General features: G+C 47.2%; 16 protein-coding genes and 2 non-coding genes across 18 annotated transcripts in view; 8 read left to right on the plus strand and 10 right to left on the minus strand.

The window, feature by feature from the left end:
- Positions 1-42, minus strand: part of F4812DRAFT_t107 — an 87-nt gene extending 45 nt beyond the window's left edge. Inside the window, exon 1 of the tRNA in view lies at positions 1-42. This exon is cut by the window's left edge and continues 45 nt beyond it. This is a non-coding gene — a tRNA (tRNA-Arg).
- Positions 43-1,410: 1,368 nt separating this feature from the next.
- F4812DRAFT_460778 (uncharacterized protein) lies at positions 1,411-2,875 on the plus strand (the record flags this gene model as incomplete). The annotated part of the gene is made up of 2 exons (XM_047937749.1): positions 1,411-1,946; positions 2,029-2,875. The coding sequence occupies 2 exons, from the start codon at positions 1,411-1,413 to the stop codon at positions 2,873-2,875; spliced, it is 1,383 nt and encodes a 460-aa protein (XP_047788822.1).
- Positions 2,876-3,502: 627 nt separating this feature from the next.
- On the minus strand, positions 3,503-3,574 carry F4812DRAFT_t106. The gene has a single exon. It is a non-coding gene; the product is annotated as a tRNA-Met (tRNA).
- A 632-nt stretch (positions 3,575-4,206) lies between these two features.
- F4812DRAFT_81233 (raptor N-terminal caspase like domain-containing protein) lies at positions 4,207-9,499 on the minus strand. The gene is made up of 3 exons (XM_047939464.1): positions 8,546-9,499; positions 4,850-8,475; positions 4,207-4,795 (listed from the first exon to the last, which is right to left on the minus strand). The coding sequence occupies exons 1-3, from the start codon at positions 9,131-9,133 to the stop codon at positions 4,570-4,572; spliced, it is 4,440 nt and encodes a 1,479-aa protein (XP_047788823.1). The 5' UTR covers positions 9,134-9,499; the 3' UTR covers positions 4,207-4,569.
- Positions 9,500-12,021: 2,522 nt separating this feature from the next.
- Positions 12,022-12,504, plus strand: F4812DRAFT_81274 (uncharacterized protein). Its single transcript, XM_047939465.1, has one exon. It carries the CDS (start codon positions 12,135-12,137, stop codon positions 12,465-12,467), a length of 333 nt encoding a protein of 110 aa, XP_047788824.1. The 5' UTR covers positions 12,022-12,134; the 3' UTR covers positions 12,468-12,504.
- Positions 12,505-19,163: 6,659 nt separating this feature from the next.
- Positions 19,164-19,473, plus strand: F4812DRAFT_460781 (uncharacterized protein; the record flags this gene model as incomplete). The annotated part of the gene is made up of 2 exons (XM_047937750.1): positions 19,164-19,315; positions 19,458-19,473. 2 exons carry the CDS (start codon positions 19,164-19,166, stop codon positions 19,471-19,473), a joined length of 168 nt encoding a protein of 55 aa, XP_047788825.1.
- A 751-nt stretch (positions 19,474-20,224) lies between these two features.
- F4812DRAFT_81314 (glycoside hydrolase family 17 protein) lies at positions 20,225-21,646 on the minus strand. The gene is made up of 2 exons (XM_047939466.1): positions 21,104-21,646; positions 20,225-20,929 (listed from the first exon to the last, which is right to left on the minus strand). The coding sequence occupies exons 1-2, from the start codon at positions 21,367-21,369 to the stop codon at positions 20,281-20,283; spliced, it is 915 nt and encodes a 304-aa protein (XP_047788826.1). The 5' UTR covers positions 21,370-21,646; the 3' UTR covers positions 20,225-20,280.
- Positions 21,647-24,562: 2,916 nt separating this feature from the next.
- F4812DRAFT_434370 (uncharacterized protein) lies at positions 24,563-24,998 on the minus strand. The gene has a single exon (XM_047934705.1). The coding sequence runs from the start codon at positions 24,831-24,833 to the stop codon at positions 24,645-24,647; it is 189 nt and encodes a 62-aa protein (XP_047788827.1). The 5' UTR covers positions 24,834-24,998; the 3' UTR covers positions 24,563-24,644.
- A 123-nt stretch (positions 24,999-25,121) lies between these two features.
- F4812DRAFT_81357 (PQ-loop-domain-containing protein) lies at positions 25,122-26,905 on the minus strand. Its single transcript, XM_047939467.1, has 5 exons — positions 26,659-26,905; positions 26,476-26,575; positions 25,837-26,317; positions 25,634-25,781; positions 25,122-25,564 (listed from the first exon to the last, which is right to left on the minus strand). Exons 1-5 carry the CDS (start codon positions 26,764-26,766, stop codon positions 25,511-25,513), a joined length of 891 nt encoding a protein of 296 aa, XP_047788828.1. The 5' UTR covers positions 26,767-26,905; the 3' UTR covers positions 25,122-25,510.
- A 1,011-nt stretch (positions 26,906-27,916) lies between these two features.
- Positions 27,917-29,076, plus strand: F4812DRAFT_81406 (S1/P1 nuclease). The gene is made up of 3 exons (XM_047939469.1): positions 27,917-28,071; positions 28,149-28,808; positions 28,879-29,076. Exons 1-3 carry the CDS (start codon positions 28,005-28,007, stop codon positions 29,052-29,054), a joined length of 903 nt encoding a protein of 300 aa, XP_047788829.1. The 5' UTR covers positions 27,917-28,004; the 3' UTR covers positions 29,055-29,076.
- Positions 29,077-32,799: 3,723 nt separating this feature from the next.
- Positions 32,800-34,351, plus strand: F4812DRAFT_460786 (uncharacterized protein; the record flags this gene model as incomplete). The annotated part of the gene is made up of 6 exons (XM_047937751.1): positions 32,800-33,143; positions 33,211-33,296; positions 33,352-33,804; positions 33,857-34,097; positions 34,154-34,199; positions 34,256-34,351. The coding sequence occupies 6 exons, from the start codon at positions 32,800-32,802 to the stop codon at positions 34,349-34,351; spliced, it is 1,266 nt and encodes a 421-aa protein (XP_047788830.1).
- A 1,828-nt stretch (positions 34,352-36,179) lies between these two features.
- Positions 36,180-37,938, minus strand: F4812DRAFT_81584 (Pkinase-domain-containing protein). Its single transcript, XM_047939470.1, has 3 exons — positions 37,543-37,938; positions 36,785-37,418; positions 36,180-36,726 (listed from the first exon to the last, which is right to left on the minus strand). Exons 1-3 carry the CDS (start codon positions 37,742-37,744, stop codon positions 36,399-36,401), a joined length of 1,164 nt encoding a protein of 387 aa, XP_047788831.1. The 5' UTR covers positions 37,745-37,938; the 3' UTR covers positions 36,180-36,398.
- Positions 37,939-39,170: 1,232 nt separating this feature from the next.
- On the plus strand, positions 39,171-43,150 carry F4812DRAFT_81626 (TBC-domain-containing protein). The gene is made up of 2 exons (XM_047939471.1): positions 39,171-39,691; positions 39,767-43,150. The coding sequence occupies exons 1-2, from the start codon at positions 39,254-39,256 to the stop codon at positions 42,722-42,724; spliced, it is 3,396 nt and encodes a 1,131-aa protein (XP_047788832.1). The 5' UTR covers positions 39,171-39,253; the 3' UTR covers positions 42,725-43,150.
- F4812DRAFT_81627 (uncharacterized protein) lies at positions 43,151-44,972 on the plus strand. Its single transcript, XM_047939472.1, has 2 exons — positions 43,151-44,836; positions 44,906-44,972. Exon 1 carries the CDS (start codon positions 43,576-43,578, stop codon positions 44,785-44,787), a length of 1,212 nt encoding a protein of 403 aa, XP_047788833.1. The 5' UTR covers positions 43,151-43,575; the 3' UTR covers positions 44,788-44,836; positions 44,906-44,972.
- Positions 44,973-46,192: 1,220 nt separating this feature from the next.
- F4812DRAFT_81659 (uncharacterized protein) lies at positions 46,193-51,339 on the minus strand. Its single transcript, XM_047939473.1, has 3 exons — positions 49,705-51,339; positions 49,443-49,647; positions 46,193-49,392 (listed from the first exon to the last, which is right to left on the minus strand). The coding sequence occupies exons 1-3, from the start codon at positions 50,961-50,963 to the stop codon at positions 46,279-46,281; spliced, it is 4,578 nt and encodes a 1,525-aa protein (XP_047788834.1). The 5' UTR covers positions 50,964-51,339; the 3' UTR covers positions 46,193-46,278.
- Positions 51,340-55,362: 4,023 nt separating this feature from the next.
- Positions 55,363-56,506, plus strand: F4812DRAFT_434391 (uncharacterized protein). Its single transcript, XM_047934706.1, has 3 exons — positions 55,363-55,550; positions 55,711-55,926; positions 56,078-56,506. Exons 1-3 carry the CDS (start codon positions 55,514-55,516, stop codon positions 56,179-56,181), a joined length of 357 nt encoding a protein of 118 aa, XP_047788835.1. The 5' UTR covers positions 55,363-55,513; the 3' UTR covers positions 56,182-56,506.
- A 645-nt stretch (positions 56,507-57,151) lies between these two features.
- F4812DRAFT_434397 (RhoGAP-domain-containing protein) lies at positions 57,152-60,740 on the minus strand. Its single transcript, XM_047934707.1, has 6 exons — positions 59,993-60,740; positions 59,883-59,936; positions 59,204-59,813; positions 58,946-59,148; positions 58,162-58,891; positions 57,152-58,094 (listed from the first exon to the last, which is right to left on the minus strand). Exons 1-6 carry the CDS (start codon positions 60,209-60,211, stop codon positions 57,667-57,669), a joined length of 2,244 nt encoding a protein of 747 aa, XP_047788836.1. The 5' UTR covers positions 60,212-60,740; the 3' UTR covers positions 57,152-57,666.
- Positions 60,741-61,768: 1,028 nt separating this feature from the next.
- F4812DRAFT_81775 (uncharacterized protein) overlaps positions 61,769-65,596 on the minus strand; it is a 4,191-nt gene continuing 363 nt past the window's right edge. Inside the window, exons 2-3 of the mRNA XM_047939474.1 lie at positions 64,789-65,306; positions 61,769-64,730 (exon numbers count right to left, since the gene is read on the minus strand). Of these exons, the coding sequence (XP_047788837.1) occupies positions 61,850-64,730; positions 64,789-65,228 (3,321 nt within the window). The 5' untranslated portion in view covers positions 65,229-65,306 and the 3' untranslated portion in view covers positions 61,769-61,849. The remainder of the gene's footprint in view (positions 64,731-64,788; positions 65,307-65,596) is intronic.

Genomic DNA, 65,596 nt, shown 5'->3' on the forward strand with positions numbered 1-65,596 from the left:
AAGAGTCGGAGGCCGATAAGTTAACCACTACTACATGCAGGCTGATGATTATGGAAGGTACGGTACGAAGGTCATGTCGAACCTCTAATACCACTCGACCATTTGTTTGCCAATTCGTTGGTAATTAACAATGTGAAATTACAATCTATATGCTGATTGATCTTCTGACTTACATTTGGTATGAATTGAGACGCGTTGATAAACGAACACATGAGCTAGTTCGTAAAGAGGAAAATAATCCTAAGAAAAGCTCTAGGTACCTATTGTGGTTTTGGGTACTTACAAAGCTAGTTGCTCTTGCCTTATTTTGGATGTCGTGAAAGGGAAAGAACGACTACATGATACCAATAGGAGTAACTAGACCAATCGTAACTGCTTCCTACGCTTTCTAGGTAATGCTCACAAGACTGCACCTAACGTCACAGTACCTATGTACATACCTACCTAGGTACTTAGGTAAATCAATAAATCCGTTGCTACAACTAAGATACCTAAAGATAAATACAAATCCTCAAGTTAGGTACCTCAGGTAACTATTATAAAACGGTCCATTATCTTTTGTGAATGGAGAGTCAGGTAAAAGTCAAGCCTTGCTTAATGAAACATCTGTGATAGAGATAGAAACTACACGGCAACAGATATTAAATCCACAAAGATTCTCTAAGCCGATACAAATATGTTTATTTCCAACTACTAACCACTTGCAAGATAGGCATTTGCCCATAGGTGATAGTGTGATTTGACATTGCCATTTTGGGAAGAAAAGTCATACCCCAACCAATAAGAAGGGTCGCTTCAACGTCACGGTAAACCTTGTTGTCCTTAGGTCTGCTCTTGTCGAAAATACCTACGTACCTTAGGCAAGTATTTACCTAGGTACATACGGTATTTAATATTATACGGGTAGGAGTTATGCACGTACATTAATTATGTAGCTGAGGGAAGTCCACGTAGCTCATCCTGTCATTGCTAGGAAAGGAACATCTAGGATATCTAGGATATCTAGGATGGAAGAACATAGATGGTAAAGAATAGCTGGGGAAGGTAAGAACTCTTCAGGAACCCTACCCACACACCTCCCAGCGTTAGAGCGAGATAGGTACCTTGGATAATTTATAATTCTTATTCTTAACATGTATTTACGGTGATCCTATACCACAGCCATTGGCTCGACGAGTTATACCAATAGACGACGTTCCTATAGCCATTATATATTTACGCTTCTAACTCTACCGACTATATTCTATAACCCTACCAATAATTCCTACTGGAGTCGAGAATAGCTAGAGGGCGAAAAACGTACTGGAGGAGTCTCTTATTACAAAAGCCTGTGTATCTTCGGACAAGTCGTTTCCGGCATCAAACAGTAAATACATTGCTGAAAAGGGAGGGGAGATCTCTACGGACACGATGGATAAACAATCTCAAATAAATCATGGGGACCCCCCAAAGAAACCATGCGTGGTCTGCTTCGAAGATGACGGTGACCTACGATGCTTCCAATGCGGGTGTTTCTGGTGCCGGAACTGCTTGACAACATACCTCAAATCCAGGCTGGCAGCGAGGAACACATGGCCCCCAAGGTGCCACAAGTACATCTTCACAGAGGACGATATCAGATGGATACAGTCGAGTGATCTCCTCGAAAAATACCAAGAAGTAAACCGCGAGTTGCTGGGACCACCTCCCCTCTACTGCTCGGAGCCGCGATGTAGCGCGATCCTCAACACCGAAAATACCACAGGGGAAAGCGACGTCGTTGTATGTGATAAATGCAGTTCTAAAACTTGCAAGAAATGCAAGCGGGGACACGAGCCGACTGAGTCGGGGTGCGAGGAATCGCCCATCGATACCGCGCTCACGGACATCGCCCGGAGCAAACACTGGCAGACATGTCCGCGCTGCAATCGCATGCTCGACCGATCAAGTGGATGCAACCACATGAAGTAAGTTCGAGCGCCATTGTTTCTGTTCTATGAAGTTAAATGTACCCCATGCTTACTTATATCTATCTGCCCGCCTGTAAAGATGCCATTGTGGCCACGAGTTCTGCTACGAGTGCGGCATGACGTGGAGAACTTGCAGTTGCGGGATTGATCAAGAAACGATTTTCTATGAAATACAGCTCGGAGACGGGACCCCTCCGATAGTGGTTAGCCAAACTCAAATGCTTCTATTTGTCACGCAACAAGCCCATCGGCACCAGCAGGCGCAACAGGCGCGGCCAGAAAAGCGACAACACCACTTTGTGGATAAGCAGAGAGATCAGGAACGCAGCCAGAAAAATCAGAAGGAAAACCAACGTCCAGAACAACGGCTAGAGCAGCGGCATGACCATGGGCAACCACCATCATTCACAGGGCTTCACGGTTTGGTTGGTTCAACATATGGGCAAGCTCAATCCTTACGTCAGGGACAAAACCTACAACCTTTGATAGCGAACCCACTACGACAGCTGGTATCTGATCGTGCCCCTTCCCCCTCTATTGAATCTGTCTCGAGTCCGTTATCGCCCCAAGCCGCAGCCGAGCAGAGGCGTAACTACCGGGCATTCAGATTACAGTCACAAGCCCAGATTCCAGGTTTTCATAGACAACTATCGGGGCATAGCTCGGGGGTTCATATAACGCATCTGTCACGGTATCAGCAGGATCCAGCACCGGACTTATCCCAGCCAGGCGGTTCCCCAGCACAACAGCTACCGGAAGAAGTAACTTTAATCAACAGGGCACCGCATCGCACCGCAAACCCTTTAGCAGGCCGAAGCCGAATATCGTCTATCGGCTCCACAAGAAATCCTCTCCAGCCATCCGATCCTTCACCAAGACGAATGGATCGAGCCGGGTCCAAGAGAAGACGGGATTCGGCGCCGTAAAATGAAGCATCCACAGACTTACCAATCCTCCTGCCAACGTTGCCATCTCAACTTTCGCCTTCTAGGTATTCCCAGCGCTTCTCCGACGAGGTTTTCTCGATTGAATTAATGACAGTATCGTAATCACAAGCGTTTCTTTCGTCACTCATTTGGTATGTACGGGCCTGCTTGTCTTTCCGATTCCTAACCGCTGCGTAACGGACGTTAGGGCAAATAGCCAACTGCTTGCTTGCTTGGCATTGGTATATTACGAAAAGAGCTAGCGAGTCTCGTTTAATAGTTGGATTTGTGGAGTGGAAATTATTCACTAGTTAGTAGGTACCTGTTTTTATTATTTTATTATTTTATTTTTTAGTATGGATACCTTCGACTTTGGTTTTACACGGAGGAATATGCTAGGAAAACGCACAAAACAATGTCAAGATAACAGCATAAATTCTCCGATAGGGAGGCATTAATAGAAGCGGTTTGTTTTTAAAATGTCGGAAGGAATTAGGCACCAGGAGTCAAGTTTTAAGAGAGTGATCGTTTGGTGCTAAATATCCACGAATGGGTTTATTATATCAAGGACATAAGGAAAAAGAAAAAAAAAAAGAAGAAATTTCTTTTTTGGAAAAAGAAAAGAGCTAGCTTCACTCCGTTTCGATCGGAGGTCCTCCGGGTTATGAGCCCGGCGCGCTTCCACTGCGCCATGAAGCTTGTTGTGAGAATTTGTATCCACAGAGATCCTCAACAGGCGTGGTTGAATGCAACCCGTGCAATTACGCCTTATATAGCGCGCATTGACTCACTTACGCAATGCCCACCATCCAGTGATTTCGTATTAATATGAACATTCACGCTTTTACCACCGAAGAATGCGTTGGATCATATTGTGTGCATACTCGGTTGGTGTATACCTAATATACGATGCTTCAAGGGTCTTAAGCTATATGAATAAATATGTACATCCAAGCTATCAACATTGAGGGGGGGGAAGACATGAGGTCGTAGGAGCAAGAAACTACGACGACCATATTATGACCCCTTATTATGTGCGGCTTAACACTGAACATCATTAAAAAAGCATTCCGCATACCATTACTTCGTACCCAACTAAGTTCAACCCCCAACTACATACAAATATTAACCTGGGCTAACAGGTAAGTAATAGCAAGCAAAGCCCAGACAGCATGGAATCTCCCCCGACGGAGATTTATTAAAGTATCGTATTCTAGGGTCGACCGACCACCTCTCCTTTTCGAAAACGTAACCCGCCCTTCTTTCCTCCACCCTGGCCGAGAAATGCGAAAAAGGGGGAAATGGGGGAAAGAAGAGGAGAATTAAGGTCGAAAACAAAAACAAAAATCAAACAATACTGTTCGTTCCCTATAAATTTCCTTTCCGACTCCGTCCGACATTAACAACTACCCGCCTCCTTTCCCTAATCCGTATTAAGTTATCCGTTTCGTCTACCCTGCCCCCTTTCCCTTGGTAATTTACGAGCGCACGAAGTGCTCTTAGTCGTTACTCGAGCTAGAGCTCAAAGCATTCAGGAAAAAAAGAGTAGTTAGAAATAATAGTGTTGGTCATTACAATTCCGTTACTAGCATTAAACGTATCCTCTTTTCTATCTACTTGCGAAGAGGATGAATGGTGATTATTGCCTATGGCTAGAGAGCCGAAAAAATAAATAGACGTTGTTATGCATGGGTCTATAGCGAGTTGAGGATAGTCTCTGGCCTCTCGCTGGCGCAGGTGAAGAGGTTGATGTGGTAGTCACCGCGAGCCGCGCAACCTAGTATCATGCGGTGCGGATGGAAGGCGGTAGCAGAGATGGGTGAGCCGCGGTTTTGCTGTAGGAAACTTGAGTAGGGCTCCATGCGGGAGAGTTCGGTGCCGTCAAAGTTGAAAACCTTGACTGTGTGGGCTGATGTTCCGCTAAAGAATTGTTAGCACATATATAACTAAAATAGGTGGCGTTTAGTAACTTACACAGAGAACACTGGTAAATGCTCGTGCGTGCTTGCTGTGCGGAGGGTATCGCGAGTTGCTTGGATAACGCGGAGTGGCGAGTCCATCCGAATATCCCAAAGCTTCACTTTCCCGTTTCGGCTTGCGGAAAGCAACTCGCGCTGACCCCCGCGCTGCATATGTACATCCCTAACCCATTGTCTGTCGGAATCATCTTTCCATTTCTTGACCATTGATTCGTGCGGTCGCAGTCGAGTATCAAACACTCTAATCGCACCGTCTCCAAATCCAGCCACAAAGATGTTGCCAGTCATCTGGTCCGATGTTAATGAGGTGACGCAAGATCCTGAGCGTGCGGGTATGTCCATAATGCATGTTTCATACGCGGCAGCCCAGACCCGGATGACACGAACATCGCCTGCAACAAGCACATTGCCTGTTACCTGCTGCCAGTCAAACACCATACCGGAATTAACATTACTAGGGACCATATGGGTGAGTGCCCGCCAGGCTGATGCTAACTCGGTCTTCTTGGGGGTATCGTAGTTACGATAGATCCGGAGAACACCATCGGATGAGCCTGTCATTAAAAACGCCGTGTCGTCCTCGTTGATGAAGGTCATATCGCTGATCTTTGACCCATCTGGGTTCCCATTTGAGAATCGGTTCAGCCTGCTCTGCTTCTTCCAATCCCAAATATAGACCGTATTCCCATCGTCGGCCACTGCGAGATGGTCTTCGTATTGGTGGAATGTCATCTTCGCCGGCTGAGCGCCGTTGTTCATAATGCAGAGCTGGTTGTTCCACCTGTGACTACCAGCATATTGCTTCTGCGGCTGAGTCTGCCGAAGTATACTCTCGTTTCGCGATCTTCGCCACAAACGCTCGTTGTACTCGGTGCTCCCCGGTTCCTCAGCCTCGCTAGGATGCATCTGCGGTTCGCGGAAGTATTCGATCGACCACTCGAGGAACGTGCTCGAAAGGGGTAGACAAGGCGCCTCGTCCAGGCGACGTTCTTTAAATTTTCCCGACACAGGTTCATCAGCCACATGATAACTCGCTGATGCACTAGCCTGATCAATCTGTTCGGGGAGAGCCGCCCAATCATTGGTGGGTCGCTGCCTTTGGGAGGAAGTTCTTGTAAGACCGGAAGAAGGTTGCGGTGTAGGATTAACCGACTTATCTTCCCCAGCCCACATGCTAGGCAATTGGAATAGCAAGCTTGCCGTCCGTTTCAAAAGGCCAGGTGAGGGTTCTGCGGGGATGATATCAGAAGCAGATGTACCAATGCCGTTTCGTGCCATAGAAGGCTGCTTCCTGTGACCGTGTGATCGTCGCGTTCGCTTTTGAATCTCATCCATTAGGCATCGGGCATGGCCGCCTGCTTTTGACGATAGAAGGGCGTTGTGAACGTAATCAACGATGATCGTTGCGTCTCGCTGAACTTCGGGATGGGGATCTACATTTAATATCAAGACGTGTTTCCAACAAGCGGCAAATACAGTGTTGGATGACAGTCCCTGCGCTGTAGCCTTGATGGTTCCATCCGAATTGCGATTTTCCGGGCGAGCATAATGCATACCCATTTTATGCTCCAACCCGTCATCTGTTGGAGGGCAATGCAAATACTCCTTCTCCTCGACGAGCTGTTCATAAGCAGAAACAATAAACTTGTTTTCATAGCGAAGGACGAAATGCGAAATGAAGACCAGCAGCTCTTTGCGAACAAGCGGGCTGCCATCACCAGCCATATCTAGAAGTGTCCAGGCTATTGACTCTTCGACCCTAGCCACCTCGTCCGTGAGGTCCGGAATGCCTAGGAATGTTGTCATGGCGTGGATGACTGCAGCTCGCACTTCGCAAGCCTGATCTTTCGTCAAAGCGGACAGCTTAAGGGGTGCGTTCTCCCTGATGCCTCTCCATTTTGCCTCGGGCAGATCCTGCCAGAGCTGACTGATGCAAAGGCACGCCCACTGCCGTAGTAATACGTTTTCTTCATTCCGAAGATGAGCCAGACAGTACGTCATGATATTTGACGAATTGCATACGGACTGCCCAGGTCTGTAGCCCTTGCACAGCATCGCAAGCACAAATGCACACATTGCTTTATGCTCATCGCTATTGGCAACGGCAAGCGCTTCGGAAGGGTTTAGGATGGAGGCGAAATAATTGTAACCGCTATCCTTGATTAAATCAGGCTGGCAGGAGACGTCCACGGCGAGAACCCGGGTCCAAATAAATACCATGACAGGCTTCAGCTCAGCAGCGGCAGATTGCAGGAGCTTCAACACATAGGGGAAAATACCGATGCTGAGAGCTAAATGGACTGCCCAAGGACCTAGATCCAAGAACTTGCCTAGTAGGATAAGAGCACGTACACGATGTTGTTGACTTAACAGAACCTGAAGTACAACGGGGAGCTGTTCGGGTGGCTTCTTCTGCATGGCATCTCCGCGCGAGAGATAGACTTCGAAGGCAGTCAGCTGCTCTGCGAAGAAAGTCGAGCTCTGGTACTCGTATTCGATCCCTTCGCTCTCTTTTCGCTCCATCATAGGAAGTTGTGCTAATGCCAAGTCGACGGCTAGATCCCAACTCTCCCAAAGAGGATGTTGGTGAGTATCGGGTAATTGTGGATATGACTGAGGATGGCACCCATAGACCATCATAACCCTTTGAGCCAGGATGAAATTACGGAAGAGAGCGGCGACCATGAGGTCTTGCCTAAAGAATTTGCGAAATAACTGCCGAGGTAAGGAGGTCCATGCGATAGTGTCAGTGATTGCTGTGAATATCCAGTTGAGTTCTCCAAGTGGCGTTCTTCGTTCTTGTAACCTACCGGGCAATTTCTTGGCCCGTTCTGGCGTAATACTCGTCTTAAGAGGATTTTGCAAGACAAAAAACCATAGCGCCATCTCTATGGGTGTTGTTAAACAAGCAGTGAAGAGATCAGCCGGGAGGCGAGGATTGGTGGGGAGATTCTCCTTAACATCACAGGCTGCAAGATGAAGGTATGAGCGGTATTTCGTTTTTTCATAGTTAGGGTCGGCAGCTGCGGCGGCCTCTTCTTCCTCTTCGTGTTTCTCTACGAAACGGTGATAATTATTTAGAATATTACCAGCCTCGGAACAATCCCAGACAAAGATAGTCGGTGCTTGAAGCCAATGCTGGAGGTCATATAGCGAAATAGGGATATACTGAGTAAAGGTCCTGTTGAAAACCCAAATCTCTCCTGAGGCTGTTGGTTTGGGAACTCCATGGCCGTTATAGTGAAGTAGAACCCGTTCGTCCTTGGCGTTCCTCCGTAGTGACTGGCAGAACCTTTTTGCCTCTTCGACAGATGGATCCAAGTATTGTTTATATCTTGTTCTTAACGAAATGTTTTCATATTGCGCTTGTAGGGATTTTCCGATCGCCTCCAAGGCTTTCGCAGCTGGAGGTACAAAGGGATCTTGCCATGCCTCAAGCTTAGCTCCTGGATTTGTCTTCAGCTGGTCAGGAGGCTCAACGCCAATGTTAAGGCATACAGCCAGAGCAGCCGAAACAGTTTTTAATCGGTCTCGCATACGCCAGTCCTCTATCGCATAATTAGGCGAGTCTGGTTGACCGGTGGTCTCGTGTCGCTTATCCGTAAAGTACATATACCAGTTCTGTGATTTAGAAGTTAGGCTCAGACTGATACTACAAGAAAAATACTATATGAGGCAAAGTCAGACTCACGTTTGCTAACTGAGAAATAATGTCTTCGGACTGGTAATGGTCTTCGAAGCCATGCCTGGCACCCCATTCGTAGATCTCCTCATCTGCCTGATCTACATCTTCACGTCTTACTATGTGTTCACTCTTAGACCGTAGTAGTGGTGGCTTAGAGACTGCTCTTCTTGGTTGGTTGTTTTCCAAGTCATTATGGGAGTTGGAGGGCGGAGGATCCGCATTATTCCCCGGAGCGGTTAACGGACGTCTACCAAAATCTACTGGTTCGCGTTCGTCCGTGGCTGTTCGTGGACGTCCTTTTGGTAATTCGGGAGGCTGTACAGCATAAGTTGGGCCATTCGAGCCCAGTCGTGAAGGCATGGTGGCTGAAGTACCATTAACTGCGGGTACGTCAGTCATTAGACTCAGCTGTTGATGGTTGCGCGATTGCGTAGGGTTGGAATCGACGGTCATGGTATCAGGGCGAGAATGCGCCTGTGAAACAGGCTTGGATGTAGGCGATTCGGAAGATGCGGAAGATGTGGTTGCCATGTGATGACTCGGATGCTGCCCAGACGTGTATGCGCTATGAGAGGAGAATGTGACGGCGGTCATAGTGGTTATAGCACATCCTCAAGGTACCTCAAGTTAATAATGCATTTCGACGCACGCGATGATGCTAATCCAATTTGATGGTATAGGGTGAGATGTTCAAATTATGACGTTGTGACTTTTTATCTTTTATTTTTGTTTTATTTTGTTGGTAGTGAAGTGAAGACCTTGATCAAGGTCAAGTTGAATTATTCATTCAACAAGCCGATGCGAATGGCGGCTGGGCTGTTGTTTTGCGAATGAAGCCTTTGCGGTCTAATCCGGCTGGCCTGGTTGGCTCTTGGTTACCTAAGGCACACCCGGTATGGGTATCCGGGCACCAACGCGTATTACCTAATCTACGTACCTTTCCGCCCTAGACCCCCGAACCCCACTTGTACCCGAGGCCTGTGACGAAATACATAATTTTAAGAACTGCTTCTGACTCGAAATCCTTCGAGGTCCCTTATGTAATTAATAATAGGGGTAGGCTTGTCATCTGCTTCGTCACGATTAGGTTCAGCTTGCAACCACTAGCCTATCTTTACGTTTCTAATTCATCTTGTCTATTAAAAGATCAAGTACCGCTTAACTACAGTCAAGCAATTCCTACCTACCTACCTACCTAGGTATACTACAACTGGTTGAGAAATTCTCAATGGACCTGATATTCATTCACCATTACCGATGCAGGATACATAATACATACGTGTAATAGATATTCGGCCTAGGTATATGATCGTATTGGAGGGCCGTGATGGGTTCTTTTTATATTTGTGATCCGACTGTCCGACAAGCTGTACTTTTCTTAGGTACAACGAAGCGTCGTATTGTCCATGTGCTAGGTAACTGGTTAGATAATTTGCTTGGTTTCAGGTGTCTCCTTTTGTTCTTAGATCTGCACGTCCCGGACTCGTCCCCCGAAAACGCGCATGTATCCACATGGCTCCCTCGCTACTTAGGTACCTACCTAGATACATAGTACACTATTATCCAGCCTTGCCCAGCAGCCCACGCAGGGTCCATTTAGCTGTATTTTCCTTTACGCTAGTTGCAGCAATAGCACTTACATCATCTGGATATGCACATAAGAACTAGAAAAGGGGTCTTAACATAGGACACTTTAGGTTACACTTCACAAAAGAGTTTAAGGACATCTGTTCGTCTATTGGTGTAGCCATCTACCGTCTCCGCATGCTGTCACATTATAAGTGTTATAATAAGTCTACCTATACGTTCATGCGTAAAAGATAGGTATGGGTACCTAACGTGAACGTGACCACTATGGTACAGACTACGTGTAAGCTGGTAAGATGCGCCAAAGCTTACACCAAAGATCCTCCACCCGAGAAAAAACTGTGCGTAGAAGCGGACTGATCCAACAGGGATCGGGCAACATTCTCAATATCTCAGAACTGAAGAGACAGTACTGCTGAAGAGATAACTTGTAAGTAATTCAGACAAGCAAGTAATTTGTGTAAAGACGTGCTGTTTTCCTTGATTAACTTTCGACCCTGACCTATCAATATAATACTTATAGGGTACTTCCATTTCTAAGTTAAATAACCAGGTCAGTCCCTGAGTCAATCTTATAAGCACTTAACAAGACCCAGTTCCTTGGGGTTGTGCGAATAGAATCCACAGATATTATATTTCTCTTTCTAATGAACTACTATACAATTTATACTATAATGATAGAGATGATACAGATCTACATAGTATATAAATACTTACCTAATGGGCGGTATTAACTTCTCATGTATTTCCAGTTGAATTTCAGGAGAGGTAGTAGGTTAAGTACATTAGGAGGTACTAATATCAGCATGTACCTCTCATCACGCTCGTTTATTTATTTTAATACTTGTGGTGCCGCTAACCCGCTTGGAGTGATGGGTTGTCTCCCAAAATTAGCTACCTCCTACCCAATGGCAATCTACAGTAAGGTACAGCATAAGAGCAAGCTAAACCAATTTCAGAGTTAGCGCAGGCACAGTCTCCCCCCCATAAACCCGACCCTTAGTAGTGACCGTCCTGGGGAACTTTTAGAGATTTTTTTTTTCTTCTGGAAATTTGGATGTATGCCGTCCCCGATAGGAACCTCGTCGCCAGTGCGGTTCTCTCATCAAACAAGACTTTCTCTCTCTTTTTTTCCTTCATCTCCCTTCTTTTCTTTCACGGCGTTGTTCTGATTGCCACGGCTGTCCGTAGGAGGAAGCGATAATAAATTATTTTATTTATTTATTTATTTTTGGCAAGCCTAAGGTAATAACGATAAGTAATGTTCTAGTTTAACTCCTTTTATCCATTATCTGTTATCCGTACATTACTAGCATTATCAATTGGCACTACCCGACGATCTCAAAGGGGGGATTACTGTTCATTACCTATAACCATAAGCCATAAGCCATAAGCCATAAACCCATAAACCATAAACCATAAAATCATAACCCGTGGCAGTGGGTGGCATTGGAACAAACGACTCGTCGCAACATTCGATCCGTCAGCCCTTTATTTTTTTTTGTCTACACCTTTCTAATTCTAATTCAATAGCCTAGCATCCCCGACGCAAATCAGAATTGCTTCCCCTTCACACCTTTTTTTTTTTAATTCAACAGTTTTGTTCCACAAAACAATTATAAGGAAAAGGAGAAAAGACAAGGCTTTTGAAGCAGGAAAAGGAAGGGGGTTAAAAAAAAAGTCGAGAGGCTGCGCAGGACAAGGACACGGTCAAATCGGCGCAATTTCGATTGAGGACCCATTTTCAAGATTTCCAACCTCATGTTATCTGTCCCAGCCATTTCGAAGGCCGAATCCCATCGCAACGAACCCTTTCTGCATTCGTTTTCCGTTTGGTTGTCGAGCTAAATTGTCGAGCTAAACCTGTCCACTCGCCGATCCGCCGCATGCAATTTACCGACACCCAGTGTTCGATCCTAACCCACAGAACACATTGTTGCCGTTGCGGCGACACAGTCTAAGCACTCCTCCACCGAGGTCCCGTCGAGGGTGTTTGACTATACTTACCATGGCTTTTCTATTCAAGTCCAAGAAAAATCAGGACAGGAACGTCCAAAGCCGAGAAGGGGCTCCAGGATCGTCACCTCCAGTCCAAAGTCCTGCTTCGCGCATTGCCAGGGAGGAGAAACACTCTCGATCAACACCCACAGGCAGTCTGAATTCTTTCGATGAAAATACTCCTAGCCCCGATGCAGAAAAATACGTACGTCGTGGCCAGGATCCATCGCAACAGATGCAGCAGCCTCAGCAACCTCAGTCTCAATCGTCGCCGCCGCAGCAGCTACAGCAGCAGCAACAGCAAACCAGTGACTTGCCTGTAAGTCTTTCAACGTTTATTTAAGTCCAATCCTTATATTACTTCACTTATGTTCGCGGCTCGTCTAACAAATATACATGTTAAAGTTTCGTAATCCTGCCCCGCAAAGTGCGAATGCTTCGTTATACCCTTGGTCTCAACGGCGGTTGACATTTACGGCATCTATACCCAGCCCGTTCCCAAGATATGGAGCCGCAGTCAATTCTGTGTCGTCTAAAGAAGGCGATATCTATATCATGGGCGGCTTGATTAACAGTTCGACCGTCAAAGGTGACTTATGGATAATCGAAGCTGGAGGAAACATGTCTTGCTATCCCCTTGCCGCAACATCTGAAGGACCCGGACCGAGAGTTGGCCACGCGTCTCTCTTAGTTGGCAATGCATTCATTGTATATGGTGGAGATACTAAGATCGACGAGACGGATATTTTGGACGAGACGTTGTATCTTCTCAACACTTGTAAGACATCGTTATCCCCGCCATATCCCGCTCTCCTCGGTGTAGACTAACTTAACGCTTCAGCCACGAGACAATGGTCGAGAGCTCTTCCGGCCGGTCCCAGGCCGTCGGGACGCTACGGCCATTCCCTGAATATCGTTGGATCCAAGATATATATCTTTGGTGGTCAAGTAGAAGGCTACTTCATGAACGATCTAGCAGCCTTCGATCTTAACCAATTACAAATGCCTAATAATCGATGGGAAGTGCTTGGTGAAAATGCCGAAACTGGAGGCGCGCTACAAGGCAAGGTACCACCGGCCAGAACTAATCATTCTATGGTCACCTTTAACGATAAGATGTACTTGTAAGTCTTATATGCGTGCATCTCCTATGCAGATATAGATCCTGACAACTCACTATAACAGGTTCGGCGGTACCAATGGCTTCCAATGGTTTAATGACGTATGGTGCTATGATCCTGCAGTTAACAAGTGGTCTCAACTGGATTGTATAGGCTATATCCCTGTACCCAGAGAAGGACACGCCGCTGCTCTCGTGGACGGCGTCATGTATATTTTTGGTGGACGTACGGAAGAGGGTGCTGACTTGGGTGATTTGGCTGCCTTCCGTATCGCGTCTCGTCGTTGGTATACTTTTCAGAATATGGGTCCCTCGCCATCGCCTCGATCCGGTCATAGTATGACGGCCGTAGGAAAGTCGATCGTTGTAGTTGGAGGTGAGCCGAGCTCAACTACAAGCCAGGTCAATGATCTCTCGCTCGTATACGTTTTAGACACCACCAAAATACGGTACCCCAATGATGCGCAAATCCAGTCCAACAACCAGAAGATGCAGCAAAGACGCCCAAGTGGCAGCGAAATCCCTGGTGTTAGGCAGACGCCATCTCGCGAAGGCTCTATCGGACCAGATCCGAAACGAGTTGCTAGCCCTAATAGCCCAACAAATAGCTCCGGAAAGGGTACCGGTATCGATATTAACGGGCCGCCGCCTATCAGTAATGGACTATCGAAGCTTCCAAGGGCTGCGGGCACCTCTACTCCTTCAGGACCCCCACCTCCTGGTCAAGCTCCTCGGCCAAACATGGAGGGAAATGCGAACGGCCGCCGTGTTAGGAACGCATCTATAGAAAGAATAGAGAGAGAAGCCGCGGGTGCTGGTTCACCTGGCATCAACAGCCAAAGACAGTCGCCTGTACCAAGAGAAATAGTAAAGGAGGACATCCCGGCCACGAATGGAAGACGAACGCCGAATCAGCAAGGTCCTAGGAGTGGCTCACGCGCGGAGAACCAAACAGAAGACAAATCAAAGTCGAAGATGCCACCACGGCAAGCTCGAAGTCAGGGGTCTGTAGACAGCAGCACGGAGCTTACGCTTAAAACTGTAGCCAACAGGCCATCTTCTCCACCTCCACCGACTCGGCAGACAAGTAATCCTTTATCACGAAAAGGTTCAAATAGGAATTCTCAGACCGTTGTCCTTCTTAAGGAACTTGATGCCGCGCGGAATCAAAATGCATGGTTCGCGTCTGAGCTAGAGTTGGCTCGCAAAGCTGGATACACGTCCAATCCAACTCTTAGTCCTACTCTAGAGTCTCGAGCCGCAGAGACATTCGATGACGACGATAAGCGACTCATAGAATCACTCTTAGCGATGAAACAAGAACTAGCCAACGTCCAAAGTGCCATCGATAAGCAAGCGATCCTTGCTGCCAAACAAATTGCCGAAGTAGAACGACAACGCGACGCCGCCGTCCGTGAAGCGGTCTATGCCAAGGCAAAAATGGCAGCCCAAACCGGAAGTGCAGCGAGCACGCCGCAGCTGGATGGGGAGAGAGATGTTGATGGCGGTGATCGTTCTTCAGAGCTCAATAAGAAGCTCGCCTCGGCGCTGAATATTCAAAAAGAGTTGCAGAATAATATCGCGCGAGCCACTTCAGACCTCGAAGCGGAAAGACGGGCCCGGCAGCTTGCAGATGAGACTTTGAGCGCCACTCAGAAGCGTCTAGCCGAATTAGAAGCGTACAAACAGCAGACGTCCTCAGAGCTCGAACAATTAAGGGCAGAGTTACACATGATCCAACGCGAGGCGCGAGAACAATCTGTTGCCGGCGCTGAAGCAATCGCTGCCATGCAGCTTCTGCGCATCGAGAAGGAAGAGTACGAAAGCAAATACAACGAAGCCATTGGTAACTCTCAAGAGTATAGTGAAACATTAGAGTCTTTACGGGAAGCCGTAGTAGCGTCTGCAGACATGCGCGCCCACCTTGAGCGGAAGCTCGAAGAGGAACGGGCTCAGAGAGAAGCCGTGGAGTCCAAATTGTCTAAGCTTAAGGCGGAACATGATGCGCATGCTTCTGAATTAGAGGCCGTAACACAACGGCTGCGTGACGCAGAGGAGCTCGCGGAACGAAATGCAGCTGAAGCAAACACTCATCGACAAGCCTTGATTTCCGGACTCGAAAAGGTTACCAAGGATCCCAGCACGGCAAACCGAGCTGACGCCGAGCGTATCGTAGTGCTTCAAGGCCAAATCGAAGCGGCAAACGATCTTATCAAGAAATACCGGGAGGAGGCTGACGTTGCTTCTGATAAGCTCCGAAGCGCCGAGGAACGAATCGCGGGACTTGAAGCATACCAAGAACAATCCAGCAGGGAAGGCGTATCTATTCGCCGACAGCTGCAGTCTGCCCTGAGGGAAATTCAATCGCTTCAGGCGTTGAATTCTGATCTCAAGAACCAGCTCGCTAACCAACAACTCGAGACCAACGCCATAACAGTCCAGCATAATACCCTGAAAGATATTCTAGCTGAAAGGGGTATTAGTCCGACCAACCTCGCCCGAGTACGAGAGATGGGTTCTAGGACCAGCTCACCTAATCCTTCTCGTACCAGCGATCTTGAACGGCAGCTTGCGCAAGCCATCGCTGCTCACGAAGAGACAAAGCAAACTTTCGCTACTCAAATTGAAGAGTCCGAGACCACCTATCGTAACAGGATAAACCAATTAGAGAACGACTACCAATCAGCCGTTCACTACGTTAAAGGCACAGAGAAGATGCTCAAGAAAATGAAGCAGGAGCTTGCGCAAGTTCAATCCGAGAACAATCGCTTGAAGAGTGAAAATATCGAACTAGAGGAGCGTTCCAGTGCCCAGGGCAGCGTTACACCTGCAGATTGGGAAGCCGAGCGGTCGGAGCTAGAGAATAAGATCGAGGGTCTCCAGGAACAAGTAAAGTCAACTTCTGCACAGCTTGAACAAGAACTCGCCGAACTACGGAAGAAGCTGGATGCTACCAACCAAGAGCATGATTACACGGTCAAATCTCGCGATGAGGTTGCGGAACGACTGGCCACTCGAGAGAAGGAGCTCGAGCAGATGCAACAGGAGAATAGCCTCTTGGAGAAGCGAGTGCAGGATGCCGAACAAAAAGTCAGCCTGCTGCTTGACCAGGTAGAAAACTCTGTTGATAATTATCGGAGACGCAGCCGAATTAGCACCGATCATATCAACATTGGTACCCCTAACTTGAACGGCTTTGGGCATACTCGCCAGGAAAGTTCTGAGACGGGAAGCTCCTACGGCGGTGGCGGTGGCGGTGTTGGCGACAAAAGAGACAGCACGGCCCTTGACGACTTAGCCAACGAACTTGACATGCTACGATCTCATTGGGAGGCGACAAACAAGAACTATCGACTCTCTACTAACTTCGACTTCGAAGGACTCGGAAACAAAAAGGAGAGCGACAGTGCTGGTCTCAGCGAGAGCCTAGCTGATTGGAGGAAGCGGCTCGATGCAGAGGAACGCGCAACCGAAAACATAGGAGCTGCCAAGGGCAATCATGCCTCGTAAATATATAACCCTTGGTACCTGAAGAACCAACAGACCCTCCTGGGGACGATACCTACCATTAGTGTCGTCACTTCAATATACATAATACCCCTTGTACAGCACCTACAATGTGTATCAGAGCACATTTGTTTTTGTTTTTGTTTTTTCACGATCTATCCATTTCTAGTTCGATTCAAGTCCTGTTCTTGTACTCCAAGTTCAGGACAGCATGTCTTTTGCGTCTTACCAGCATACCGCCCCGTAGGCTTACCTACCGGGCGTTCTTTGGAGCCTCAAGGGCGACAACCTTATTTGCAACCCCTTTCCACCCCCAATTTCTTTTTCTTTCAACGTGTTTCTACGCCGAAGATGGAATGATCTGTAACCCCCCACGCAAACCCACCAATCAGTCGTAATTTGGAGACTCTGTTCCGAAGATATGATCGATTGCGATGCCCCACGGAGTTGAGTTGGTTTGGTTCAGGAATTGTTATAATCTTTTTGTTGATTGTCGTTTTTTTTTTTTTTTTTTTTTTTTTCCTTCTCGGAAATACGCAAATTTTTCATGGGATGCTGCAGTGGAACGCGCAGAATGACTGGGGAATGGCCGTTGCTCTCCCTAACGTTAATGTACATTATCACCGCTACTGCTGCTGCTGCTGCCGCCGCTACTGGAATAGTGTCGAGGAGACAATCAGATGGAGGAAAGTGATACCTAGAGGAGACGGGTGGCGACATATGCGCCGCCGGATTTGGAGGCTTCACCCCCCGTTGTGTTTTAAAATGTAGTGATTGCGATGTGGGAGTAGTTCAATATTGATGAATCATTCGGCTTCTTGAATTGGTATGCTCTATTGAAGTATAAACAGCCCCTTAACGTGAATTGATGGGTGTCCTGTTCTTTTATAAGCCACGTGCTAAGAAGGGGAATATACCGAGTTGTCGAGGCTGAAGGTGAAGGCCAAGATCCATTAGCGCCGTCCTTGTGTCAACTGGTCTGCACGGATTATGCGAAATATCATAGTGATATATTTCCTCTGCCTATTCGATCCTTGTTTGCTAATTAGGGGAGAAGAATACACTCGAAATATCAGGTAACTAACTGCCTGACCTAAAATTCATAAATAATTCTTTTTATAATATATTGCACCTACCTACATAGGTAGGTAGTCACCTGTCTAGTTTGAGTATCTATACACTAGTAATTCGTAAGCTTCTGATTTTAGAACGCGCGCCATCAATACGGTACGGTACGGCTTAGAGGGGAGTAGAACCACGTCGTACCATTCAGGGACTAGTCGGTCTTACGATTCGCTCCCCCTTTGCACGGCGGCAGCGTCAGTTTGTTTCACGTGTCGGGTTCAAACTTGGCTGAGGATGATGTATAATTAATTACTTAGAGGTATGTAGGTACCTAAACTAAAGAATCAACCCAACCTGTTAGAAATATGAAGCATATAGAGCACGTTAGAGCAAATAGCAAATCGAACAGATTCAAATGTAAGGGCAACTACATTTCTCATTTGAGCTCTTCTATAAAAGAGAGAAAAGAAGATAAAATGTTGTAGTTATGTACCTCCCTAGGTATGGTTCTAATAATTATCAATTGTGCCTCTGGAGTGTAGCCGGGGTTCGTCTCGCCCCTGGTCCAACCTGGTTCAAGTCAAGTCTTTTTTCGAACGTAGTTTGTCGCAGATTTATTATATGCAAAGCCAGGGTCTTATATACAAATACAGTGCCACTATCTACAATTAGCAACTAACACACGGTAAGATAATACCCCCATCATCCCCCTTTCCCCTTCATTTAGGGGTAGCGAATACAGTACCCGCAACACTGTAGCTAGGTACAATCCTGTCTTAGGTTCCTGGCGTGGCTTGTGTCGGGCCACTCACTCCCTCCTCTTCTCTTGGGATCGTCAAGTTTGTCGACTTTACCAATTGGGTTTCCTTTTTTTCCACAATTTCTCTTCTCACTCTCTCCCAACCAAATATAATTTTCGATTTATCATTTATTTTTCCGATTTTGATAATCACAACCGCTTTTGCGATCTGGTCATCGCTCACCCACAATCGTTACTCTTTGGATATAGGTACCAAGAAAAATAACTGCTGATTTATGATTATTATATCTTGTTTTAATTCGGAAGCAAGCCCGCTCGCGCGACAACAACGAAATTAATTAATCGAACCCACCGAAACGGAAACCCACAAGCCGTACTTTCAGCACTGGCTTGGACGAACAAGGACGAACCCATACGCTGCTAAATAAGAGAGAGAGAGAGACACCTAGCTGAGCTTCGAGTCTAATCTTGCTTGTCCATTTTAACCGATTTCGCGATAACTTGTACATACATAACCTCCCTATTCCATCTCTTCGATCTTCGATACCTAAAACTCCCGTCCCCGAACCCAACCCACCCATCCCAAGATGAAGACCGCATTCGCCGCAACTCTCGCCGCCGCGCTCTGCGCGACCCTCGCCAGCGCCGGCGTGGTCATCACGCCTATCTTCCAGAACCAGATCGTGCCCCAGGCGAGCAACGACTGCTTCTTCGGCAAGACGACCCCCTACGGCTGCGGGTGAGTTTTTCTTGTTTCTTGTTTCTTGTCCCATTTTCCCTTCGTCTTTGCCTTGCCTTGCCTTGCGCCACCGACGAAATCAAAATAGAGAAGAGCCTTGTTGTTGTTGTTTTTCTTTTGGCTAACGTAAAGTTCCCCATAGTCCCGTTCGCTCGTAACGAGTCTCTGTCTACGCTTTACGTTTTTGTTTCGTTTGATTTCTTCCTTTCCCGCGTCTTCAACGAGCGAGGGTCTGCTGAGAGAAGAAGTATGGTAGATCGATCGGATGGTTCCGAGGAACGAATATGGGAGGGAAGCGCCGGCGTTAGGTCAATCAATCAATCAAGTCCAGTCGACCAGGAAATAAATCAATATCGAGGGTCTTAGAAGAAGAAGAAGAAGAGATGGTCGCCCTTCGAAGGGGGGAGGTCACTTGGATTTAATAAGTGCGTGGGTACGGCCGCGAAAGGAGATATGTTAGGTTAGGTACCTAGTTGTCGTGAAATATGGCAATGAACGTGCGGCGGTGCTATTTTTAAGCTCCAGGTTGTGGTTATTGATTTATTTTAATGTCGTTTAAAAACTGGATGATTCAAGATATACTTTTGATCAGCAAATGGGGCATGCTTGGGTGTTTCTTCGTGTTTCTTCGTGTCTTAATGTTAAGTTATAGAAATCTTCGTGCCTATAACGCCATGAATTTGGTAATTGTATTATTCATAGTTACGTATTTCGACAATTCTAGTAAACACATTGCTACCAGACAGGCAATACAAACAAATCGTTGCGAATATAATAAAAATTTTATATGGTATCACATAGTCTATATCTCCTTTATATCGACTACCATCGATATTTTACTTGGTAGTATATGACAACATATAATTACAACGACATTTAAATCAGCGCCTATATGCTTTCTACGCCTTTTTCTCGCATCCCCAGCAAACTACTAGCAGAACAGGACAAGGGAAGCGGGGGGTTTTTTAGCACTTGAGGCTGTACTTGGCCTTCCGGTCGGCGGTCATGGCGCCCCAAGAGGTCTCGTCGGCGACGGAGCCGTCGTCGCCGATGGCCTTGGGCTTCCAGGCCTCGTCGAAGGCCTCGAAGAAGAAGACGTTGAAGCCCCAGTCGACCATGCCGCAGACGGCCTGGCTGTAGAAGGTGGAGGCGGGCTTAACGCCGGGCTGGGCGTTCTGGTACTTGTCGCCGCCGGTGGGCCAGCCGGTCTCGCCGACCCAGAGCTCGATCTTGTCCGTGCTTCCCGCCTTCTCCTGGATGTGTCCGAACGCCTGGAAGATGTCATCGTAGAACGAGCCCGTCGCGTTCGACAGCACCTGCCCCTGCCAGTACGAGAAGGCGTTGCACAGCAGGATGTCCACGCTGCCCGACTGCGCGAGCGCGTCCCCCGTCCCGTCCGCGAACTTGTTCCACGAGTCCGCCGTGCCCACCTTGAACCCCTTGCCCACGGCCGACTTGACGTCCTGGATCTTGGACACCAGCTCCTGTCCCGTCAGGTTGCCGCGGTACATGGCCTCCGAGCCGACGGTGATAGCGTAGACCTGGTCCTTGTACTTGGGCGCGAATTCGACGACGGCGGCCTTGTCAGACTTGTAAGATTCGTCGGTGTCGGGCCTATTTTATATCTCTGTTAGTGTCCGTCTGAATTTTACCAGTTATATATATATGTAATTCATTCTATTCGATGTATATCGTCTTTCCATTTTCGCGGCACCAATTCGCACTCATCCTCGAATTGCATCAAACACAAAAGGGGTGCAAGTAAATAAACGGGTTATGTTTACTAACCAGATGCCCAAAACGACCTTGAAACCAGCTGTCTTAGCAGCAGGTAGGATCAGCTTCGCGACGTCGCAGTCGGAAGCAGCATAGATGCGGACGACCTTAGAGGTTGTCTCCTTCGTCAGAGCAGCGAAGTCAGCTACATAGTCGCTCGCCTCCTTGCAAGATCCGTCCGCCTTCTTGTTACCCAGGGCGAAACCCAGTTGTCCTGCGGCAGACGCCACAATAGGGCCCGTAGCTACGGCTGCCGAGAGAATAGTTGAGAAGCGCATTTTGTTTTCCTATAATTTTCCTTTCGAATTCGGGGTATCGCGCTCAATTGGAAAAAAGCATGCGGTGAATACGATTTGGCGGGGAGAAAGGAGCGAAATGCCGGTGCCGACGCAAAAAAGTGAAAGAATAAAAAATGAGTGTTAGAGTACAGCTAACCGGCAGAAGGAAAGCAAGTAAATGCAGAAAAAAAAGAATGACGAATTGGAATATTGGTACGGTTTAGTTTGTTGTTAAAGATAAGAAAAACGGAAGAGAAATTGAATGTGACGATTGGGTTTCTTGTCTTGTCTCTTAGCTGAAATTGGACGTTTCGAGCAGGGGTCGCCGTATTAAAATAGGGGTACGGTTGTACAATTCATTCTTATTAGCCCCCTGATAGGTTCCCAGTCCCTTTCTTAAAACTAGCATGACTAGGGATTACACTAAACAGCAGCTATAGCCTATAGGTTAAGAGTCTAAGCTACATTAATGCACAGTTTAATGCAGGTACAATACAATATTATATAATCCCCGTACTCCACATCGGAATACTACTACTAACTTAACTCCTAACTATGTAAACTTACATACCTCTCAGTACTTGTCTCCTATCTTCTCTACTTGAACAAAACGCAAGTAAAAAGGATTCACTGTAGTAATTATCCATGCTAAAGCCTATATACACTGAATTGAATAAAGTGTTGTTAATAAGAAACTAGGTAAATCCCAAAAACGCAAGCTCACATAGCAATATTCTTGAAATTGTTAACTTGTTGACTTGTCCGAAAGCATCCAAGAGCCTATTCAAATATATTACAAGTAATGTATTATAGTTTTGACCTACACTTATAAAAGTAGTAGAATAACCACCTACTCAGGTAATTATAGGCAGTCTTTTTCTCCGCCAGATCTCAACCCTTTCCAGCAAAACAACCAAGTCGGAATGTGGTTGTCAAGAGACTTGGCCCATGGTATATTATCCAGAGTCAGTTGAATGACTCTAGGCGTAACAACAACTGCCTATGAGATATCCAGGTGTAACAAGCTGGAGATGTACCTGTATTATTAAACATCTTCTCGCCGTCCTTGGATGAAGAAGCATTCTTGATCGCAAACAACCACTTCGGTCAACCAGCCACTCCTCCTCACCTTTCCAATAATCCAGCTACTTTCATACTCCCCTTCGACTTCATCAACATATTGTCGTTCTCAAAAGTCTCCGCTAAGTCCCATCATATAACCGCGCTACCTAGCTTGCCGATTGCCTGCCCACCTTAGCTACCATGTGCCACAAGGTAGTTCAACGCAAAATTTACGCGAAATGCAAGCACAAACAGATAACGCACGAGGTGAAAGTCTGCAGTACCCCCGCGCAGAGGTGCCCAGATAACATGGACCAGGCAGAGGTTATCGATCCCCGTTCACCGATAATCCAGATCGACAGTATCTGTCCTCGATGTGCTGAGAAAGAACGGCAGCAGCAACAACAAGAGCAGCGAGGTTGGGTTGGCTGGCTACTCGGTTCTCGTTAGTGCGATGATGCGGCGGGACATGATTATGTCTTAGGCACTCTAGGTCCCTAGCATCATGGCTACAGGTTAGGGTTGAATACGAGACCTTTGGGCTGAAGGATACTTTCAGCGTGCGCAGCCATGGACACTCGGAACTAAGTTAGTTAGAGTTTCCCCATGGAAGAATAAATACATTCCTACCTAATCTATACATTTCATTGACTCCAGGCGTCGTGATGAGTAACAGAACAATAAATGTTCTCTCCAAGGCTTCGCTAATATATCAACACCAGAGTGATCTTAATATTGAAAGAGGATTGATTATTCATTATAGAGTTGCTGCTGGTTCAAACCATGTCCGATATTCAACGTGTTATAAAATTGCTGTATTACGGTAGCCATATCATTATAGAACTTAGACGTACATATACTGCAGTAATCCTTAAGACTTTACAATACGTTCATTAATTGGCCATGTACAATAGGCTATGGTCCTTAGCTAGTTACATCACCTCGATGTTCCGCAGGTCTATTCTATCTCCTCATTCACAAGAGCGCATGTGTTAGGTTAGGTACCTGTTCATATCATAAAGGGTATGGATCTAGTGTCTTGACTATTGGATGTAATAGCACTACTCTCGGATAAGCCCCTAATGATGTGTGGTCTCTATTAACTATCATCTAGTAACTTCACCGCAAACTTCCTAAAGGGGGGGGGGGATGCCATATTCACACCCAACTTTAGGTAAATATGATAGTATTCGAAGTCCTTAGTACGAAAACTAGTTCACTAGGCCATAAATCCATCCCTTACTACGGTCAACTTTATCTACGTGATCTACTCTCTAAGCCTTCTTCTCATAGTCTCGAGGCTGGAATGCTTGTGAGTTAGGTAGTACTTGTCCAAGCCCTAGGTAGCTATCAACATCACGTACGTAGCTACAGCGAGTAATCCCTACCATATATACCACGTCTTGAACCTCTCTGAGATATATTTAAACAATCCCATCATCCTCAGTTGAAGGAGAATTTCTGACTATCTACAACTACTTCCGCCCCTCCATCCATCCCAAATAATCCTGCTACCCCCAAGAACCAACCTCCTCAGTCATTCCCTATTAATACCACCACCATCACCACCATTGTCCCCGGGGACTTCCTACCAAATCTCGCCATACCTAGGTACCACCTACCTACATACACCAGCGCTGCCTTCTCGACCAGGCAAGATGTGTTATATGCTGGTAGATAAATCCACATACGGATGCGGCCACGTGGAAAAGCGGGCTCAGCGGATGTCTTGCATACATCCCGAAACCTGCGGCCCCGAGGACAAAATACCATCCAAGTTCACCGTGCCGGAGTATCATTATAAAGAGGATTGCTGGAAATGCGCCGCGATTAAGAAATACCCAGATGACAAGGAATGGATCACAATGTGAAGTCGGCATCTAATTATTTGCTAGATTGGGTGTGCCTGTTACCTGCGGGATGAGGTGATGCCGCCTACCACCTGTGGGTGATCTTTCATTGGAGAGCGATTACAGCTAGATATCATAGGTAGATGAATTTACCATAAGCATCTCTTACACATATATGTATATCTTAGCTAGGCTTTCCTTAAGCTAAGGTAGCTATGTCGTAAACGTGATAGGTATAACCATCTCCAATATATAATACCCAAGGCTATGATCGAAAACGTGTTTGATAATTCAAGAAATCACCTAAGGTTAGGTATATACCTAGAGGCAAGGTAAGCAGCAGCAGCAGCACGATCTACCTACCTACCGCGCCGACCCCCTATCTTCTACAGAGAAGAACTTCAACAACCTATGCGCATCCTCCCTAAACTCCACGTCGACCCCCTTCGCCAGCCTCTCCAATGTCCCCACGCCCTCCAGAATGCATGCTATGGACCGACCGGCTCGTCCAATCTCCAAATCAAAGAGCGGAATTTTAGGACTTACCCCCATAATCCCGTATCGAACCGGACCATATAGCTTTTGACGTATAATTACTAGCTCTCCCTATCTGTGACGTGACGTTTGTCAACGGCGCCTGTCTGTTCTGCTGCTCCAGCATTTGTTGGGCTGTCGGCTCGATAGCCAGTGCAACCAACGTACCTTGTGCTGCTCGTGAGATACCTGTCTCCAGTTAGCCAGATACTGCGCTGCACGACAGACGCTGTGACACCGTACTAGGTATGTAAACAATTAATTAATTGGTTACCTTAGGTACATAAGGCACTTAACACTGAACACTGATAAATATAGAATGGGGGCCGCTTTGATTGTTTTATTAGGCTAACCTAGCCGTAGGTTACTATTGTATGCCATATAGACGAATAAACATCAGCTAGCTAGGAGCCGTTGTCGGAAATCTATATGAGGCTTGGGACATAAAATATAGGTCCTGTAATGCTAATGATAACAAGGGAATCTTTGACCGAATACATCTCCCCAATGTCTCGAGTTCCCCTAGGTACCTTAGGTAATTAAGAACAAAAAGAAATCAAGGATCCTGGAACTCCAATTGTGAAACGCCGAAAGAATGCTCCCGGCTATGACCATGCCGTCCTTTATATGATTGAAGATTAATGAAACCACTTTTGCACACGTGCTTACTTATCACGCAAACCTTCGATTCTATTCTATGCAGACTCACTGGTCCCGTCGGCCTTGCTCGAGCTACTTTTCGAGTAGATCTTGAATTGGTAGAAAATGATGCAGTCTTCGACAATCGTGCCGAGAGACCCGAGAAGCCAAGGGATAGCCTTGATGATATACTCCGGCTCTGGAGAGTAAGTGAAGACGCTCAGGCCATAAGTTAGATTACCAGTGAGGGACAATAAGAAGAAAAGCAGGGCAAGACCGTCGCAAGACTTCTCCCGGTAGTTTTTGATTATCTGGGGAATTCGGGCACTGGTTTTTCTATTAGCAGGTATTCTAGAACCTATCACGAACGACCTAAACGTACCAGAGATAACAGATAGCGCTGGCGTATCCTAGAACGAGTCCTAAAATGCCGACTGTCGAGTCCATAGCGGGCTCGTCGGTGGCGTCGGGCTTATCCCAAGCCCCGACTTTATAAGAGACGAACCAACCAGCAGCTCCAACGATGTAGATAGCCACGACGCTTAGTGCGTTATGTAGCCAAGGGTTGCTATCGGGCGTATCGTCTTCGCCTGTAACGATTCTCTTGATAGGGTCTAGGCCGGACTCGGAATGGTGCATGGAATGACGTCTGTGCGAGCCTGGAAGACCACTGGACGACCTCCGAGGCTGCAAGAGGGGTTCATCTTCTGACAACTCAGATTCGGTCGACTGTGTTCGCTGGCGAGTTCTCCGGGCGTTGAGGGTGTTATAGTAAACGGACTGTGCGATGAGGATGACATCGGATATGCAAAAGTAACCCGCCAATGCGGTCGCTGTGGGTGCGAGTCCAGTCACGAGCGCACCTTATGAGTAAGAATAACAAGTCAGCTCAACACGTGCTTCATCCTTGGGCTGAGAATACGTAGAATGCAATTAAGTTAGGTTAGGTACGCAGGTAAATATAATATTAATACTCTCGGGTACTGGCATGAATGAATTATGGTATGGATATTAAACATACCGGACAGGTTCGCGATATCGCCAAAGAGCCAGACAGCCAGGAAAATCATGGACAGGCCTTCCGCACTCTTGGCTCTGTAATTAGCGATGAGTTGAGGAAGCTATCGCACCGGTTAATGGAATGCTCGTAGGGTAATACATTATACAAAGAGCTTTCTTTGTCCTCCTAAAACACAACACGTACGAGTAAGCATATCCATGCCGTCAAGCTGATGCTCCCAAATATCCCAGATAAGATCTCGTTAACGGAGAGTTCGTTAGATAAAGCCATATCGGCGAGATTCATTTTCATCAAAATCCCTAGATAGAATATGACCAGAAGTGATAGATGATGATGTTGCAAATAAGAGAGACGCGAATAATTGGGACGTTGGAGGAAGAGAGGAAGGAAGAGAAATAGAAATAGAGAGAGAGAGACAGACCGGACTTAGGAGCCGTTAGTCATATGGCTTGTCTCAGGTATTCGTAGTCAGAGTCAGCTGGAAAGTTAATAAGTTTAGTGTCAGATAAACCGTAGTTTAGTGTATGGTTAGTGGACGGTCAGTGGCTTCAACGAGTTTTCCCTTTTCCCTTATCGCATGTAGGTGTAGGTACAATACCTACAATACCTAACGTTGATCTCTAGTCGCATTTTGCGTAACCATGCAGCGTCGCACAGAGATAAGGGACGCATAAGGGATGCATAGGAGGACGCACATCCGCGAATAGAGTTTAGCGCCAACGATAGAAGCTGTGGGTGTAGTGCAGCTGTGCCTGCGCATGCTGCAGCCCCATAGCTGTTTTTTGGGGGGCTCCCTCCGCAGTACATAGTGACGCCACTAGCCCACCAGCCCACCAGCGCCACCTAACGGTTAGCTCAACACTGCTATGTACATGCACCTAGGTATCTAAGGTATGTATCTCGGCTATTCCCGACAGTTTGAGCTCGCACTTGATGTAAGGCTACCTAGATTGCATAAGGTTACCTATGTCCAGTACAACTCTATCATAGGTGTGATAAGCAATAAATAATAAATTCAAATTGACAGGCTCCGAGATAAATTTGAAGGGTTTAATTATCGGCGTACATTACCCTAGATAGGTATATAGTTCCCGTATTGTAATAAAACAAGACTACGGCAGTAACCAATTTGTTAGAGCATGAGAAAAGAAAAAAGGTGGTTATCGGTTATGTCTTATGCTACATAGTAGATGCCTGCAGCCGGGTCATCTGCAACCTCAGCAAATCAAATGAGATTTAATGGTCACGCGTGTGTTTCCTCGACAACCAAATCCAGATGGGCTGCGAAAAGGGGGGGAACGGGTAGACGCGCACCAGCAATTAACTTGTTTACTTACACTAGTTACCACTAACCTACATAGTAGATATTTTATGTTTTAGGTATAATGCATAGTATGTACGACTGAGCGTTGGTTTATCGAGATTTATTTTATAAGACGATAGAACAGGTCTATTTCTTTTTTTCTTCAGTATTCGAATTAGAGACTAGAGAAGTACCTAACAAAAAAATACGAGCGAACTCATTTACCATGAAGCTAGCTCAAAAATCTATCGCCTTGAGCACACTCTTACTGCCAGGTGCGCTGGCATGGGGAAGTGAGTGAACAGACATATATCAAAATTCTAATTTATGAGATATGTTCATTAACAGATAATTCGCAATTCAATCTTAGGTTTGGGACATATCACTGTGGCTTACATAGCGACAAATCTGGTCAAAGATGATACCACTGCATTCTTCCAGCACATCTTACAAAATGACACCGAGCATTACCTCGCTGGGGTAGCTACCTGGGCAGATAGCATCAGGTACACAAAATGGGGGAGATTCTCAAAGAATTTCCATTTCATCGATGCGAAAGACACCCCGCCCACGTATTGCGGCGTAGACTTCGAGAGGGATTGCAAAGAAGATGGCTGCGTCGTGAGCTCCATCCAAAACTACACGTCTCAGCTGCTTGATACCAAGCTGTGGCCGTCGCGCAGGAACCAAGCTGCTAAATTTGTTGTTCATTTTGTCGGTGATATCCACCAGCCTCTACACGTGGAAAATGTCGCGTATGGCGGCAACGGTATCCACGTCAAATGGGAGTCGTCCGAATTGAATCTACACCACGTTTGGGATACAAGCATCGCGGAAAAGATGCTGGGAGGCATTCACAGGAAGCCTTATGTGGCTGGGTTAGCATGGGCAGCCAACCTTACCCAGCAAATTAAGTCTGGCAAGTATGAGGCAGCCAGTAAATCTTGGAACAACGGTCTTAGTTTCGACGACCCTATACAGACCGCGATGGGCTGGGCAAATGAGTCTAATGCCTTTGTTTGCTCCCACGGTAAGTAATCCCTCGCTCATTCCGTATCTTCGCGTTTGGAAACGTAGTAGTTGACCGATCTCGTATATAGTGCTTCCGGAAGGACCCAAAGCAATTGTTGGCCAGGAGCTTGCCAACGATTACTATGAAAAGGCCGCCCCCGTAATTGAACTTCAGGTGGCGAAGGCGGGATACCGCCTTGCAACTTGGTTAGATCTCATTGCTGAGAAGGCTTCTGGAACGGTCGAACCTGTCGACGAGCTATGATGGGAGGCTTTCGGGATGGCCTCAGAAGTAAAATTTCCAGCTAGTTAATTCAGAACCAAAAATGTGTTCGATAGGGACAGGAATGAAATTCGGAAACGCAGAATGCTGCCGTATATTATCGTTTTCCATGCAGCGGATAAATACGAGCGAGGCTTGGGCGCTGCCTGCGGAAAATCCCCCCTAGTATCCTTGAAGATGTTGCAATTAAATTCAGAGTCAATCTCTCTTACTGTATTTTTCCGGTTACTGCGGCACGCACCGAGCTTGAAGCCTCTTGGCAAGAGCAAGATGGGAAAAGCGATAGTTTCGAGGCGACGCCCGCCGCACAGGAACATATTAAGAACTTATATATATTAGCTCCTTGAAGCCATAAAGTTGAACTCCGGAAAGCTTGGCTGGTTCAAAGCTGTTGCTACCTCACTCACGCAATAGGCAGTTCTGATGAATTGATTTCTGGGCGGGAAGATATTTTCAGCTTGCACTGGCGGGTTCTTGGCGTTTCTTACTATCTTAGGTACGGGATAGGGGAACGATTCCCCGCAAGTGCAACTGAAAAAAAAAAAAAAAAAAAAAAGTTCCCACGTGAGAACCCTGATCGTGAATCAGGGGCCAGCCGAAGTTTCATGATGGTATTATGGGACGTGCTTCAAACTCGGATTGTGTAGGGCTTTCACAGCTCCGGCTCCCAGCCTTTTCCTCATTGGCACTCAGGTTAGTCAAACACGAGAAAAACCGGCGGTTGAACATTGAAGCGTGCAAAGCCGGTGATACATCTGGCACCGACTAGGTAATTCCCAGCTCATCCGGGACGGCGTAGACATTGACAATGATGTTGAATTTCTAACCGAGGAAGGTCGGCATGGCGTGCAGAGTAAGCAAAGACAATGCGCATTGCTATCTAAGCGCCACATCGCACACGGTTGGATGAAATGTCGTGGAGGACTGGATTGAGAGCGTTTGAAGTCCTTCATCCTGTCGGAAGTGAGTATTTCCATTACGCAGAGTGAGTAAGTGAGTGAGTGAAATCTTCTGTGAATGTGCAATGCCCTAGGAAGACGTCATTTTCGTCCCAACTCTGCCCTTGTGAGTGTTTCTCCTGCCTGCCTCCAACTTTATTGATGAAATGAAGCGTGCTTTGTAAGATGCGAAGCTGTTGCTATCGACGAACGGACCATTTAGGAATTTGGAGGGACTTCTAGAACTACATAAGTTAGCAAGGGGCAAGGGGTTGGATAAAAAGCTGGGACTAATTACAAGGGCCCCCTAGCCTTGACCCCCAAGGGTGTAGGATTCTAACTTTTACAGCGGGTTGAAGCCGTATGCAGCCAACTTGTCTAAGCGACCAATTTCCCAGCGAGACCAAAGCCCAATAGAGAATGGTTTGGTGAAGGATTTCGGATGAAATTGCCGATAAACTACATACTATGTAGGTAGATATTAACTCCCCTAGATTTTCGAGAGCGTCACATTCTAGGAGAGGCAGATAGCACACTAGTTTAAAATATCGGGATTAGCTAGGATATAAACATTAAGAGGTATGGTATCGTAAGGGGTTTTAATCCTTCTCGAATAACCAAGATGGACGGGACTCTTTCCAGTAACTGGACCTACCTGATACTAGTAGCTATCATAGCGAGTCCTTAAGAAATTTAGGTGATATGAGGCTTTGTGCAATTGTCAATATCTCGGAGTGAGGGGTGTTCCTAGCTCCACGATGACAGATCTTCAGCCCTTCTTCTAGCTCGGCTAGACGATCAAGACACATTTGATATTCGGTGTCATCCTTTTAAGCTTGTTTTCACGTTGCCTATGGCGGAATAGTGGATCTAGATTGACGAGAGGATGTACACATGTCGACCCTGGACGAGGACGAGTATAATCCCTCTATAGGAGAGCCATAATCAGTTCTAGCTAGGCTAGGCTGCAATCACAAATCCTACAACTAAGAGATGAATGGTGAACCTAGCAACGGACTCGTTTCGTGTCCAATGTTAAAACAAATAAGATGCCCTTCCGGTTATAAAATGCCAAGGGATCTGCAATCTGGTACCTTACCGATGAGAAAGTTGATCATTTTGCTTAGAGAAGTATCCGTCATCCAAAGTCCTGGATCGCCCTGCCCGGGTGTAGGTACCCTGACATTTTACCTGTACCTACATATGTAACAAAATAAAATAGAAGATTCGTAATTGGTCAGAAAAGGAGGGTTGATAATATTTCAGTATCAATACGACTGATTACTACCTACTATGGTGGCGCTACCTGTTGTAAGTAGGTAAAGTTCGATATACTTTTTTGTATGTACATATGTCAAAGTTCGATAGATCCGCGCTTAATAATGGGGGGGTTTTTTTGCCTTCTTTTTTTCCTTGTCGGTAGAGGTATGTTTTGCTTCAGAGTAGGTACAACCGGGGGCCGAAACGTGAGGGTGCCTGATCTACTGCAGCTAAGTTCACGTTAATTGGCCGTGTATCTAAAATAATATGGGATCTGCGACGTATGGAGCCGCAAAGCCAGATACACCCGCTTGGCACGGACCACTTAAGCCGTTCGGGCAACTGAGCTCCGAAGTCTTAGCGCCACCCCTTCTTCAACTTCAAATCTTGAATGGAATTTTACGAGGAATTCCCATAGATTCCCCCCCTCCCGATCTCCATCTCCATCTCTTATACCCTTAACCTCACTTACCACGGTATACCCGAAGTTCGGTTCGTGTTGTCGATGATGCTTTAAAAAAAAGAGGTTGATCAATTAGCTTGAATAGGCGCAATCGTCTTCGCTAAGCTCTCCTTGTCCTATAGTATAAGCAACAGGTAACTATACCTAAGCTATGGTGTACTCTTAACACTTACACGATACTACTACTAGGTAGTATGTATGAGATGAATTCAATCATACATTCCCCTTTCAATCCACCTAGCCTTATTTCAAGCCAAGCCACTTCACAAAGGAGAAAAATCAAGTATTATGTACTAGTGAGGTATGAGGTACCTTAGGTAGTTTTAAGGGACTACAGCTTGTGATATATCTCTTTTTCAACGAGGATTGTTTAAGCTTTACCTCCCCCGTATATTCAGATTACTACTACTACCTAACTACTTCGGCCCTGGTGGGGGTCGCCTCATAAAGCTGGGCTTGCCAAGGCAAGGCCAAAGAACTCGACCATCCCGCCCCCCTGCCTCCGCACCTTGCAAGGTCCTGTCATTATCCTCGACATCGTCTCTTCCTTGCTGCTCCCATTTCGCGTTTTGAGACTGTGGATACATCTCCTGGGGATGGAACCTCTACATGGGAACATGATGTAGTGTCTGTTGCGGATGCTATTGATTCCATAGCATCCAAGACATAAGTCCGTCCGAAGAAGGGGGCCTACCACCCTGCCGGTGGAGTATATAATAAGGAAAATGTCTTGGCCTTTAACTCTTTTTTATGCCTTCTATTCCCCATCATCAGTTTTTAATTCTTATTTACGATTCTCTATCGAGTTTCTATCATTCCTTTTTCTTTCTCTTAGAATGCGCTGGTAGTGTGTCTTATACATTCGTTCTCTTTTCTTGACAACATTTGGCACTTCTCCCTTCCAATTCACTTCAGTGTTGTCTGTGACCACTCCTTTCAGCTAATTCGAAAACGGTCTGGAACCATTTTTGGATCTTACCATTTCCATTCTTAAGCCTCGAAAGACGGAAGTGAAAAAAAGAACTTGTCTCCCTCGCTCGATCTGCTTTGGGTATTCTCCTTCAATATGCATGCCAAAAGTGTTCTCGTCGGCCTGCTAGGCGTTACGGCTCTCGCCGACGCCTCGGTTATTCGCCCGTTCGATCAGATAATGAACCGAAGAGCGGCTCAAAGCCTTAATGCCAGGCAATTTGGTGGTGGTCAATTTGGTGGTGGTCAATTCGGTGGTGGCTTCGGCGGCAACTTTGGTCAGGGTGGTAACAACGGTCAGAATAAGCAAGGCAACAACAATGGCAACAACAACGCCAACAACAACAAGGGATCGTTGACTTTGAACCAAAATGCCGTTCAGACTGGTTCGCAATCCAACGGTAACCCGAACACGCAGGATGGTGAATCGGCATCCAAGACGTATGTCATTGATATTCTACTTAATGGTCCGAGTGTTTATTTACCTGAAAACTAACACTACCTCTAGCGACAACTCCAACTTCATCAACTTCTGTAGCGGTCAGACCTTGACGAACGGTCTTCAGCAAAAACAGGGGTCGTGTAACGGTATTCGTAAGTAAATTCCGTGACACCATTGACCATGGTAATGGCTATTGACAGTGACCAGCTATGGGTAAAATTCCTGCAACCACCAAGATGGTTTCGAGTGTGCTGGTTAACCCTAAGCACAACGACAACCTCCAGGCCAACAAGGACTTTGAAATCCAAGTTCAGGTTCAGAACTTTGCGCCTGGTACATTCACAAATGCCGCCAGCACGTACTACTCCGCGCCTCAAGATCTGGACGGCCAAGGACGGATCATTGGTCACACTCACGTCACAGTCCAAGACATGGGTAACTCATTGAACCCTACCCAGCCTCTCGATGCTACCAAGTTCGTTTTCTTCAAGGGTATTAACGATGCGGGTAATGGCAATGGACTCTTGTCGGCCAAGGTTACCGGTGGCTTACCTGCTGGTAACTACCGTGTGTGCACTATGTTCGCTGCTGCTAACCATCAGCCTGTTATTATGCCCGTTGCCCAACGAGGTGCCCAGGACGACTGCACCAAGTTCACTGGTAAGATTCCACTTATTATTCTGACGCTTTCATTCTAGCTAATAATGTTTAGTTGGTGGCAACGGCGGCAACAACAACAACAACGGCGGCAACAACAACAACGCTGGCAACAACAACAATGCTGGCAAAGGCAATGGTTTTGGTGGCAAAGGCCAAGGCTCAAGTAATGCGAACACAAATACAGGTACTGGCGGTAATGCTAACGGCAAAACCCAACAGACTAAGAACCTTGGCGGCGCACCTCCGAGCATAACAAACTCCGGAGATGCTAGCAGGCCGTTTGCTGTCAACGGGTGAGGTCATTGACATCGGTTTTCTACATGAAACAGTTGCTAACGAATGTTTTCAGGAACACGTTTGTAAACCAAGCTGCTGCTAAACAAAGGGCTTGCGATGTAAGTAAACCACACTTCAAATCAATGTCTCCTGGCCCTTGCTAACCATTATGTAGATACAAAACAACAAGTGCAGCGATGCAGCGAACGCTGGTGCTAGTTTCAAGCTTTCGGATTGCCAAGCGCAATTCCAAACTTGCCTCAAGTCATAGGCGAGATCCCAGGATGGTGGAGACGTTTGAAACAGCATGACAGGTCGCTGTGGAGCGGTGTGTACTAGAGTTTTTGATTTCGCAGGCTCTCGGTTTTTGCCGCGGCAGATCCGACGGTCGTGTATTAATGCCACGCCGTGTGTGGTATGATAGAGAGTCCGGGCGGTTGGGCGCATGACAAGAAATACCCTTTAATGATTTTAACACCAAAGCTCTGACTTGTACATTTTATTATCATGAGGCTTGGTTATATTTTCCCCTATATTTACTTTTTTTCTTATTTTTCCGAAGTGAGGAGCAGTGGGGTGGCCATATAGCTTAGAAGGAAATCAAAGCACATATCAGAAGCTACCTAACCTAATTATTTACCTTGAACCTATGAATTCGTGTCGAGAAGGCTTTGTGGAATTTTTGATGTTTCTTAGCACTATTTCGCATATTCTTGTATTTGGACACATGGGGAAATCCATGGTCTGGCACATCTTGGGTCGCATTGGATTGGTAATGGAGGGGGAGGTAGCGATAATCTGATCTAAATGCGGATGCAAGTAATCTGCGATGAAGCGGCCAGTTTGATTCCTCGATCAGACCAATGATTCTTCCTCTCTACTAAACGTAGGTAGGTATATACTTACTATCTTGGAATATATCGAGTCTAGCCCATACACTTCAAACAAGAATTGTTATAACTACCTCCTACCTAGGTAAGTAGGTATGTAGGAATTGTTCAAAAATGCCTCTGTAACTCCCTCCATGGGTATCTAAGCGCTCGTTATTGCTATTTATGGAGTACTAAAGAGTCAGGTTTTTCTCCTTATTGACCGCGTTCAGAAAAACATTGAAGGGAGGTACTTTAGACAAGTATACCTACCTACCTATACACCCCTTTTTTTTACAAGGGGTTGCGCTAATCCTATTTTGTCTTGCGGCTCATTTTGTTTGAACCCCTTGTCTGATGACCCCCTCCTTGTTTTATGCACGTGGATTACGAGGTATATCTTACATTACCAGGTAATCCATGGGTAACTGTACTACGAAGTACCTAGGTACCTGTCATTTGTCTTCAAGAGAGTACTTAGGTGCATACCTCTTAACCTAATATAAGCTGTGCTTAGACTGGCGTATTAAAAGTTAGTTTTGACTCGGAATCAAGTGACGTTGAAACATCTAATTATTAACCACTTACATTTCTGATAAAGCTTTGCCGATAGATCTCTTAAGTTTCTGGCTTGGATAGGTACCTAAGGTAAGTTAGCATGAGCATATTAAAGCTTCCCTATAATGTAAACTACAAGTGTCGAATTATACCTTGCCAAAATCTCATCACCAATCATTCCTTATTGCCATGGTCCGGTAGAGGTAATTATTCATTCATTACCTTATGTTAGAAATGAGTAGCTCGCCCTCCAGTCTTACCATTAATCGACGCTGGGAAGTAAAATAACCTTTCTTCTATATGAGTCTAGGTTATCTACGCTGAAAAGGCGAGTTTGGCTTTATATATTATAGTGAGTGATAGGTTAGGTACTTTATATAATCATTTATTATTAGATGACATAAAGATGGATGAACCTTTCGTTATATACCTTACATCATGGCCCTTAGCGTAAGTGAATCGCCTCTAGCCTTTGAATTATATATCGTCTATTTACACGCCGAATTTGGTCCCAATGTCAACCGACTCAACTCATGTGAACGAAAAGTAAGAATTAGATATGCTTTAACTACCTTAGGTACCTAAGTACCTAAGGTAAGCAGTAATGTACAAGTACAGAATAATTCGCCGAGGAAATAAAAACCTCGCGATACGCTAGTTTGTCCTAGAACTCATGATAAGGGCCTTAAACAACCCCTCACAATATGTTATAGTATAACGTATATAGGAAACGCTACCGAGACTCCCGAAAATCGTGCGACCATGGGTCCCGTAAATACATCATAATCAGTTCGTTGGGAATTGTTTTTGCCTGTAGTAGCCAAAAACGAACCCTAAAAGTACGCCTTACCCTCATACCCTCGTTCTAAATATGTCGTAATCTATGACTCTTTAGAAGCCTTCGAAGTAGCGGTCGTATTGACGAGACAGCTCCTCGGTATATGGCTCCCGCTTGCCATCATCTTCCGGGTAGACGTCGAAGCACTGTGCGTCGCCCGGGTACCGCACGTTGGGTTGTATGGGCGGCCTGATCTGCCGATGATAAAGCGCATTCCAATCTATGCCTTCAAAGAATGGGTGTTCCTTAACTTGGCGAGTACCACCGATAAGGTTGCCTAATCGCCTGGAGCGATCCACAGTACAGAATGAACGAATGATGTTCTGCGCATTAGGTGAGATAGGGGGCTCAGCGGGGAAGAGCACGGGCTTCTCGATTATCCTGCCATCTTATTAGCTTCTGCAGGCGGTGAGAGACGCATGCGACTCATGGCACTAACTGCTTGTAAATCTCAATAGGATTCTGATGCCAAAACGGAGGATAGCCGGTGAGGAACTCGTAGATCAGAATCCCTAGCGCCCACCAGTCAACAGCAATAGTATGTCCCTTGTTCTGAATGACCTCGGGTGCCAAGTACTCGGGCGTACCGCACAGAGTGTAGGTCTCAACAGGCCTGCTATCCCTGCTACCGAGTCTCTTCGCGAAACCAAAATCAACCAATTTCACGTGACCCTGTCCGTCCAAGAGAAGGTTTTCTGGTTTCAGATCGCGGTACGCGACACCGCCCTGGTCGTCGTGAAGATATTCAAGTACCAAAACGATCTCAGCAGCGTAGAACTGGGCCCACTCTTCTGGGAATCTTCGATGCCTTCGCAGATAACTAAACAGCTCGCCACCTGGGACATAGTCAAGTAGCATGTACAAGGAGTCGTGATCGGAGAAGGTGGTGATTAATTCGGTAATAAAAGGATGACCAGCGACATCGCTTAGTATGCGACGCTCGTCTCGGACGTGGTCTATTTGCTTCAACTTGATGACTTCTGCCTTTCGCAGGATCTTGAGAGCGAACACTTTGTCACCGTCCTCTTCGTTAGCGCCGGCAGGGCGGACTAGACAGACTCTAGCAAAGGTACCTATGAGAAAGATGATAGGGTTAGTATGAGACGAGATACATGAATTCTGAAAGCTCGCGGGAAGTTCTTGGCGCATGTAAAGTTGAAAAGTTGTAAAGTAGCGAAGGGAGCAGGTAGATATTACCAGTTCCTAAAGTCCTAACAAGAGCAAAGTCGGTTAATTTCAAGCGCTGATGTTGGGGTGGTACTTTGGGTTCGACATCAGCGTCTGGCTGGGGAACATTGTTGGTGTCTGTGTCCGCGACGGGCAGTAAGTTGTGTTCCCGTAGAACCCGGGGAATGAGGCCGGGCGTAGCAACCGTAGCGGCCATCTTTTTAAGATTCATCCGATGTACTTTAGTCGTCCCAACTAGGTAAATGGTTGTTGCCTTTGGTGCCTTTGGTGCCTCGGGTGCCTTTCGCAATTGGCGGATATCATCAGACCATACCCATGTCTGATCGCAAAGTAGTTCTAATAGCTGCGCGGGACGCGTCTAACTATAGGGCCGGTTGAAAAAAAATGATGCACATAAATTGGGCAAATGATGTAAAGGTGGGTTTAATTTTTTTTTAAAGGGTACACATGATGAATGTGCTCAAAAGGAGGCGGCACATGTATATAGAAGCTGAGAGAGGGAGAGAAAAAGCTGACTAGGAAACCAATTCGATGGATTTTGCCGGCTTCTTTAGCGCATTAAGATCGTTAAGTATGCTGTAATAAGTAAACCGAGATGGTTTATTCGGTTAGGCTTTGGGCTAACAAGCTGGATGAGCTGTGGATTAGGTAGGTATGTTCTAAATGGGCGTTATGGACTAAAGAAAAAAAAGAAAAAAAAAGAGCGCGATCTCCAGCCTTGTCTTGTATTGTAGCGATGACCGATGACCGATGACGTTTGCTGCAGAACGAAACCAAGCGGGGAGGGATTTCCATTGTGTTGCAAGGTGTTGGATCGAAGTGGGCTCCCAAACACCGTCCGAATTTGTCTGATCTAGACCGTGAAAGGAAACTACCCTTTACTAGGTAATTAATGCCCTTTTCTGCCTTTGCGCACTTTCTGGAGAAGCTGGAACGTGCTCGCTAGTTGCAGGACGTCGAGCCCACGCATTCCAACCAATCATCTTTTATATTGCCGTCTTTACCTGGTCCATATTGTCGAAGCTTTGAGACGCGAACATGCGCATTTGAGAATTAGACCGTACCTAACCTCATACTATACCCTAGGTACATAGGTCAGGTACCTTACTATGGTAGGCCATCAATAATTACCTCAGGTAGGTAGCCAATTGTGTGTGGTATACTCAATTCTGATTATTGATGGGTTAGTTGAAAAGTTGAAGAAAATAGGATAACAGGTAGGGATTCAAGGTCTAGCTGTAAGTCTAGCTGCATGTTGTTTGTCGGCTGTAAGGTAAGACGGGATGTCTCGACACCTGATAGGTACCTCCACTTTAGAGCTTCAGCCACAATCGGGAGGGTCATTCCACTTAACGAAAGAGGCTGAGGCCCCGGCCAGAGCGGCACGACCTGCCTGTACAATACATCAGACGTACATGTACCTTGAGGTAGCGGGCTTACAAGTGCATGTCCCTGAACCTGTAGCAGCCCCACGGAGGAACATCTCTCCTTACAACCTCCTACTTACATATTACCTCTTACACTTACAATACTTTACATACGATAACGGCTGACGCGAACATCTAGCCTTTTCACGACCAGTACGACTCCTTATTTTGTCCTTCTTTTTTTCTGCATAGATCCCGTCTTCGTGACACGTTCAGCGTTATTGCCCTTCCATCATTAGAAATGAATTGAGTTATAACTACATGGACTCGACTCTGCTGGAAGGTCTTGCACCATGTTCAACAATCTCAGCAGCTTTGTGCAGAAGGCTCAGTCGGCTGCTCAGCAGCTGATTGATCCTATGCAAGGACTGAACTTGACCAACTCAGACAGGCATCCCTCCAAAGCTTCTCTATTCCAGAATCAGTTCCGACTACCTAGTTCTCAGACGCCCTTGTACGAGATCCCCGCCGAGCTCACCATCCCTCCTTCGAATGTCACTCAAGGCGATAAAGAACGCGACCGCGGTTGGCACTATGCCGGAAAACTACACCTTTCCGAGTTCTATATGTGTTTTTCCACCACTCCCACTAGTTTTACCCAAAGCGCCAGCCCCTCGAGTGCCGCCGCATTCACCGGTCAGACCCATGGTGCCGGGCCTAGTGGGAATGGATTTACTTTCCCTCTATGCGCTATCAGAAAGGTGGAGCGCCTAAATACCCAGAGCCTTCAGGTACGAAACCATTTCTCTTACCATTCAAGCCTGTTATATTATAACTCGAGCTGAGCTGACGTTGAGGAATTTTAGTTTGCTCTCGCCATCACCACTTGGAACGGAATATCGCAAGAATCAGTCAAGGATAAAGACGCGCAAAAAGACAAAGATTTCAGAGAACAGAGGATTACTATACAGCTTGCTGGATCCCGTCCGGTATGCGAGAGGTTTTGCGATGGTCTTAAGAAAGGCTTAAGGAATGCGGTCGGTAGCGTCGGGAGATACAAGAAGGTTATCTCCGAATGCTACTCGGAATACCTCCTGAGACCGGAGGATAAAAAGAACGTAAACCCGCCCGATGCCGGCTTAGGCATGATTTTTCGATACCCTGGCGACCCGAAGAAGCTTAGAGATCGGGCGAAGATGAGGTTATGGGCTGAGTATCTTCGTGATAATGGTCGAAACGCGACTCTGATCCGTCAACCTACCTTTCATAAGTTAATTAGAGTCGGTCTACCAAATCGGCTCCGAGGGGAGGTCTGGGAATTAACGTCTGGATCTCTCTATCTGCGACTCGAAAACCCAACCTTGTATGTGGATACGCTCGCAAAGTTTGAAGGGAAAGAGTCGTTGGCTATAGATGAAATAGAAAAAGACTTAAACAGAAGTCTCCCGGAATACCCGGGATTCCAAAGCGAAGATGGCATCAGCCGCCTACGCCGGGTTCTCACGGCATATAGTTGGGTCAACCCCGACGTCGGCTACTGCCAGGCCATGAATATTGTCGTGGCCGCTTTGTTGATTTACATGTCGGAAACTCAAGCGTTCTTCCTCCTGTCAGCGTTGTGCGATAGGTTAGTTCCTGGATATTACTCCTCTACCATGTACGGAACACTCCTGGATCAAAAGGTCTTTGAAGCCCTCGTGGAAAAGACGATGCCGATCTTGTGGGAACATCTCGTTAAGAGCGATGTACAACTCTCCGTCGTTTCTCTTCCCTGGTTTCTTTCCCTGTATATCAACTCGATGCCCTTAGTTTTTGCATTTAGAGTTCTAGACGTTTTCTTTGTTGAGGGACCCAAGGTGTTATTCCAAGTCGGGTTGGCTATTTTAAGGATTAACGGCGAGGAATTGCTAGATGCTGCAGACGACGGCGCCTTCATATCCGTCCTAAAGTCATATTTCTCGCGGCTTGATGAATCCGCGCACCCCAAATCGGAAAATCCGAAGCTACGAGCTATCAACAGGTTTCAAGAGCTTATGGTAGTAGCCTTTAAAGAATTCTCGGGAGTGACTCATAGCACGATCCAAGATTTGCGGCTAAAGAACAAAGATGCGGTTCTCAATAATATTGAGAATTTCGCCAAACGTACTGCCATCCGGAATCTTGGTCCCGACAGCAAATTACTGAGCCCCGACGAGCTGGGGGCCCTTTACGACAGGTTCTATGGGATTTTATACGAGCGACAACAGAGAGACCATATTATTCAAGAGCAGCTAGCTCGATCTAAAGCAAGTAGAGCTAGGGTTGCCGAAACATTCCCGGAACATAACCATGGCATCGAGAAGGGTCGAGTCGGGCTAGGACCCAGTACTAGCTTAATGGACTACGATGCGTTCCGGGAATTCTTAGCGAGTGTGTCTAAATGGGCCATCTCCGACGCTCCAGCAGCCTCGCCTAAGCGTGACATGTCCGAGAAAGATCGCGGGTCTTATTTTGGCAGTTTTAGACGCACCGAACCGAACCTGCTCTCACCGTGGGGCGGAAACCCTGAGCCGGCTGATCACGAGTTCATGCAAAGATTATTCCGAAGATGGGACGTCGATTCTAGCTCTACACTAACGTTACAAAACGTAGTAACAGGCTTTGCACATATCAAAGGCAAGCGTGATATTATGGGCACAATCACGTACTTTTTCGAGCTTTATGACGACGATGGCGATGGTAGAGTTGATCGAGAGGGTATTCTCCGAATATCAGAAGCGCTCTTATTCCTCTCGCGACGTGGTCTCGAGGGATCATTGAGTAATTCCGCGTCGACCCCAGGGCTAAACGGACTGGGCGAATCTAGCAGTAGCTCATTAACACCGCCGATTGGTGGCACTATCAACGAGCGATTTTTAGGAAGCGTGAGCGCTTTCATTAGGCGCTGTTTTGAATACGCCGATCCTGATCATCCAAATAACCAAACCACAAATGAAAGGACCTCGCCCTCTGATACTGACGAGCCGGCGGTTGACAATAATAGCGCATTTGCTATTGGTGACGATGAAGATGAGGAAGAAGATTTGCTTGCCTTTGAAGGTCCAGCTGACAGTCCGCAGCCCGAAAAGAAGAAACCAGAGTTGGGGGACAAAATTCCACCGGCTTTAGGTAAACCGGACACGGATAACGAGACCAGACGTGCGGTATCCAAAGCCCAGTCTGAGAAGGCCAACGCGGCCCTGGATCCTTCAAACCCACTACACATAACTTTGCCTACGTTCCGCATGGTAGTACTTGCAGACGAATTACTCGAACAGTTCTTCGAATCATCGTTTCCGACCTCATTGCACCTCATTGACGGCTTGGTATCTACTAACCAGTCTACCTCATCTCTAACCACATTTTCGAGCATGGGCTTCGGACGTACTTCCGGTGCACCACCTCCTGTTCCGCAGGCAGGAATGGCAGGCGCTGGCCGTAGTCTACGTGGCGTTTTAGATAACATCGTCACAGATGCATCACGCGTTGCTGCCGAAGTCCGCCGGCGTATGGAAGAAGCACAACGCGAATTGGAAAAGAATGCAGTGCCCGGGCAGAGGGACGACGAGGAAGAAGAGGAAGAGGATATCCATGGCCTACGTCCAACTGCGTATGGAGGAGATCCCGAGCGAAGGAGCGTCAGGTCGTCCGATAGAGATTTACTAGATGGAGCCGACGCCGGGGCTGGGGCAGCGAAGAATCCAGAAGGGCAAAGCCAGCCAAATCTCGACGCCAATGGCGTGCAAGACGCGAGGCCAAGAACCGCTAGTTCAGCAACACAGAGGATTGTGGAGTTTGAGGGTTGAAATGCATGCAGAGGCTAGCACAGGGTCAATAGGGGGAGTTAGGGTATCGGTCTGGAACATGATTCAAGGTCTTGGCGTCGTTTCCCATTGCCCGTTCGTATGGTGTATGTACAACTAAAAGCCACTACTATACCAGGGACTGTAATTCAAATTCATTAAATCAACAAATTGGTCGGGCTGAGACATTGTGCTATTAAGAATTTGGGGAGGTCTCCCTCCCTTTCGTGCCTTGGAATCTGGATCTGCAAGACTACGCTAACGTTAAGTTATTAGGTTAATATTGCTATGTAACTGAGGAAATCATCAATATTAGCGAATAAGACTGTTATAGCGGTCTGGTGTCGCATGAGAGAGCTGATTCCTATACTTGATGCAGTTGACGCATATGAGCCTACACTCCGGAGGAAGCTGTAGGCAAACCTCCCTTTGAGACCACCCTGTTGTGATGTTTCTTTAAATCCAATCCAAAGGGTCGAGCTGATTCATTCCAGGGGCTGCAACACAGCTCAGGAGTAAATTATAGAAATATATCTGAATCAATAAGGGAATGTCAGATTCACGTCTCGCCCTTTTAACAATAATATTGAGCATTCCACTTCGCTTTTACCTACCTAGGTAGATAGCCTATGTTACATATCTCACTAGAACTTGGTAGTTTGGATAGTCTATTCAAATACTCCAAAGTTCGCCCCATCATCCGGTCGATCATCTTGATATACTAAACCAGCAAGCACCACTCCTTCTCAGCAAACCTTACGGATATCTATTTATACCATTAGGTAGTTATTCGACCGAGGTAAGGCTTCTTTCTTTCTTTTCCGTACATCCAGCATCCGAACAAACAGTACACAATGGGGCTCTCGAACCAAGCCAGAACCGCCGTCGCAGCCGGCTTATTGGCCTTCTCCGCCCAGGCTGCTGCTTCGGCCAACTCGCCCTCTTCTTCTTCTCGGTACACCGCCACCTCGACCGTTTCCCTGGCCAAACCCTCGTCCTCGGCCATCCCGGGCGTCGCCAACGTCCCGATGCTGCTCGCCGTCGTCCCGGTCGGGAGCACCCGCAGGGACACCGTTATCGCGGGGAAGAATAACCGCAAGAACGCTAAGCGCGGACCCGCCGCTTATTACCAGGGCTTCGTAGGCGCCCCGGCCGCGAACCCGCTCGGCTGCGCGGACGCGACCGCGTTCGACCTCTCGGACGGGGTTGTGCACCACGGCGACGCGGGCGCGGGACGGGACGTGCTGTACGAGCCGCTGGCGGCGGTGTCGTCGGCGGTGAGCGAGGGCGCCAAGTACACGCCGGGCAGGGTGGTGGTGGAGGACGGGCGGCTGCGGTGGTACGACAGCGAGTTCTACGGGGGGCGGGCGCGGTACTGCCAGATGCCCGGGTCGGGGCAGGTGTACGTGACGTTCCACGTCGAGGACACGTGGCCGGAGGGGTGTCGGGAGGTGGACCTCGCGGCGGAGCCGGAGTCGTCGTGCCGGGACGGGACGCTCGCGTCTGGGGGCGGGAATTTGAAGGGTGGCGATAAGGCGGGGAAGAAGCATACGCATAAGAAGGGTAGGGGTGGGTATGAGTCTGAAGATGGGTATGATAGTGACGGCGATCATGATGTTGATGATAAGCACAAGCATAAGGACAAGGGAAAAGGGAAGAATAAGGGCAAGGGGAAGGATCATGACGACAAGGACAAGAAACACGATGACTCGGATAGCGATGATTCGGATCACGACTCTGATAGTGATGACGACGACCACCACCACTATAGAACCCGATACGACACAAGCACCGGATACAGCACCTCCTACAGCCAGGCGAGCCCAACCAGCTACCAAACCAACTCGGGCTACAAGACTTCTTCCTCTTATTCTTCCTCTTCCTCTTCCTCTTCTCCTCACAGCCAAGCATCGCCCGCACCCCCCTACCCCACCACCGCCAGCGCGCAGACCCCGTCGTCCGAGGGCATCTACCTGACGAACGCCAGCCCGACGGGCCAGGAATGCGTCGAGACTCACCTCTCCTGGGTCCAGGGCAGCCACACGTTCATCAAGGACGAGCTATGATCCATCTCTTTACGGGACGAACTTGGATCTTTATACGCTCGCGCATATCGTATGCTATTACTATTACTACTACTACTGCTTGCTGTCTTGGCTGGAATACACGAAATGACGTATGAAGATCAGTTTTACCACCACCACCACCACCACCCCTACTACTACTACCTCTACCAGCCAGGTTTCCTGGGCTAGAAAAAGAGGAATAATAAAAAAGGACCGGAAAGCGGAAAAGCAACGGAATGAGGGGGGGGAGGGGGGATACGGAGTAAACGGAGGAATGATTTTTGGATTTGCCTTTCACCTGTCAATATAATACATACGATAATACTATTTCGCACTGTAGTTTGGGAATCTGAGTCAAAAATACTCCTAGTCCAAACTCATCGTGTTGTTTTTTTCCTAGAAAAAGTTCCGATTCAAAAGAACGTGACTTTACCCCAACCCCCTTTATAAACAAAGAAGTTTTACCTATAGAAAGAAATGGATAACTAGGAGATAGGTTACAGATTTCGTATATTAATACATTTGAGGCGTAATGAACCCTGTAAGCTCAGAGATACCTAATTTGTCCCCTTATTTATAAGCCAGTATCTTCTCATCTATATCTCCTTGGTGCTCGAGATATTGCAAAGATCTCGTTAGTCAAAAAATTACAAGTACGCAAGAGTATTAATACATGAGGTGGCAGGGGGTTTACTCTCACTTCAGATAATTAAACAATTCAGGACTTAGAATTCGCTATGGAATGAATTCACTATGGCTAGGTTATGCTGTAGAAGGTTTAAAGGCAGGAAATTACCGTAATTGCTCACAATAGTCACTGATAACATACCAACCATGAATATTATTTAAATCAAGTCTCTTGGCCCTATTCTCTTTGCTTTAAACTACGCTTATTCTCCTCCTTTCATCTCTTCCGCAACCGATTCTATACAGTTAGTCTACTCTGCCTATCCCCTCAGTAAATACGGCCGGCAGGACCGGATAACCTAACCCCCCAACCCCGAACCGAAAACCCAACCGTGAACCCGATGTGCCCAGAAAAATTCGGAAATAGCGACCCGATCTGATGCTTTCTTCTTTCTTCGCAGACCTTGCCCAGGTATCATAGCACACGACACACGCGCGAACAGATGCGCGCCAACATAAGACAGATAAGAGACAACCCCACCCTGGCTCAGCACATGCGTAATAGTCGTAAATGCCGTGAGACTCCCCAAGTTGATATTCAGAGATCTCGAAAAGACAAAAGAAAGATGAGTAGCGGTAGCAAATGAGGAAATTCGGCATATTTTCCGTCTTATCTCTCAGAGTAAGCTGCATCTATCTATAAGAAAAAAGACAATCCCAGCTAGTTGAAATGAAAACCGTTATCTTCGAGGTTTTCCGTCGGCATTTAGGCTTCATCGTAAGGAATTCTAATCTGTATCGATACATGCCAGAAGGCATTAAAAAATAAGAAGGTAGAGCGTATAGGCCCACCAGAAGAGCGTATTACTTTATCTTCCTGGCGTCGAACAGCGTCAAGCTTAAGCTCGTGTCGTTCTCGCCCACAACAGGAGTGGGTTCGTTGAGAATTTCCCACCTCCTGAACACAAAAGGGGTTAGTTTCTCTGGTATTATGTTCATCCCCATCGCCATTGCCCTTCTTTCCTGTATTCCATGGGGTGGTTTCTCGCGATGGGCCAGCATCAAGTTCTCCGCAGGATTAGGAGCGAAGCTGAATAAATACCTGATCCTGGGGTCAGCTGTGGCGTCTCTAACCGCTCGTACGCACTGCAAGCGCGCCTCTTCGGGTAAGTTGTCCGCTAGCACGAGCGCGATGTCGAAGGCCTTCTGTCCAAGATTTGCGGACGGATGGTTATCGAGCTCCTGAATGAGACCTGCGAGTACGACCAAAGCACGCCCCCGGATTTCACCACCAGACACGCGTGACGCATCTAATGCACTGGTGGATGGTGAGGTGAAAAGCGTCAGGTAAGAAAATATAAGAGGTAGCCAGCGTGAAAGCACGGCGGCTTTAAGCGATGCGTACTCGCTATTCCTTGAGGCCAAGATATCCCACAAGTCCGCAAGTTTGTCTACTAAAGCACTAGAAAATTGGACTACTTTCGACCCTGACCCTCCGCGGAATATGGAATCTATAACTGTCAAAAGATTTTCCGCCATATGAATATCTCTGTCAAAAGTACCATCCCCGGGAGGGTTCTTGAGAGATGGAATGATATCGAGCAAGCGCGACTCCGCTCGGTTCCTCATATGCTGCGTGATGTCAGGACTTAGAGAAGGGAGCATGCCTGTCCACATGATGTTATTAGCATCGATAGCGTTGTCGAGTGCCTTCGATAGTAGCTCAAATTGAGACTGCGTTCTCTCCGATGTCTCAGGTGATCCCGATTCATCAACTGCAAGGTTTAAAGAAAGCTTGACCTGGCAAAAGGGTAACGCGAATTCGTTTGCCAATTCTAAAACCTGCTCGAACGATTTCTGGCCACCCTCGCTGTTGGGTATCAGCAACTTCGTAGTCCACGTTTCAATAAGCGTCGCTAATTTCGGGTCGGGACTTTTGATCGAAACGATTTGGCTGGCGGCATTCGGATCGACAAGGACTAGAGATCGGAGAACTTCTAGTACTTTAGACTCGAAGAGTTTATTATCCAACGGCTGGGAGATCGACGGGTGCTGATTGAGGGAGGTTGAATACTCGGCCAATGCCCCACGGATCAAGGGCATCAGTTCCCTGGCATGCTCACACCTTGCACGATCCTGCGCAATACGAAAACGATAGCAGTCCTCTGAAGTCATTACAGGACTAGGGCTGCATGGCATAACCAGCATTTGTAATATCTCTTGCATGTAGATAGAAGCAGACCCGACTGCGCTCGGCTGGGGTTGGATGCCCGTTTGATCTTGGTTCCGAGGGGCGGTTGCGAATAGTATTGAGAGAGGTAAGCAGCCCGAACTCACCAGGGGCGGAAATAACTGGTCAATGTGTGGTCTATTCGTCAGCTTCCGAATGTGCTGGATCCATCCTCTCATAAGTTCGTTGAAATGTTGAATATCAAATACACGAAGCCTCGTGAGAAGGATGCAACAAAGTCGCTGACGCTCGTCTGCTTTACCCCAGTAAACCTGTAGTTTCTTGATAATAGCGTAGAATAAGCGTTCCATTGTCGGTCTATCGGCACTCGTGTAACTAGCAAGCTTTTCAATTTGCTCACTTAGTTCAGTTTCGGCGTCTTGAAGTTGGGTAGCCATGTTGTCGGATAGTGGCGATGAGGCATCGGCAGCGCTGCTACGGTCTATACGTATCAGGTCATTTTGTAGCTGGGTCGCCACGTCTTCTAGGCCGGGTAGACGGGTTGCAAGATGAGCAAGAGAAGCCAAAAGTGGTCGGGCCCCGACACCTTGCTCCTCCATGATAATTTTAAGTCGCTCATATAGACTTTGGAAAAGTGGCTTAGCTGCTCCGGTTGCTATGAACACTCGTAAATGGAGATTGATGGTGTCAGCGCAGAGTGCGAGAAGCTCTGCATTCGAGTAGGTCGCCGTTAGCTTTAAGACCTCTTCGAGCATAGTATAATCCTCGGCGGCTTCGAGTAAAGTCCGAACCAGCTCAAACGTGGTCTTAGGTAGTTCAACACCGCCTTTGCCGGGTTGCGAACTCTGAACTACGCCGCTAACGAAAACATGGCTGAGCCACGAGGAAATAGTTGTCTTTAGAGAACGACTGCTCAAATTAATCCGCCTCGATAGCTTGTTTAGACTCATGGGCATGTTCGGGGGCGGCGGATCTTCGGGTCCCAATGGAACAGAGAGCGTACTCTTGATACAACTGATAGCTATTGCTATGTCCTGCGCCTCATAATCGACTGAATACGACGCCCTTCGCAGTAAAGTTCCCCTCAAATTTTTCATGGAGTCGTTTAGGGAATGGAGTGGCAACTCAACAAGCAACCTCGTGAAACATGGCCCGTCGGGTGCTGCTTCAGAGGAAAGAGAAAATCCGCCGCGGGATATGAGCCATTGGATGTACCGAGGAACTGAGAAGTGACCAGAGCGGACGAGTTCTGACACGAGATAGTATACTAGCTGCTTCCGGGCAGTTTCTTTTAATGGGTCAGTATCTAGAAAATCTAGCACAGCGCCGGTGATATCGACATCTGATACAGATGGCGAACGCAGAAGTGTTGTAGCAATGTACACTTTCGCAATCCCAGGCCTGTACAGCGAAGTGCACCATTCGACAATAGTTCTAATTATAGGCAACTTGTTATCGCTGGTTTTCCAAAGTCGCTTTGGAATATCCGTGTCGAGAGGTGTTCGGTGTATACTATCAAGTAATTGTACTACTATGCTTCGGAGAGCAGGCGGTGATTTGGCGTTAGAACTAGTTAAATAGTTATTCCGCAAATCGATTGATTTAAAAGCCCGTGATCTAGCTTCATTATTTCCAGATCTAGGAGGCTCAGCTAGAGAATCTCGAAACTTGAACCAAGCTCCCGGATTGATGAAATTCTCTGGGCAAATAAGAAGCAATGACTCTACAAGCGACTGCAAGCGCGTAGCAAGAGGGAGTAAAATATCACGATCAGGATGGTGATATATCTAGACAACAAGTTAGCTAGGTGAGATCAAGATATGTTAAAGAGCCATACAGAAGAATGATGAGAGAGAATGGCGCTAACTAAGCGTCGACCATGTCTCCTTAATTTGAGAAGGTCTTTCCAGTATATTTGGATGATCAAAAGCCACATGGGGAGCTTGGCCTGGTTGCTATTCTCCAAGCCAGCAACTAGCCAGTCCATATAATGATCGCGGTCTAAAAGGTGTTCTGCGTAAAGATGAGTAGCGAGGCGGATCCTGAGAGAGCGGTTAGCACTAAATAGTATTATTCTAAAAGGTAGAACCGTCACTTACGCATATGTAACTTTGGCCTTCCAATCATTCTTGCTGAAATTGTTGCAGACGGCCTCGACGAACTGTTCGACAAACACTGTCCAGTCCCTAATCCATTTGGCTTCTCCGCCTCCGCCCATAACAAGGACACCGTTGGCCCCCTTCCTCTTGAAAGCCCGTATCTCGTTGGCGCCGACACATTTTGCAAGCCAGACAGCGCGTTCCGTGGGAACGTTCTTATTTAAACATTGTTCAAGCAAGACCTTCCCACGAATACCATGGGGGATAGTTCGACTCAGACGTCTGAGAGAGATAGCTGGATTAGCAAGATCTTTGAGCCATACCTCTCTTTTGGTGTCAGTTAGCGTAACTCGAGGTGGAGGTTTGAAGGTAGAAGCCGAAGTGATCTGGCCATTATGTCTCCTCTGATTAAGGATGCTAGTGAAAACGGTTGATAATGTGTGAAGACCAGTTTTATGTTTCAGCGCAGGAAATAACGAAGCCTTGGCTGACGCCGGCTCCTGCGTGGATTGTGCCGGCGCCTTATCGAAATATCCATGCCTGATGATATTATCAGAGAATTGGTCCTCCGGATGTGACCCGTTCCAACGATAGAAATCGGCGACTCCTATACATGGGTCAGTACACGCACGAGCGGGCACATCCTTGGCTCTAGTTTTACCGGTGGAATCCGACTTGCCCGCGTTGGGGTAGCGAGGAGCAATCGATGGTGGTTCGAGGACGAAGGGCTTTGGACGAGTGTCCTTCTTAGGGGTAGGAGTAGTAGTGGTATTGGTATTGGTACTCGAAGGTTCCGGTCGTTTAACGGGTACAACGAATCGAATCCGACGAGGCGGCATGGGGAGAGGAACCGAATCATCGTCAGCCGTCTGACATCTCGACGTCCGGGGAGTTAGATCGCCAGCATCAGATGCATCATTCATAGACATGATTCGCGACGGGGTAAAGGCCTTGTTAGCGGATAGGGCATCCAAATTCTGCGGGGATTCACTGAAGCCGGGATGCTCAATGCCATCATTGGCCAGCTCGAGCTTGAGCTTCGACCCTCCTCTTCTAGCGAGGGTGGTAAATCTATTTTGTGCGACATCGCCGGCGTCGACAGACTGCTCATTAAAGCTTTCCGACTTTCGTATAGGGGATGAGGGTAAATATTGCTGCGATAGGGTTCGCTGGTGAGTAGGGGACTGCGACAACCCCGAGCCGCTTAATGTTCTCTGAGGCTGTCGCTGGGGGACGGCCAAGGGGGGCCTAGAGGTCATCGCGGGCGAGCGATGCGTTGATACGCCATGTCTTCACGTAGTCGGGATGAGCGTTACGTACGCGGTGGGAACAACTGTGGGTTATGGATTACAGGTTGGAAGGGATGCGATACCACAGGGCTCGAGAACGGTAATAAACGGACTAGATCGAATGAGGCTAACAAGACAAGAGTCGAACCGAAGCCGAGAGAGAGATAGACAGAGAGAGAGAAAACAAACAAGTTGGGAACGAAGGGTTGTGTGTGTAGCAAGATTTAACATGTGGGTTGTTGTATAAAAGATGGTGGTAAGATGTTGTTTAAACTAAAAAGAGGTGTTTTCCATGATTACACACACTTCTCTCTTCTTTCCGCCTCACACGTCCGTAGCGGCGATACGGTGGTAGCGGCAAAAGGTAAATCGGGGTTGCGGTAAGAATGCACCAAGGACTTAAGACAAGGCCTGTGGCCATTATGGCCTGTAGCCTGTACCTAGCCTGTAGCCAACCAGTGGTTGTTGTAACGGGTTACCTAGGTAGGTACCTAATGTACCTATGCGAGCGGGTCAACAATGGGCTTTGGGTTTGGTCTAAACCGGTACATGCGCTAGAGTTGGCTGCTTAGTTGCTGCTCTTGCTTCTGGTTTGGCATGATCTGCGTGGCAGGGGGTGGAGAACCAAAGCCAAATGGTGGGATCGGAACCGCGGGAAAATATGCGAACTGACACCATCGCACTTTACGCTTCTGCTTCCTAAGCCGTTTTTTAGTGTATTGTACATACCTAACCTCCTAGACTTCATCCTAAGTATCTCCTTCCGTCTGTTCTTCATAACCTAACCTAGCACCTAACCCGTAGTAACAGGTACGTAAATAACAAATACCTAGCGCAAATGAAAGAAGTTACGCCCCGAATAATAGGTAGTAATACCTTAGGTAAGGTAGGCTGGGGTTAGGGTAGAATGAATTTATATTTCCTTTAATACATGCGTACATTAGTACCTACCTGTAGCACGCATCACCTAAACCCTTTCACAACATATTACGGTACCGACTCAGATTGGAAAGATTCAAGCGACAAATAAAAATATCTAACTCGAACATCACATAGATACGTAACATTACCTATCCGGATATGATGATACACATCGATACAAAGTAAATCAACTCGGAAAGCTACCAAGAATAAATAATACGATTGAACACTTGGCGCACTATCTCAGCTTAGCCAAGCCACGAAAGCCCTCAAATTCATTCACCATTACAAAACAATCGTACTAAAAAGCCAAACCATGACCAACGAGTCCAAGCCTGATCTCGTAGTCATCCACGAGGACATATTGGTCATCTCCCTGTTCCCCCCCTGTAACCTACCGAACCTGCTGAATCTACCTTGCCTTACCTTCTTAGCTTGCTTAGGCTGCAAGGCACTGGGTGTAACCCGCGGCTATCGTGGCATTTGGGTTACACGCATAGTAATCATCATATCAACCAACTATATCAGCTAGGGAGGTAGGTACCTATCAGCTCCTTCTAGGCTCTCCTTCTAGGCTTTCTTTTCTGCGCCGCAGTGTAAGCCTCCGTTCAGGGATGAATTGAAAAGTAGCATCGATAGAGAGAGAGAGAGGGAGAGGGATTTTGCTCGGAGATTCGACAACTTCGCCTCGCGAATGGGGTTTCGTTACCGGGTAAGACGCCGAATCGCTTACACACGCAATATCCGTAATCCGCAGGATGAGCAACTTTTTTCGATTTACGAATCCGGTTACTAACCAGCAAGTTACGATAAACCAAGCGGAGTTAAAGAAATCCGCCAAAGAGGAATGAATGCCTTAACCTAAGGAGGAGGAAAGGGAGTTGGGTGAAGAGAAATGGGGGCTGAACCGAGGCCCTGGACAAGCTAAAATCTGCTAGTCTACCGGGCAGGCCGGTCCAGATTTGATGACCCTGTCATCTGGTAAGTGTGGTTTGCTATATCCGCCCCCAAATAAATGAATTGAGATGTTACTACATACCTACCTCATACAACTACTACTACTACAAGTATTACATATTACATATGCAAATATGCTAGGAGGTAATTGTACCTAACCTAACCTAACTAACTAACCTAAACCAACGACAAATCATATGGTACATGGGCATCGTGAGATGATGGCACGTTCTACTATCACAACGCACAACATAGCAGGTGTTGTCAAGTCGTTATGTCACCCGGAGATGGGAGCCGTAATCACGAGACAAGAGACTGACTGATAGACTTCTTCGTGCACGGGAGTATGCATCGTCGTTTACCGATAAAGTTGCAGAGGATGGATTGCTCTGATGAGGAAAATCCTTGTGTCATCAAAGACTAGAAAGTGCGCCAACATCGCTTCCGGTGTTTCATTGGGCTCTGGCTCTGGGAATCTTATTAACACTACCCTCTCGTTTACTTCGTTCCCAGGCCCGGAGGCCCTATCAGCCAGTCCCAGACGCAGGTCATCAATAACCCGCGTCCGGTCTTCTATCTCTGACAAATGATTGACTGAATTTCGGCCGTCTTTCGTATGAAGAACCCCGCAGCGAATTGCCGTATACGGATCACAATCAAACTCGCCGGAGACCCATTCGGCCGTGGGCAGCTGTCGTGTGTCCAGGTATACAGATCCAATGCAGGATCGAATCCCGTATGTGTAACAAGCTCTGGCGTGGGCGACTCGGATACCATATTAGGTCTACTGCCAGTAGATGAAGACAACGGCGATGTGACGGAACCGAAGTTTGGGCTTTTATTAATTAAACGAGAGTGCTAATAAACGAGAAAAGTGGTTATTATTCAGAGCTGCCAAACTTGGGCTATCATTATTCAAATTTGTTTTAGTTGGCTTCCTGCAAGGGGAAATAGAGGAGCTCAACCAATTATCGTGGCAGCGATTGTCCTCGTCAAACTTCCTTTTAGGTATTGTTAGTATGAGACGTGGTTGGATCCGTTGTTGGATGCATGCACTTAAGGGGTACTAGAGTGCTAGGACACCTGGCACTCGGCAAAGAAGATGATGAAGTATACATAGGTTAGGTACCTAGGTAATAGGTAATATATGACCGAAACGAGCTCCGCTTCGTCCCATAATGACGTTGCTCGTTTGCGTACTAAGATATGAATAGCTACAAAATTTCAAATACCTCCTTCCCCTCCTCTAAGGTACGCTACCTAACACCCGACACAGTACCTAACACAGGCGTGTCGAAGGGTGCAAAAAAAAAAAAAATGATTTGGTTTTAGGAATTGTTCGCATAAAGTACCCGGTTCGGAAGTTAAGAAAATAGAAAAAATAGTAACCCCTCACGGTTGATATCGATGATTCCCGAAATCCACCAGAAAAGATCACCGGAGACAATCGCCTTTTACAGAATGATGTCTTATTTACGAGAAGAGGAGGTGGTGCATTACCTGACAGGGAGTTAGGAGTTACCTAGAAGAAGAGCGTAAAGAGGGCGTTCTAGTCCCGTCTACCGTCTACTTCATCTCCTAAAACTTTTGATTCCACTGGCTAGTCTCGTCTCGCCTCGTTAGATTGAAACTTGTTCGTCCGTATAGCTATCTAACTTAACTACTTTTAAAAGCCGCATTAGATTGGGAAATCCCACCGACCGGGCTCTTGGCCATGAATAAGCGGTCGTGCCATTGCGAAGCGACGTTGATGTTGTCGTACAAAAAGAAAACTGATGGGGGGGAAAGGGGACACAACGGCGCCAAAGGCCGAACCGGGGAAGCAACCTTTGGGAATATGGAGAGAGATGGAGATAGGGGATGGGGGAATGGAGAATGGGGAATAGGGATAGGCCCAAGGGATCGTGATCACGCAAAAGTGCCGGCTGATGTGCGAAGATACTCCGCCAATTCCCGCCTTTTCTCTCTCATCTGTGCATCCTCAGAACTCTTGGTCTCTAAGACTGTTGGACTTTCTCTGCTCTCTTTGGTATTTCGCTTCTACATTGTATGATCTACAGTAACACCGGTAAGACTTGATATAATAAGACGAGACGAGACGAGACTGGACTTGAACTCGGGATTACTTCTTTGAATCGTATTCGACGTTGCACTGGAATTTCAAGGGGCAATCGTGTAGGTACTTTTCACATGGGCACCTAGGTAGGTACCTAATGGATTGTACAGTATTAAATGTATATACACGGTAGATTTCGACTGTACATAGATATACCTAATGTACTATGGATGAAGTACATACGTACCTAACACTAGTAGATCTGTAATCTGGCTGCTCCCCGCTGTGTGGCTTCACAACTTCATCGCACAAAGGTGGAGAAAAAGAAAATGGTGGGAAAGAAGCCAGCTTTGCTAAGATAGGTTTAGTGCTGAAGGGGAACCCTGGTCCGACCCTGCAGCTCCGATTACAAGCAACGGATCTCAACGACATCTCAGAACCGTTAACCTCAGTAAATCGTAACCTCAGCAATTAGAAAGATTAACCAAGTACAACACCAAAAGAGAAAAAAAAGAAAAAACCCCGCTCCCGTTATACCCGAATAGTATATACGTACGGAAGAAAAAAAGAAGAAAGGGAATTAATTATGGCCACGAAGAAGGATATGAGACGGCCGGACCTAGGTAAGTAAGGAAGCTCTCTCACCTCCAAAGAAACACGTATCACACTACACCATACCATATCACACCATACCATACCGCATAGCATCGCATAGCATCGCATCGAGTTCATATGTAATTGTCGCATTAACACTTTTTCTCTCTCTCCCCCTCCCAATCGCAGTCGTCCCGTACCAGGAACCCGTACCCAAACCCGGCGACAACGCCGAGATCTCGTCGACCCTGTCGTCGACCCTGCCCATGGCCGCCATCTTCACGCGGAACCGGTACGTCGGCTGGGCCTCGGTCGTCATCAGCATCCAGAACTGGCTCGGCGAGAGCGAGGAGGTCACCAGGAGCAACAACAGCACCCCCGGGTACTTCACCGTCGGCATGTCAGGTAAGATATCTACCATCCCGTATCCCGTATCCTCTATCCCGGTATATATATATATATACAAATATAAATATATATCATATCGTCGTTCGCGTCCAACAAACATGGTGTGTGAGAGAACCTCTTTAGCTGATTGGAAGTTACCACCTTATAGTCATGGCCCTCGCCGTAACTTACCTCCCCATGTTCCTCCCCCCGCCTCCGAACCAAGCCACCGGCACCGGGCCCGCTGCCCCCGTCGCACCCGCCGCCGCTTAGAAATGCCTATCGAGCAAGCATACACCCACACACACCCACACACACCCACACACTCCCACACGCATACACATACAATCTTTGACGACGACCTAAAGCAGGCTAGCTGTCCTGTCCTGTCCTGTCCTATCCTGTCTATACCGCAGAAAGGAATGACACCCAGCTACGAATAAGAAGGAGAAAGCCGTAATGACATAAAGGCCTGGAAGATGTAGCTAGCTACCGAGGCCAGGTGAACGAGACAGGGAATGCAAAGGACCTAGTAATAATGTACCTACCTACCTTACCTACTTACTTTAGAACGAACGGAATATGTAACCGTGCCCAGATCTACCTAACCTCCCATCCCCCGTGGAGTGGAAATCCACGCGGATGGATTGGCTTCTATGCTAGCGTCTGCGAAATCCCATCGGCGTAGCAACAGATCGCGATCGTAACACTTAACTTGCCCCCCCCCCCCCCCCCTTTTTTTTTTTGAAGCTACCTAACGTAGGTTGGGTTAGGTTAAGTAGGTACCTAAGATAATGATAAAGTCATATATCAATAAAAAAAAGAATGGCTATTATAGTCATGGGAATAAACAATCGATCGACCTATACATATTCAAGAAGTCGACGACTTAGGTACCTAAGGTTAGGTTAGGTAGGTATTATTCTGGTACTCGTGGCTTTGAAAGACCATATATCGTCAAGTAAAAAAAAAAAAAAAAAGTGGAAAAGAAGGCTTAATTCGTACTTCATGTTGTAGACAAACAAATCAGTCTCATCGCGTAGAAATACGATTGATTCGATAATAAATGTCTACTCCTCTTCATCGTTATACTGGTATCTATCTATACCTTGTTTGATAGATAGACCAAGTCAGCACAGATAATAGTATATAGCCAAGGTGAGAGAGAAGTGGTAAGGACTTCGGTTAAGCAAAGCGCTGTTCCCGGAAGCCTTTCACTACTGTTAGTTAGTATGTATACAAATCCACTGTATAAATGTAGTATTCAGTTCAGCCGCATCTTAGTCACTATAGCATACGAGCATACGAGCATGCGAAGAAGTCAAACTACGTCCGTAGTAGAGGTAGTAGTAGGTAAAGCTTCGAGACGACTATCTTAGCCAACCACCATCACCTATCCGTACCAGGTAGTCATTCCCTTCCCATTTCCCTTGCGCCCTCTTCTTCCCCTCTTCCCCCTTCCCTCAATCCCCCTTCCTCGCCCCCCCTAACCGACCAACGAAGAACAAATTGCTTGTTATGTAGGTAATGAAGTCAACTAATGGTATATTACACTAGAACATACCCCTCGAAAGAAAAAAAAAGGCATGGGACCTCACATATACTGTACAGACACACTACTCTCTCGGCGCCTTCTTAGGTTCAGTCCTCGGACCGATTCCTATAGCTAAGTTAGGCACAGTACCTTTGGCAAGATATGCGTGCACCTCGCTATGTACCTTACTAATACCCATCCTCTTAATTCATCTCTCCTCAAACCTAATCCTCGTCGAAGATCTGGTACGTGTTCTGCAGTATCGTATCGACGACCCTGACCTGCCACCCGGCGTCCTGGATATTTGCTCCCGGGGCCGTGCCCATGAGCGTGGGGCCGAAGACGATGGCCAGGTTCTGCGAGTTCATGCGGTTGACGGCCGAGTGCTCGATGACGCGGTGTAGGTGGAGCGTCAGGGCCCGCAGCGTCGCGTAGTTGGGGTCCGGAAGCGCGTTGATGATGGCGTGCAGGCTGTCCCGCCGCACCACGTCGTCGTCGTTCTTCGCCGCCTCGATGAACCCCGCGTAATGCTCCGACGTCAGCAGCGGGTCCGGCAGGTCCCGCAGGAACTGCTTGAGCAGGCCCGCCACGCTGTTCACGTCGTGGAAGAAGTTTTCTGGGTTCCGGAAGTCTAGAATTGGTGCGTCTTCGTCTATTTTCCCTCTAGGTTAGCTCCCATCGACGTGTCAAAAGCAAAGAGAAAGACGCGGGGGACGAACTAGTGTCGAATAAGTGCTTCAACTTATTCACATGCGCTGATGAGCCGGAAAGTCTGTAGATACCCTCGACTGCGAGCCCGTACAAATCAACAGCCTGGATACACTGGTAGACGACCATCGGCACAGGCCCTTTACTATTTTCATATAATCGTTCTAAAGAGATCCCAAAGACCGGACCCCTAGATATCGCTCCCTCTGTACTGGGTGCGGGAACACCATGGGGCGATCCCGATTGTACCGGAGATTGGTCACCACGTGACGGGCCCTGGAAGCCCGTTTGCGCACCTTGCTGCTGAGAGCTTTGCTCCAGAGGTGTCTGGTTCTGGAACGGCAAGGCTCCGAGTTGCGGTGGGCCACTCATGCCACTACCGTTGAATCGTGACTGGGTCGGAGGAGTTTGTATCGAGTTACGTACATTGTACTGTGGCGGTGGTTGCATGCTAGGCTGATTTAGCATTGCGCCATGGCTGAAACTTCTTTCATGGCCTGCTCCTGAGGATGGCCGTTGGGTAACTGGCATTCCAGGAGGAGTGGTGAAGTCCAAAGCTGGACCTTGGAACCCCGTGGGTGACGATATAGAATCGTACCCTCCGGTTCGGGAACCCATCGAACCTTGCTGCTGTTGCGCCGGTAAGGGTGATCCTTGTCGCTGCTGGGACTGCGGGTGTCCTTGCTGTTGATGCATTTGTGAGAGTTGATTTAGCGAAACGTTTTGCTGAGGGTTGAGAACCTGGCTGAAGTTAGCGTCGAGCATAGCTCGAAAGTCAGATAGCCGACGACGTACGGGATTCCTCTCGTATTTCGGCTCTGATGATTTGGCCGGAACCTTGCTATGGACACTGATAATATAGTTCTCAAGGTCCTTCTTGTTGTCGATGGTCTGGACGACCTCTTTGAGACTGCGAGAATGCTGACCTGGTTGAGTGGCGGTCTTCAGAGGACTTATAACCAACCCATTGCTAAGCAACAGTTTCTCATTGAATGAAGCTAATGAATGCTGTTAATACGGCACATCAAATGTTATGCCCTTACGTTTACTTACCAAATTTCTGCATCTGCAGGGTAGTCCCGGAATCACATTCTCTGATGAGATCTTGTAGCGCCTTAACGGCTTCCGGCCGAGTGGAAGTTTCGACGGTCGCCTTTTCAGACTGGTATGCCTGGACCTTGTTCATATAATCCGTGTCTGCTGCTTGAACTTTGCGTAGGAGATCCTCTTCATGTTGCGCTGCTGATTTGGGCTTGATACCGAAAACTCTCGGACCTTGCTTTGCTTCGCCGGTTCTCACCCTATCGTACTCCTCGGCCAGCGAATCGTACTTGGACTTGGACTTGCGCATTGCGTTTTCCACATCAGTTAAACGTTGTTCTGCGGCCAAGCCGTTTTGTTTCCATCCTTTGCGGTGCTTCTCAGCTACCGCGGCCACTTCAAGGAGGTCCTCGTGCATTTGATGCAAAGACAAGGCAAACTGTATTCCGTTTTCAGCCATACGCTCGTGTATTGTGAGTATTTCTTCGTATGATTGCGCAAAAGTCCCCTGCCTGTGATCTGAATGGTGTACGTTCTCCAGCGTCGATCTACACAGCTTTTTCAAGCCCTTAGCGTGTTGGTCTTCGAGGTCGGATCGCTTTTTCAAAAATGTAGCGAATTCCTATATGATATAACGGTTAGAAAATCCGGAGTGGAAAATTACAGGGCGTACTATCAAAGAATAACCAACCTTAGCTGCAATGATGCTTTGCTTGAGCCTATTTAGCATAGTAGACACGCCAATCTGCGCAAAATCAGCCATGTCTTCTTCGGTATAGGAAATCTCTTGGGGATCAATACATCTGAAGCGAGCACTTCTTGTACTTCTTTGGGGGTTTCGGGTTCGACTTGTCCGGGACTCGTCGGGGCAGGTTCGGGACCGCCATTCGTTGAAGAAATACCACCATCCTCGGGCGGCGGGGGACTTGGGCTGTTCCCCAGAGACATGCTGGCTATGTGCTCGAGTTCAGGAATCTGAGGGGAGGTGAGGTCGGGAGACTGGCGGCTATAGTCTGCCATGTTGGATGAGATTGGGCGAGGACAGTCAGGATATGTATTGAGGTATTGAGCCCCCCCCGCAGGATCAATTAGCTTTCGTCACGCTATTTTAGGTATAGATCTGGGGTAGACAGTTCATGGGCAAGGTCTCAGAAAAAGCTTAGTTTGTTGGTCGGAAGGGATGCGTGAAACGTGGGATCGGGATTGATATTCATGCGACGGGGAGTCAGGCATTTATTTATTATGCGGGTGATAAGTTGAGCTGTCTTTTTCTTCTTCTTTTTTTTCTATCTCCTTGTTGGATCTATCGAGTATCGAGCATCGGATATGGTACTATATTCTCTTCCCTTTTTGTGGCTGGATTTCCTGTTGATAAATAAGGAGGATAATGTATGAAAGTCTACCTGTATTAACTTGGTGGTGTGTTGCTATGTACAGGTAGAGGTATGTATGGAGGTAGGTTAGGTAATAGTGAGCAAGTGGAAGCTCCATAGGAGGTAGGTACCAAAATAGGTACCCTTCCCCCCCCTCAATTACCTAGGTCCCTAGGTCCCGCTTTAGCTTTTAGCAGACTCGTGAGAAGCTTTTGTGGCTTAGCAGGGGGAATCTACGTAATTCCACTGTGCTAAAGTCAGTTCCTAATTTACACATGTAGGTACATCCATCAGTGGCGCCGCGGATGCAACATTGAAGCGAGATAATTGGAACTCCATACCACAGGTAGGCCTACATACCACAACTTCTGATTGGTCGCCTCACCATTTATATTCTCTCCAGCAGTAAACTGACCGGACCCTACCTTGGCCCGTGACAAGGTGTACCTAGGTAACCTGGAACTTCTCGGAATACCTAACCGCATTACGGGAAGTCAATTCTCGTGTCGTTCTAAAAAAAAAGTTATGTTCGTATTGGCAAATAAACTTGATTATTATTCATATCATAATCGCTAAAATACGTACTAGAATAAGGGATGCAACCTACTGTGAGGTAGATATGTTTAAGAGGCACATGTACATGTGACAAGCCTGACAGTGATGAATACCATAAGAGTTTGCAACTTTAGCCTCACCATAGAATACTCGCATTTATGTTTCTTCCTTGTTGCTATGCTATATGTACATGTTTCCTGCAATATCAGGCAGCTAGGTACTCGTATACCTACCGAGCCGCGATGCCATAACGCCCAAGTAAAACAAACATAACGTCCTTGTTTCCGAATGGGTATAGACTATGTGATTCCGTCAAATACGTGATATCACTTTCCATTTATTAGAACTCAAAAGACAAAATAGGAGCAAACACCCCCCTCCCCCCAAACCTCAGTTGTGACTGTTGCTTAGCCTCGTAAATTGTTGCCGTTATCATCCAGAATCAGAAACCCACCTCCGCCTTCCAGTATGCCACAGATCAACCCCACGAGGGTACTCTTCCGCCGGATAAAGGAAAATGGACCGTAATAATGAATGCAATGAATGCAGTGTGACAATCGAAATACCATATGATACCTGTTATATGCTACCACAGAATAAAACGCCGAAAAGAGCAATGCAGGATATCAAGAAGAAAGTAAGGAAAAGTTTGAGAGACGTCTCAAGTCTGAATACAGGAGTATAGGATATTTCTGCAATTCATCTTTGAAAAAGAAGCAGAATCAATAGTTTATCTCCAGATTGGTAAATGACGGTAAGCAGGAGAGTTGTAGGAATGGAGAACCCGATAGGGCATAGGGTTGCCATACTGATCTAGGCTTCGATGCCTGATATGGTGGCGGGGAGGATGGGGGGGATATTGTACACCTTGGTCCCACTGCTGTGGCAATGACATCGACCGACCACTCCAAGGATTCGAAACATATGTTTGTCCGTTGCGAGATAGCGATGGGTAAGGGCCGTTATCTCGCGCGCTGCTGTTTTGTGGCAGAATATTATATTCGTCATAACTAGACCGACGGTGTAGTGGCAGGTCAGGTTGCGAATGGTACTGCTGCCCGAAGAAGGCTGGCCCGGTAGTTGCGGCGCTTCGTTGACTCGACTGCCTGGAAAGTGAACTTCGTCGGCTGATATCGGATGATCGCCGAGAAAGGGAAGGGTCATGATCCATCTGGAGTTTCTCCCGACTCGACCTCCTGGATGCTGTCATCCGGTTGGCCGCAAAAGTATTGCTCATCTCGGGAGTTCTCAATTTGTCTTCCGGGTTCCCCCTGTGTGAATGAGGAGGTAGCCTTGGTCGGCCCATATTCTCGGGGGGAGTTGATTTTGACCTTGCAGGGGAGGGAACCCGTAAAGAACCCATGTTCCGAGTTCTCATGCTAACGGGCGGAGGGCTTTTAGAGAACCTAGAACTAGGTACGGGTGGCGGAGGTTCAAGAGTTGATGCAGAACGCGATTTGCCTTGCGCAAATTCATAACTAGCCTTGGAATTTATCGTTCTCGATTCCTCTTCCCTACTGATTGTCATAGCATTTGAAATAGGCTGCTGAACGGCGTATGTAGGGCATCTCGTGTTCTCACTCGCTATCATAGCATTGGTAGAGCCGTTATAATCCCTATTAGCCGTCTGAGATGATACGACTTGGGCGATATTATTTTCCATCGATGTTTTGATGGCCGTAGTTGACTCGGGAGAGATATCGTTGCTTTGGCTAGACACAGGCTTGCGACGGATTGACTTCGACAAAGTAGACAAATTTCCCGCCGCCTTTGATTCCATAGAGACAAGGGCCTTCTGGTTTCGATCCGAAGCCATTATCTGGCCGCCTAAAGTCTTTGAGGAGAAGTCTTCATCTTGGAGTAGCTCTGCACTCCCAACGCTCAAGATTGTCCCAAGTGTCTCCTTACTAGCTGCAGACCTTAGAGCTAATTTCCTGAACGAAATTGCCCTCGATCCTGTATGCGTTTGAAGCCTCGCATGCATATCTCTAGGGACAGCAGGAACACGCGTGTATCCGGTAGGGTGCGTATTATGAACTGTGAGTGGCGCCCGTCCTCGGCTTCCACTTAGAAATCTTTGCAACTTTCCTGGCTTGCGGAATCCACTAGTGATACTTCGACTAGGACTAGATACATGTAGGCCACCTGAAGGCATCTGGTGAGTTTCGATACTGCGGCTAGGACGACTCCGAAGATTGCGTGGTGACAAGACTCGCTCCGGCGCACCCGTAGGCTGCGAAATGCCTGTCAATCTAGAGGTCTGTTGAGACTGTGGCGATAATTCGCTTGGCGCTTTCGGGCTTGCGAGAGCAGCAAGATGGGAATCTTTCATAGGAACAGGTGGAGGTGATGGCTCATTAGATAACCTAGAAATTTTGACGTTGGCCGTCGCAGTGGTAAGTATCGTGGCATCCGGTTCTTCAGCATGCTCGCTCTGCTTCACACCAGCGTCGCTCGTAGCTTCAACGGTGCGATCTTTTTTGGGAGCCGATGGTTTCGAAGAAAGTGATCGCAGAGAAACACTTGAGCTGTAGCCCGAATCTGCCTTAGATAAAGGTGCCACCGAGGACTCTGAAGCAGGGCTTGCAATACCGCTATCTGACCTGCTGATTTCTCTTGAGCTTCCTTTTTCCAACACTGGCTTCGAGCAAGGTGGCGTAGACTTCGCATTGGTGTCAATTCGTACATCTAGAATTTCCACCGACGAATATTCATCCGGTTCGTCATCAAATAGTTTATCCTCCATAGCCGTATGTTTACTAGTTACGTGAACATCTAGGATGTTCGGCTTCCCATCATTAAACAGCGGTAGACTTATCTGATGCTCAGTTGTAAGCTCGGAAGACCCTAGAGACGAAATAGAACACGCAGAGGTCACTGCTTCTGTATTAGAGCTGCTAGGCGGGCTCAAAGAGTTCTCCACGTTTTGACCTTCAACTTTGGGAAGTGAAGTCTCGGAGTTTCTCGTCTGACTGTGTCCGGTGGGAGCCGTTCCAAAATAATCTTCTGTTGTACGATTCACCGCCAATTCCTCAGCCTCTTCTTGTCTGATATCACCACTTGAATCTCGGACAGGGCTTAAACTTCGTGCCGGACTCCTCGCCGGGCTACCGTTTGTAATTCGGAGAGTGCCAAATTTAAAAGCGCCCGTCTGTGTATATTCCGCCTCACAAGGTGTTAGCGCACGAGGTGCGGGATCTGAAATGGCTAAACCAGGAGGCGCCTCGATTGTCCCAACATCCATTAATTCCATAGAATTTCGGCGGGCCGGAGTTGAGGGGAGACTGTATCTCGACTTAATCTTTGGTAAGGTCGAATCTACCAGCACTTCACGAGTAGCAACGCCGGGAGTCATAAAAGATCTTCTTCGCATAGGAGTATATAGAGAGATGTCAGAACTACTATGAGTTATTGACGGAGTCACTTCGGGTATTGACGGCCGTCGACCCCAGACGTCGCCCCGCATTGCTTCATAAACGTGTGTTCGATTCTCCAAAGCAAGTGAACTATCTTCGCGGGACGGTTCGCTAACAAGATTTGATAAGCGCTGAGCCTCGTAAGAGAAAGGGTCATAGTTAAATGAAGTGCGCGATGTGCTCATAGACAAGCTCCTAACGATCCTCTATCAGCGCACATCTGCGAAATGGGAAAACAAGCGCTCCAACTTACACTGGGACAGGAGGTTGACTATAGTTATACCCTCTCTCAAATCCATCCCCCTGAGATCCTGCCCGGGTTGCCCAACGCTCTTGCGAAAGATCTGATACCTCGACGCAGTTACTTCTCCGTTGATGTCGGGGCGTCTCTTTGGAGGTATTGGAACGGAAGAGCCTCCTCGAAATGCGATGCCCTAAGTCCAGTCCTTTCTCGCTAGAGGGTACGCTTACTGATACGACAGGGTCTTTCTCAGGGAGCGATGGCGGGGCTGCAAGTATAGGAGCTTGGGGAAGCGAGGTACGTCTCGCCGCCGAGGAATGGCACGCTGAATTTGAGTCGCCATTGGTATTCAACAGGCCAGCTGCAGTAGGATTACCTATCTTAGGTTTCGATAGCTTCTGAGATGTTCGGTGACCCCTCCATGGAGCTTCGGCGGAGATCGAATTTCCCATGACGCTGGGAAGAGGATAAAGCCGAAAACCCGGCACAATACTATTACTAGGCGAGCATTGACAATTCCATGCCGATAGCTTCAGCCAAACATTAGTGACGAACGGACTGGATCAATCTCATATAGACGGAGATAAATAAGCTCAAATAGAAAACAAGAACTATTTAAAAATTGGGTATGAAGGGAGCTTGGGGTAGGTATTATATAACGGTATGAGTTACTTCCCTCAGATGGGAGGAAGTATAAGTGGATGAATGAGAGGTTATTGGTCGAAGTGATGATCTTGGTGGTTGGGATATGTGCGGGACGGTGGATTAATAGGAATTGCACAATAACATAATAACACAATAACCCTGGCCTATCTAAGTC

This window comes from Daldinia caldariorum (genome assembly GCF_022478825.1).
Source record: "Daldinia caldariorum strain CBS 122874 unplaced genomic scaffold F4812scaffold_12, whole genome shotgun sequence".
Lineage (NCBI taxonomy): Eukaryota > Fungi > Ascomycota > Sordariomycetes > Xylariales > Hypoxylaceae > Daldinia > Daldinia caldariorum.

Bases quoted from the DNA above. Each gene is read 5' to 3' on its own strand.
- F4812DRAFT_434397 (XM_047934707.1), bottom strand. From the start codon at position 60,211: ATGGCAGACTATAGCCGCCAGTCTCCCGACCTCACCTCCCCTCAGATT. The intron at 58,892-58,945 runs GTACGTCGTCGG...AACTTCAGCCAG, and splicing joins CGAAATACGAGAGGAATCCC to GTTCTCAACCCTCAGCAAAA. The intron at 58,095-58,161 runs GTTCGTCCCCCG...GAGGGAAAATAG, and splicing joins GAAGCACTTATTCGACACTA to ACGAAGACGCACCAATTCTA.
- F4812DRAFT_81314 (XM_047939466.1), bottom strand. From the start codon at position 21,369: ATGCGCTTCTCAACTATTCTCTCGGCAGCCGTAGCTACGGGCCCTATT. The intron at 20,930-21,103 runs GTTAGTAAACAT...GATATAAAATAG, and splicing joins AAGGTCGTTTTGGGCATCTG to GCCCGACACCGACGAATCTT.
- F4812DRAFT_81659 (XM_047939473.1), bottom strand. From the start codon at position 50,963: ATGACCTCTAGGCCCCCCTTGGCCGTCCCCCAGCGACAGCCTCAGAGA. The intron at 49,648-49,704 runs GTAAGTGACGGT...CCGCTCTCTCAG, and splicing joins AAGGCCAAAGTTACATATGC to GATCCGCCTCGCTACTCATC. The intron at 49,393-49,442 runs GTATGGCTCTTT...CTTGTTGTCTAG, and splicing joins TTCTCTCTCATCATTCTTCT to ATATATCACCATCCTGATCG.
- F4812DRAFT_81274 (XM_047939465.1), top strand. From the start codon at position 12,135: ATGGCTTTTCTATTCAAGTCCAAGAAAAATCAGGACAGGAACGTCCAA.
- F4812DRAFT_81584 (XM_047939470.1), bottom strand. From the start codon at position 37,744: ATGAATCTTAAAAAGATGGCCGCTACGGTTGCTACGCCCGGCCTCATT. The intron at 37,419-37,542 runs GTAATATCTACC...TCTTTCTCATAG, and splicing joins TGTTAGGACTTTAGGAACTG to GTACCTTTGCTAGAGTCTGT. The intron at 36,727-36,784 runs GTTAGTGCCATG...ATAAGATGGCAG, and splicing joins CCTATTGAGATTTACAAGCA to GATAATCGAGAAGCCCGTGC.
- F4812DRAFT_81233 (XM_047939464.1), bottom strand. From the start codon at position 9,133: ATGACCGCCGTCACATTCTCCTCTCATAGCGCATACACGTCTGGGCAG. The intron at 8,476-8,545 runs GTGAGTCTGACT...TCTAAATCACAG, and splicing joins TTATTTCTCAGTTAGCAAAC to AACTGGTATATGTACTTTAC. The intron at 4,796-4,849 runs GTAAGTTACTAA...ACAATTCTTTAG, and splicing joins CATTTACCAGTGTTCTCTGT to CGGAACATCAGCCCACACAG.
- F4812DRAFT_434370 (XM_047934705.1), bottom strand. From the start codon at position 24,833: ATGGGGGTAAGTCCTAAAATTCCGCTCTTTGATTTGGAGATTGGACGA.
- F4812DRAFT_81626 (XM_047939471.1), top strand. From the start codon at position 39,254: ATGTTCAACAATCTCAGCAGCTTTGTGCAGAAGGCTCAGTCGGCTGCT. The intron at 39,692-39,766 runs GTACGAAACCAT...GAGGAATTTTAG, and splicing joins TAAATACCCAGAGCCTTCAG to TTTGCTCTCGCCATCACCAC.
- F4812DRAFT_81627 (XM_047939472.1), top strand. From the start codon at position 43,576: ATGGGGCTCTCGAACCAAGCCAGAACCGCCGTCGCAGCCGGCTTATTG.
- F4812DRAFT_81406 (XM_047939469.1), top strand. From the start codon at position 28,005: ATGAAGCTAGCTCAAAAATCTATCGCCTTGAGCACACTCTTACTGCCA. The intron at 28,072-28,148 runs GTGAGTGAACAG...ATTCAATCTTAG, and splicing joins AGGTGCGCTGGCATGGGGAA to GTTTGGGACATATCACTGTG. The intron at 28,809-28,878 runs GTAAGTAATCCC...TCTCGTATATAG, and splicing joins TGCCTTTGTTTGCTCCCACG to TGCTTCCGGAAGGACCCAAA.
- F4812DRAFT_81357 (XM_047939467.1), bottom strand. From the start codon at position 26,766: ATGAAAATGAATCTCGCCGATATGGCTTTATCTAACGAACTCTCCGTT. The intron at 26,576-26,658 runs GTACGTGTTGTG...CCGGTGCGATAG, and splicing joins CGGCATGGATATGCTTACTC to CTTCCTCAACTCATCGCTAA. The intron at 26,318-26,475 runs GTATGTTTAATA...CTTACTCATAAG, and splicing joins CGATATCGCGAACCTGTCCG to GTGCGCTCGTGACTGGACTC.
- F4812DRAFT_434391 (XM_047934706.1), top strand. From the start codon at position 55,514: ATGGCCACGAAGAAGGATATGAGACGGCCGGACCTAG. The intron at 55,551-55,710 runs GTAAGTAAGGAA...TCCCAATCGCAG, and splicing joins TATGAGACGGCCGGACCTAG to TCGTCCCGTACCAGGAACCC. The intron at 55,927-56,077 runs GTAAGATATCTA...ACCACCTTATAG, and splicing joins CTTCACCGTCGGCATGTCAG to TCATGGCCCTCGCCGTAACT.